General features: G+C 43.8%; 3 protein-coding genes and 1 pseudogene across 3 annotated transcripts; all 4 read left to right on the forward strand.

Moving 5' to 3' along the window:
- The window catches only part of LOC113566857, a 1,874-nt pseudogene extending 1,523 nt beyond the window's left edge, over positions 1–351 (forward strand).
- A 2,805-nt stretch (positions 352–3,156) lies between these two features.
- Positions 3,157–39,905, forward strand: LOC113566856. The gene is made up of 21 exons (XM_026994018.1): positions 3,157–3,183; positions 13,899–14,262; positions 14,297–14,400; positions 14,496–14,658; positions 14,782–14,858; positions 17,335–17,433; positions 28,605–28,953; positions 28,988–29,091; positions 29,187–29,349; positions 29,473–29,549; positions 32,007–32,454; positions 32,489–32,592; positions 32,688–32,850; positions 32,974–33,050; positions 35,512–35,959; positions 35,994–36,097; positions 36,193–36,355; positions 36,479–36,555; positions 39,036–39,483; positions 39,518–39,621; positions 39,717–39,905. The coding sequence occupies exons 1-21, from the start codon at positions 3,157–3,159 to the stop codon at positions 39,903–39,905; spliced, it is 3,852 nt and encodes a 1,283-aa protein (XP_026849819.1).
- A 2,978-nt stretch (positions 39,906–42,883) lies between these two features.
- LOC113566858 lies at positions 42,884–43,429 on the forward strand. Its single transcript, XM_026994020.1, has 2 exons — positions 42,884–43,036; positions 43,106–43,429. The coding sequence occupies exons 1-2, from the start codon at positions 42,884–42,886 to the stop codon at positions 43,427–43,429; spliced, it is 477 nt and encodes a 158-aa protein (XP_026849821.1).
- A 17,917-nt stretch (positions 43,430–61,346) lies between these two features.
- Positions 61,347–68,789, forward strand: LOC113566859 (cysteine and histidine-rich protein 1 homolog). Its single transcript, XM_026994021.1, has 3 exons — positions 61,347–61,455; positions 67,888–68,355; positions 68,466–68,789. Exons 1-3 carry the CDS (start codon positions 61,354–61,356, stop codon positions 68,787–68,789), a joined length of 894 nt encoding a protein of 297 aa, XP_026849822.1. The 5' UTR covers positions 61,347–61,353.
- The last annotated feature ends 2,842 nt before the right edge of the window (positions 68,790–71,631 follow it).

The following is a 71,631-nucleotide window of genomic DNA, read 5'->3' on the forward strand; positions in this document are numbered from 1 at the left end:
CGAAAGAACAACTACAAGGTGGCCATGCAGAAGGTGGAGCAGGAGATCGAGCTGCGCAAGAAGACGGAGGCTCTGCTGGTGGAGACGCAGCGCAATCTGGAGAACGAGCAGAAGGCCAAAGAGGATAACCGCGCGCTGCTGGAGAGGATCAGTGAGCTGGAGAAGAGCCATGCAAGTCTCGACTTTGAGCTGAAGGCGGCCCAGGGTCGCTACCAGCAGGAGGTCAAGGCCCACCAAGAGACTGAAAAGTCGCGACTGGTCTCTCGCGAGGAGGCCAATCTGCAGTGTGTATTGTAGTATGCTGTAATATGTCACTAGTAATTATAACACTGGCACGTCTGTGCCGTTTGACTTCGGTTTTTTGAATATCTTTATTGAATTTATTCTTATAACTCAGACCGCATAGCTGCGCTGCCGGTTACGCCAACAGCGGAGCGGCTTCATACATATTTGTCTTATCAGCATAATCGAGAGGGCAAGAGCCGTATGTACATATGTGTATATATATATATGCTTCAAGTGGTCAGCGTGGGAATGCTGACTTAGCTTAGCGCATAAGCGGCGATCATATTGCACGCTCACTTGAAGTGGTTTTGTTTGTGTACTGCAACAATGTGTTGCTGATACATTTATTGTTAACCATTGGGTACAGTGTACACTCAATATATGCACATACTACAATGCTCATATTAAAGTAAAGTAAAGTATTCATTATTACGAATACCCACTGTACCGACGGTACATAAAGAATACACACTGTAACACTTTGTTTCAGTGTTTACGTAACAATAAAGTCCCAGACATTCTGGGTGATCGTATTACGATTCACTCAAGAATGCCTCGAGCGACCCAAGTGCAGCGTCAGCATGTTCCCATGACTTGACGGCACTAATATACATGCATACACACATATATCTTCCCTCGCGCTCTCGCTGCCAACAGCGCTGAGCATATTCACACATATACATACTAACATATAAGAGATAAGAATACATAGTTCTGCCGCTCCGCTGCCGGCGTCACTGGCAGCGCAGCTCCGCGGCTTTTGGCTTACAAAAGCCCAAAACACAATTGTAAAATTGAGAACATAAACGACAATAAAAGAGATCGGAGGGTTGAGCCCCAACGATCCAGAAAAACGGATTGAACATCGATTTACATGGCGACCGTGACAGGACCATATATGTCCTACGCGATGGATCAATCTAAGGATTGAAAAAAAAAAGGAGAAAAATTTTTTCAAAAAAGTGTCAAAAATAATAAAGACAAAGAATGGCCGGAAAAAAAAAATATAATAATATGTGATTTTGTTTTAAAACAAAACGAGGGGGAACGTTGTGAGTTGCTGCGGACACCGCAACTCTAAGGTTATACCCGATACTAAGTCAGTATGGCTCTCCTCCGGCAGACGCCGCTAATATTTAACGACACGACAAAGAGTGCGTGCGAGAGAGACAGAAAATCAGTCTGAGCGTGACGTCGGGCGCTGCGTAGCCACTGCAAATTGATTTGTTCCTTTTGGCTAAAAAAATGGTCTGATCTGATCCAGATTCAGCAATCTAATAGATATGGTCATTATCTATGATTCTGCGTTTTTAGTTTTCTCAAATCTGCAATATTGTGGATGCAACAGATTTTCGTCCTTTGTGGGGGCGGATGGGGGTGGGGCGAAATTCTGAGATATACGTTTTATAGTGACATCTTAAAGGAGTGTGTGCACCAAATTTGGTTACTCTAGCCTTAATAGTCTCTGAGATTTGTGGTTGCCTCAGATTTTCGTCCTTTGCGGGGGCGGAAGGGGGTGTGGCGAAATTTGGACAGGAAACGGTCAAGGTCCGATATCACAGGAGTGTGGATACCAAATTTGGTTGCTGTGGCTTTTATAGGTTCTGAGATCAGGGCTCAATCGTCTCGGCTATTGATGCTGATCAAGAATATATATACTTTATAGGGTCGGAAACGATTCCTTCTGGACGTTACACACATCCACTTTTACCACAAATCTAATATACCCCAATACTCATTTTGAGTATCGGGTATAAAAATCGGACCAAGTCAAAAGAAAATTGATGAATTGGAAAAACTATTGAAATAGTGTTGTCCCCAGTGCCAGTGCCAAGGAAAAAACCCAGCAGAAAGCCAAACCAGCCGTTTCGCCAGACCCATGCACGACTGCCGACGATATTACGCACAAACCCATGTTGCATTATAATTTATACCCTTAACTTTGGGGACTACAATGCGGCCAGGAATATATAATACCCAAGGAGATTTAACAGCCCGCGCTACAAAGAGCGTACACGCAATATAAAAACCTGTGCGAAGACCAGCACCGGCCCCCACCAGACCCAGCAAGGACCAATAATATAAGTGCGAGTGGCATAGGACCGCCCCTTGCACCGTCGATGGACAGTAACACAAACACTCCAGCAGCAGAAAATGCACCAGACTTCGCCGACGCTGCTCCTACCGAGCAAAGGGACGCACTCAGCCTACAAGAGGCCTTAGAAGTGTATCCAAACGATGGACCACGCCCACTCACAATAGCTGAGTACAGGGCAAGACAAGAAAAACGCCCCAGGAAGAAAACAAAGAGGGGCGGCCGGATCAAACGGCTGCTTCAACAACGACGTCTGGAGCGGGACCTGGAAAAAACATATACAAATGAAGAGGACCGACAGCGCTGCCAAGAGCGCATCAAGGAAATCAATAAACAACTTCGCCAATAAAAGAGCGAAGTAACGCAATTGAGCTGCAGAAATGCCATGCCTCATATTGCCAATAATTATAATTTTCTATCTCGAGTTGAAGCACCCTTAAAGTGCAACTTGAAAATACTAACCTCTGTTAGGCTATTACTAAAACCATGTGATCGATGTTGAATTATATAATGAAAAACCTGTAAATCGATCACATGTCCCTTAACATTTTTTTTTCTTCCTTCATTTTGATCAAATATATATAAAAAAAATAATAATTTATATTGATGAAATTTTAAAGAGTAAAAAAAAAGGAAGGGTATATAGATATGTGTGTCCATGAGAAAAAAAAAGATTTTTTAGTAATTTTTTTTATTATTGAAAAGAACAAATGAATAGCAAATAATTAAAAAAAAAATTTAGATAGAGTTTAAAAACGAACATAGAGGACTTGGCAATGACAAAGGAGGAATATCAGACCAAAGTATATCAATGAAAAAAAAAAAAAAAAAAAAAAGAATACTATAAATCGATGTTCAATCCGTTTTTCTGGATCGTTGGGGCTCAACCCTCCGATCTCTTTTATTGTCGTTTATGTTCTCAATTTTACAAATGTATATGTGTGAATATGCTCAGCGCTGTTGGCAGCGAGAGCGCGAGGGAAGATATATGTGTGTATGCATGTATATTAGTGCCGTCAAGTCATGGGAACATGCTGACGCTGCACTTGGGTCGCTCGAGGCATTCTTGAGTGAATCGTAGTACGATCACCCAGAATGTCTGAGACTTTATTGTTACGTAAACACTGAAACAAAGTGTTACAGTGTGTATTCTTTAAGTACCGTCGGTACAGTGGGTATTCGTAATAATCAATACTTTACTTTACTTTAATATGAGCATACTACATCTCCCTCCTTTTGAAAAATAACGTAATATAATGAAGTTATTTTATTTTTAGCTTTTACTATATATGTATACGAGTTATGTATTCTTAAAAAGACAATTTATATATATATTTTTTTTTCTTTTTAGTCAATTATTAGAATATTGAACTTTAATTAATATTGATAAAATTTAAAAGTTATTTGAATATAAATGCAGAGTAGTATATTTTTATGGTTTATATTTATGTATGGCCATACTAAAAATGATTAATAATTGCAAATCTTTAACCTATCCTTATGTACTTTCTGAGTTTTGTTTTTATTATCGGAGATTATGACGTTATCTCTTTCTCCGATACTTTCTACTCTATATGGTCCTATATATTTAAAATCTAGCTTATGTCCTGTTGCATTTTTCAATAAAACTTTATCTCCTACAGCTAAATTTAAATCTTTTAACTTTAAGTCATATAGCTGTTTATTTTTAATTTTATGCTCCTCGAGCATAATCCTTGCTCGTTTATATGCTATTTCTAATCTATATATACTCTCTTTAGAGTAATCATCTATGTTATATAGAGGTGCTATTCTATCTATAGTATTAAATTGAACTGGTAAGTTTGAAGACTTACCGAAAACTAGCTCATATAGACAATAATCATGTGCCATAGAGGGGGTTGTATTAAAACAATATACGAAGTATTGCAGCCATACATCCCAATCTGATTTGTCAGCTGAGATGTATGAGCGTATGAATTCGTTAAATGTTCTGTGGCTTCGCTCCACGGTTCCTACAGTCTGGTGATGATGTGCAGTAGAAGTTATGTTTTTGATGTTTAGATTTTTACATAAGTCTTCAATTATTGAATTTGTATATTCTGTTCCCATGTCCGTAATGAACGTCTTCATTGGACCGTACTTTAGAATAAAATTTTCAAAAATAGCTTTAGCTACTGTATTTGCACTTTTGTTTCTAATGGGTATGGCGAAAAGGTATTTTGTCAGGTCACATATTAAGGTGACTGCATATTCATTTCCTTGTTCTGATTTAGGAAGTGGACCGATCGTATCCACTATTACCCTATCAAAAGCCATGTATGGTGTTTCTGTAATAGTCAATGGAGTTATTGTGTGCTTGGTTACTTTAGCTTTTTGGCATTTTGGACATTTTCGTATGTAATTGGTTATTTCTTTAGTCATACCTTTCCAAAAATAATGTCTTTTGACCTTGGCCAAGGTTTTTGTTATGCCTGTATGTCCTCCTTGTATGGGATCATCATGTAATGTAGACAGTATTGCTTCTTTTTCTTTTTCATTTTTAATTAGGGTCACCGGGTTGAGTAGCGCTACTCTTATTGTTCGTAATATTTTATTGCCCATATTTTTAAAATTATCTATTGAAATGTATTCAAAGATATTTTCCCACGGTGCCACTTTGAGTTGGCTGATTTTTTGTTTACCGGCTTGCGTTTCAAGCCTTTGGAAAAACTGACCTAAGTCAAGGGTTCCATTAGTATACAAATCGCTAACATCATATCTTGCAGTAATTTTTTTTCCATGTTTGAAAAAACATAAATTATTATTAACATGCAAGGTCACTACTTTACGCACTTCGTCATTTTTGATGACTTCATATACGTTGGGCTTTGAAGCTTTTGTTAGAGATTGCCTAGGCAATTCTATTTGTTCTTTTCCTGCGCAGGATTTCTGTCTACTCTGTTGCCTGGTAGTGACTTTCGGGACTTTATTCGTATTTTGTATGTTTTTTAGGTCTGTGATGGTTATTCTTGATAACGCATCTGCTACATGATTATCTTTACCCTTTAGATACTCGACTGTAAAGTCGTATTCTTCTAATTCGAGCCGCATGCGTGTGAGTTTTGAGCTAGGATTGACCATTGAAAATAGGTATGTTAGTGGTCTGTGATCCGTTTTTACTGTAAAGTGTTTACCATAGATATATGGTCGAAAATGGGTAATTGCCCAATGAATTGCTGCTAATTCCTGTTCTGTAGTACTTTTGTTACTTTCACCTTTTGTGAATGAACGTGATGCATATGCTAATGGGAGTTGGAGTCCGTTATGGTTTTGAGTTAAAACCGCTCCACATGCTTGTTTACTAGCATCGGTGATTATGCAAAATTCTTTCTGAAAATCTGGGTACTGTAACAGAGTGGGTTCCATAAGTTTATCTTTTAAATATTGGAATGCATTTTGACATTCAGTTGACCACTCAAAGGGGACATTCTTTTTACATAATCTAGTTATGTGCCGGGAATAGTCGGCGAAGTTTTTAATAAAACGTCTATAATAATTGCAAAATGCAATAAATCGTCTAGCGCTGTCCGCATCATGTGGGACTGGATAGTTTTTGCTCTTTGCCTTTATAGGGAATTCGTTTGTTTCTCGTTACAATTGTTTTTGGTTTATACTTTTGTTCATTTAGAATTTGCCTTAAACATCTCTATTATTTTTGTGGACGCACCTCATCCATTATGGTCCGGTCCGAGACGGTTTTGCCTATCCTGTCCAGCCAGACTCGGACCGTACCGCAGTGCCACCGCCGGCCGTTCTCAGCGCGCAAGCCCCTTAGGGCGGAGGGCGACGAGGGGGCGCCGCTCACGAGAGCGTGCTGCTTGTGCTTTACCATCTGATAGACTGATGGACCGTATTGTCCATTGGCCATTGGCCGTGTTGGAAGTCGGCCTTGGCCTGACCCGGAGCTGGTGCTACCGATGCCCGTCTACCCACTGATGGCTGGGTCGGGGACGGAGAGGAGGCGGTTCCGTGTGGCACGGGGCTGAGGTGGGGACCTGGCGCGTCGGCGATTACACGAACGGGACACACACACCAATGCATTTTGAAGTTTTTATATTTTTTTTTGTACGATTTTTTTTCAGAGTTTTTGCAGTTGTCCTGATACATTATCTACTAGGTCACATTTAGGTTAGTCTTCCTTTTTTTTTGTTTTAGTGTATTTTTTTTTATGTATTTTTTTTTTTTTGTTTTTTTTTTTCATTGATATACTTTGGTCTGATATTCCTCCTTTGTCATTGCCAAGTCCTCTATGTTCGTTTTTAAACTCTATCTAAATTTTTTTAAATTATTTGCTATTCATTTATTCTTTTCAATAATAAAAAAAATTACTAATGCTTTGGGATCAATATGGTTTCTATATCGGACGTTAATTCTATTTTTCTGACAACTTGTGATCTTGCTGGTAGAAGAATTGTATTGTTACCAGAACTGTATGTTATTGGAACATAAATTTTAATTTTTATATTATTTGGTCCAACCAATCCTCTGCAAGTTTTAAGTCTATTAGGCAGTTTAATTCTTTTATAATATCAATGCCTATTATTCCATCACACGGAATTGCAAAATTTTGATTAACTAAATGGAAATTGTGTGGAATTATGTACTTATCCGTCTGTAGCTCTATTAGGGTAAGGCCTTGGGATGTTATTATACCTTCCCCTATTCCTTGAATATCTATTTTATTTTTTGTTTGAATGTCGTTAAAGACATCTGAATTTTCTTTTAATAATGATATATTGGCACCTGTATCTATAAGGAATGTAAGTTGTTTTCCTGTTTTAGAATTGAGGAATGCCACGAATATATTGAGATTGAGGTTGATTGTGAACCGCTGGATTTTTTAATTTAGTGTATCTAAAGGATCTTGGGAGTTTCCCGAAGCTGTCTGGGTAACACGAACATTGTTCTGTCGTGTGTTTCCATTGCTATTGTATCTTTGGTTGTTATAGGTTCCACCGTTATTACGGTTATTTCCCCTATAGCCAACACGACCTCTATTGTTATTATAACTATTGTTGTTGTAAATATGGTTGTGGTTGTAACCACGACCATTTCCTCCACCACGATAGTTACCTCGAAAGTTACTACCGCGGTAGACTTGTCCTTGTCTGGTGTACAATATTGAACTTGCGCTACCAGTCATCTCTGTACTACACTGTATATATTTTGCTACGGCATCATTCATTGTTGGGAATGTGCCTGCTTCTAGTATTGTTTTGAGTCTGCCGTGCTCGCAATTTTTAACCATTGTACTAATGGCCTCTTTGCAGCTGAACTTATCGGCGTGTTCCGCTGGCAAACCCTCATCAATGTATGATGCTTCTAGAAGTTTTCTCATATCATCAATCTCTGTTGTGAATTGGGCGGCTGTTTTGCCTTTTTGGCATACTTTTGCCATTTTAGCCTTTATAACATCTGATGACTCTCCGACAATAGTGTCTTGCAATTTCTTTATTATTGCGCTAATGGTGGTTTCATCTTGTATTTTATACAATGTAGTTCCTATTACTTTTGATTTAATTACTTCTATAGCTAAATTTTCGTATGGTCCTTTCGTTAGATCGACCAATTTGATTGCCGTAATGAATCTTTGTAAATGGAATTTCTGTCCATTAAATTCCGGAATGGCGTGCGAAATATCTTTGATATATGCCCGTTGGGCAATTGTTTCGTCTGCCATTGTGGTTGGTTCTTGCCCAACCACGCTGTTTGCTGAACTAGTCGACGGTTTGTCGTCGTTCACCGGATGGTTCGATCTATTTGATCGAGAATCGTCTTCCGATATAATGATAATATTTTTTACATTCGGGGGCCTGGGACTTATTGGCCTTGATTCCGATTCTACAGCTGGTATATATGTCGCAGCTGTGTTTAGAAGATTTGGGATGTGTATGTCTAGATTGAATTTTTCTTTAACGAATACTAATCGTTCCCTTAGACGTTTGAAGACGTCTGTAGATTGAAACCAATGTATATCAGTAAGTCTTTGTCTGTTTTCTAGAAAAAGTTCTCTGACCTCATTATATATGTTTACCAAATTAGTTGTATGTTTAATGACCGTACTATTTTGTGTAGGTCTGTTCTGCGTTAAGCATTTGTATGACTTATGTCCATATGTGTTTTTTAATGTTGTCCATTCCGATTGGGAGACAATCTAACATTAGCAATCACAATTCTTCCTAAAATTTCATTTTCTATTATTTGGCTGTTTACGAGGATGCCGGGTATGGCCTTTTGTGTGGCATCACAATGAATTAGTGGTGAAAAAGGTAAATTATATTCGTTCATATATGAGTATTCGAACTCGTATATGCTAATTGGATTGGGGAATGCGGCTAAGATTGCTTTAGCTCTATATTCGAAATTTTCATTCCTATCGTGGGTAGCCCTAATGGCTGCTGCTGTTCTACTAGACATTTTATTTTGTCTTTGTAACAATGTATTAAAGACGGGAATTCTACCTGAAGTGTACCCATGTACATGTATTCGAGCTCTATTATGCTCCTAGGGGTCGTTGAGACCAATTTTTTTTTTTTTTTTTTAACTCTATCTAAATTGTTTGCCCTACTCATATATCTCTTTTTAATTATCTTATTATGTTTTACATACAATGTTAAAAGGAATTGTAAAACAGTGACAATGGTTAAAATCAGAAGTAATAACCAGAGTGCATTGAGATCATCCCTGTGGTCTATTATTTTGACATTATTGACCACATTGGCCGTATTGTCTTTGGTCTGACTATTGTCAGAACCGAACCAACCCATGATGATGATTTTCTCTCAAAAATTGGTTTCTACAATGTTGGAGTTTTTTATTTTTATTTTATTTTTTTTTTAATTATTTGCTATTCATTTATTCTTTTCAATAAAAAAAAATTTTTTTTTTCTCATGGACACACATATCTATATACCCTTCCTTTTTTTTTTTTTTTTTACTCTTTAAAATTTCATCAATATAAATTTTTTTTTTTATATATATTTGATCAAAATGAAGGAAGAAAAAAAATGTTAAGGGACATGTGATCGATTTACAGGTTTTTCATTATATAATTCAACATCGATCACATGGTTTTAGTAATAGCCTAACAGAGGTTAGTATTTTCAAGTTTCACTTTAAGGGTGCTTCAACTCGAGATAGAAAATTATAATTATTGGCAATATGAGGCATGGCATTTCTGCAGCTCAATTGCGTTACTTCGCTCTTTTATTGGCGAAGTTGTTTATTGATTTCCTTGATGCGCTCTTGGCAGCGCTGTCGGTCCTCTTCATTTGTATATGTTTTTTCCAGGTCCCGCTCCAGACGTCGTTGTTGAAGCAGCCGTTTGATCCGGCCGCCCCTCTTTGTTTTCTTCCTGGGGCGTTTTTCTTGTCTTGCCCTGTACTCAGCTATTGTGAGTGGGCGTGGTCCATCGTTTGGATACACTTCTAAGGCCTCTTGTAGGCTGAGTGCGTCCCTTTGCTCGGTAGGAGCAGCGTCGGCGAAGTCTGGTGCATTTTCTGCTGCTGGAGTGTTTGTGTTACTGTCCATCGACGGTGCAAGGGGCGGTCCTATGCCACTCGCACTTATATTATTGGTCCTTGCTGGGTCTGGTGGGGGCCGGTGCTGGTCTTCGCACAGGTTTTTATATTGCGTGTACGCTCTTTGTAGCGCGGGCTGTTAAATCTCCTTGGGTATTATATATTCCTGGCCGCATTGTAGTCCCCAAGGTTAAGGGTATAAATTATAATGCAACATGGGTTTGTGCGTAATATCGTCGGCAGTCGTGCATTGGTCTGGCGAAACGGATGGTTTGGCTTTCTGCTGGGTTTTTTCCTTGGCACTGGCACTGGGGACAACACTATTTCAATACTTTTTCCAATTCATCAATTTTCTTTTGACTTGGTCCGATTTTTTTTTTTTAACAAAATCACATATTATTATATTTTTTTTCGGCCATTCTTTGTCTTTATTATTTTTGACACTTTTTTGAAAAAATTTTTCTCCTTTTTTTTTCAATCCTTAGATTGATCCATCGCGTAGGACATATATGGTCCTGTCACGGTCGCCATGTATGGTGTTTCTGTAATAGTCAATGGAGTTATTGTGTGCTTGGTTACTTTAGCTTTTTGGCATTTTGGACATTTTCGTATGTAATTAGTTATTTCTTTAGTCATACCTTTCCAAAAATAATGTCTTTTGACCTTGGCCAAGGTTTTTGTTATGCCTGTATGTCCTCCTTGTATGGGATCATCATGTAATGTAGACATTATTGCTTCTTTTTCTTTTTCATTTTTAATTAGGGTCACCGGGTTGAGTAGCGCTACTCTTATTGTTCGTAATATTTTATTGCCCATATTTTTAAAATTATCTATTGAAATGTATTCAAAGATATTTTCCCACGGTGCCACTTTGAGTTGGCTGATTTTTTGTTTACCGGCCTGCGTTTCAAGCCTTTGGAAAAACTGACCTAAGTCAAGGGTTCCATTAGTATACAAATCGCTAACATCATATCTTGCAGTAATTTTTTTTTCATGTTTGAAAAAACATAAATTATTATTTACATGCAAGGTCACTACTTTACGTACTTCGTCATTGTTGATGACTTCATATACGTTGGGCTTTGAAGCTTTTGTTAGAGATTGCCTAGGCAATTCTATTTGTTCTTTTCCTGCGCAGGATTTCTGTCTACTCTGTTGCCTGGTAGTGACTTTCAGGACTTTATTCGTATTTTGTATGTTTTTTAGGTCTGTGATGGTTATTCCTGATAACGCATCTGCTACATGATTATCTTTACCCTTTAGATACTCGACTGTAAAGTCGTATTCTTCTAATTCGAGCCGCATGCGTGTGAGTTTTGATCTGGGATTGACCATTGAAAATAGGTATGTTAGTGGTCTGTGATCCGTTTTTACTGTAAAGTGTTTACCATAGATATATGGTCGAAAATGGGTAATTGCCCAATGAATTGCTGCTAATTCCTGTTCTGTAGTACTTTTGTTACTTTCACCTTTTGTGAATGATCGTGATGCATATGCTAATGGGAGTTGGAGTCCGCTATGGTTTTGAGTTAAAACCGCTCCACATGCTTGTTTACTAGCATCGGTGATTATGCAAAATTCTTTCTGAAAATCTGGGTACTGTAACAGAGTGGGTTCCATAAGTTTATCTTTTAAATATTGGAATGCATTTTGACATTCAGTTGACCACTCAAAGGGGACATTCTTTTTACATAATCTAGTTATGTGCCGGGAATAGTCGGCGAAGTTTTTAATAAAACGTCTATAATAATTGCAAAATGCAATAAATCGTCTAGCGCTGTCCGCATCATGTGGGACTGGATAGTTTTTGCTCTTTGCCTTTATAGGGAATTCGTTTGTTTCTCGTTACAATTGTTTTTGGTTTATACTTTTGTTTATTTAGAATTTGCCTTAAACATCTCTATGGTTATTTTTGTGGACGCACCTCATCCATTATGGTCCGGTCCGAGACGGTTGTGCCTATCCTGTCCAGCCAGACTCGGACCGTACCGCAGTGCCACCGCCGGCCGTTCTCAGCGCGCAAGCCCCTTAGGGCGGAGGGCGACGAGGGGGCGCCGCTCACGAGAGCGTGCTGCTTGTGCTTTACCATCTGATGGACTGATGGACCGTATTGTCCATTGGCCATTGGCCGTGTTGGAAGTCGGCCTTGGCCTGACCCGGAGCTGGTGCTACCGATGCCCGTCTACCCACTGATGGCTAGGTCGGGGACGGAGAGGAGGCGGTTCCGTGTGGCACGGGGCTGAGGTGGGGACCTGGCGCGTCGGCGATTACACGAACGGGACACACACACCAATGCATTTTGAAGTTTTTATATTTTTTTTTGTACGATTTTTTTTTCAGAGTTTTTGCAGTTGTCCTGATACATTATCTACTAGGTCACATTTAGGTTAGTCTTCCTCAATCTCAATTTCTGTTTATAAAAATTATTTGTTGTGATTGATTCGGTTTCAAGCCCGAATACGTCACTAAAATTGGTACATAGTTTAGTTAATTGCTTCTTGAATTGTACTGGGAAATGTTTGCTTAATTCAGCTATGACAGTTTTTTCTCGGATTTTTTGAGTTGTTTGAATTACATTGTAATTCGAAAGTGGTTCATATTGTATGTTATTTATATGTACTAATTGGTTGGTACTGGTTGTATTCAGCAATCGGACAAATGTATTATTTTTTGAAGTTATTGTATTTGCTACATAAATACCAGGTTGAATTTCCTGGTTTGGGATCAATATGGTTTCTATATCGGACGTTAATTCTATTTTTCTGACAACTTGTGATCTTGCTGGTAGAAGAATTGTATTGTTACCAGAACTGTATGTTATTGGAACATAAATTTTAATTTTTATATTATTTGGTCGTATTATTAACCAATCGTCTGCAGGTTTTAAGTCTATTAGGCAGTTTAATTCTTTTATGAAATCAATGCCTATCATTCCATCACACGGAATTGCAAAATTTTGATTAACTAAATGGAAATTGTGTGGAATTATGTACTTATCCGTCTGTCGAGCGACATACGACATACGACATTCTTTTTACATAATCTAGTTATGTGCCGGGAATAGTCGGCGAAGTTTTTAATAAAACGTCTATAATAATTGCAAAATGCAATAAATCGTCTAGCGCTGTCCGCATCATGTGGGACTGGATAGTTTTTGATGACGTCATATTTCTTGTCATCTGGCAAGATTCCTTTATCTGTGCATTTATGACCAAGAAAGGTCACTTCATGCATAAAAAATGAACATTTTTGTGGATGTAATTTTAGGTTGTGTTTCGTACATATCTCAAAAATATCTGTTAAGTTTTTAAGCATATGTTTTTCGGAACAACCCATGACTATTAGATCGTCCATATACAGGAAGGCTTGCGAAGCTTCAAGTCCAGAGAAGGCTATAGTCATCATTCTTTGAAATGAATTCGGCGCTATTTTTAAACCAAATGGTAGTCGCGTGAAGCGATATGAGCCATTGCTCGTTGAAAAAGACGTTATATTTCGCGAACTTTCTTCTAGTTCGATTTGATGAAAACCTGACATTAAGTCAAGGCATGAGAAATACTTTGCTCTACCTAGTTGATCCAAAATGTCATCAATTCTAGGTAGTGGTAATTTGTCGGCCAGGAGTTTTTTGTTTATTTGACGATAGTCAACTACTAATCGCCATTTCTTTTGTTCTGAACCCGGAAGGGCTTTCTTTGGGACAAGTAGAAGTGGGCTGTTGTATTCTGATACGGATGGTTCGACAATATTGTCGTTGATTAATTTTCCTACTTGTTTTTTAATTTCCTCAACTTGGCTATGCGGACTTTGATAGTTCTTTATATATATAGGTTCGTCATCCCTCAATCTCAATTTCTGTTTATAAAAATTATTTGTTGTGATTGATTCGGTTTCAAGCCCGAATACGTCACTAAAATTGGTACATAGTTTAGTTAATTGCTTCTTGAATTGTACTGGGAAATGTTTGCTTAATTCAGGAGCAGAATCTAGTGGTGCGCCAGACCCTCTGGGAGCTACCCATCAGCTGCCCCAGCTGCAATGACCAGTTCTCAGATAGGAAAGATCTCTCCAGACACTTGGAGTTCGTTTGTGAGGGGCGTGTGGTTTGCTGCAAGTACCACTGCGTGGGCTGTTCTTGGAAGGGCCCCTACAAGGACAGCGTCTCACATGATTCCGACTGTGGGTTTCCCCAGAAGCAGGGAAAGGAGATCCTAGATATGCTGCATGTCGAGGACAGGGAGCTTGAGGCCCAAAAGCCCGTGTTGCAGCTCCATCGGGTGCTGAGTGCTAGCCGGGTGGAATTTTTCACCTTGAGAATGAAGTGGATACACCGCTCAGAGGGTTTACACCCACGGACCCTCGAGTCTGAGGTAAGGTTTTGGAGAACCAGAACTCGTCTGCAGCATACCTCTGATGATCTCTTATCCCGATCCCCACAGTCGATTCGTGCCTTTGTGGAGGATTGGGTGCTGCGTCTACGTCTGAAAAGAGCTGGGGAAAAAATCACCGTCAGCGGCCAGCTATTGCTTTCGACTACCCCACGAGTGTCCCTCATGGTTGACCATTTGATCCAGATGCCGCAGAGTGTCTGCAGCGCCAAGCAGCTGCACGACATACGCCCGCGTATCTACCGCCATATTTTCGATTCAACCGGCAAGTGCGCAAAGCGCCAGGAGCTTCCCTTGGCGGGACCTCAGGCCCTGTACCGGCTATTTGCCATGACCCGGATCCAGCTCCGTTTGTGGATGTTTTTGCATTATTGAGCTGACGCTAAAAACCTTTAAATTGTGGTTTAAACCTTTATTGGGCACATCTTTTGATTTGATTTTTAAATTCGTTGCTTTAGAGCTGCATTTTTAGGGTTTGGGCGCCTTCTGGATCTGCTCGTTCACAGCAAGACCTTCTTCAGCAGCAGCGTTGGCCTTATCATGGAAGTCGTGCAGAAGCAATCGAGTAAATTAGGCATACGTTTTTGTCTGGTCTGTTAAGGTCGGCTAGTGTCGGCTAGACTTACCTTAACGCTATCCTCGTTGAAAAATTCCTTGACCTTTGCCAGCAGGTCGTTGAGCTGAGCCTCAACTGGCTTGGTGGGCTCCTCACGAGGCACGGGAGCACACATGCACACCTGAAAGCAGAGTTACAGTAAAACCACAATCAGTCAAAGCAATCTTGGCTATTTTTATACCCGATACTCAAAATGAGTATTGGGTTATATTAGATTTGTGGTAAAAGTGGATGTGTGTAACGTCCAGAAGGAATCGTTTCCGATTCCGATAAAGTATATATATTCTTGATCAGCATCAATAGCCGAGTCGATTGAGCCATGTCTGTCTATCCGTCCGTCCGTCTGTCCGTCTGTCCGTCCCCTTCAGCGCCTAATGCTCAAAGACTATAAGAGCTAGAGCAACGATGTTTTGGATCCAGACTTCTGTGATATGTCACTGCTCCAAAAATATTTCAAAACTTTGCCCCGCCCATACACAATTTTAAAGATACGAGAAAATAAAAAACGAAGAATCGTAGAGAATGACCATATCTTTTAGAATGCAGAATCTGAATTGGATCGTATTATTATTATAGCCAGCATCAAGAAAAGAATTTAATTTTTTCTCGCCCTGTCTCTCTCTAACACACACGCATAGGCGGCTTTGCTTAGAGTAAAACAGTAGCGTCTAGATCTCAGAGACTATAAAAGCTAGAGCAAGCAAATTTGGTTTCCACACTCCTAATATATCGGACCGAGACGAGTTTGTTTCAAAATTTCGCCACACCCCCTTCCGCCCCCGCAAAGGACGAAAATCTGAGGCAACCACAAATCTCAGAGACTATTAAGGCTAGAATAACCAAATTTGGTACACACACTCCTTTAAGATGTCACTATAAAACGTATATCTCAGAATTTCGCCCCACCCCCTTCCGCCCACACAAAGGACGAAAATCTGTTGCATCCACAATATTGCAGATTTGAGAAAACTAAAAACGCAGAATCATAGATAACGACCATATCTATCAGATTGCTGAATCTGGATCATATCAGAACATTTTTGTAGCCAAAAGGAACAAATCAATTTGCATTGGCTACGCAGCGCCCGACGTCACGCTCAGACTGATTTTCTGTCTCTCTCGCACGCATTCTTTGTCGTGTCGTTTAATATTAGCGTCTGCCGGAGGAGAGCCATACTGACTTAGTATCGGGTATAACTGTAGAGTTGCGGTGTCCGCAGCAACTCACAACGTTCCCCCTCGTTTTTTTTTGTATTTGATCGCTGCTGAAGCGAATTTTTTTTGAGTAGCAAAACAGGAAGGAAATTAACGAATTAGATGTTATGCTTTTTTTGGGCGACGAAGAGTACAGCTGACCGACTTCCTCGAATAGGAACGACCGAGCACCCCAATCATCCTCTACGTCCGTCAATGGGCAAAGCAGGGGAGACCTTTCGTCTATTTCAAAAACTTTACGTCGATTTTCTAGGTCCGTACCCCCGAAGTCGATCCGGGAATATAGGCATTTTTGTAGTACTCGATCATTTTTCTAAATTTCCTTTCGTAACTCGGTTCATGGAGGAATGTTTAATTGCTGATAGTGTCAGATAACGGCGTTCAATTCAAGTCACACAAGTTCAAGGATCTGTTAGCGAAATACCAAATTCGACATTCGTACACCGCCGCCTACGCTCCCCAAACCAATGCCTCAGAGCGGGTAAATCGCTCGGTACTCGCTGCTATCAAAGCGTACATTAAGCCCGATCAATCCAGTGTGCATGCAGCCATCAAAAGTAGCCCATATCCTGTTGCTTTTGGCCAAAACATGATTACTGGCGGTTCAACTTATCAACTCCTACGAAACCTCAGTATGTTGGAGGACCGAACAGTAGTCTTTGATCGCGACGATTCCTTCGAGCTAATTCGCAAGACCGCTGCAGAAGCAATGAAACAGCAGCATGTTCGCAATGTAAATATCTATAATCTTCGAAGCCGAGAAGTAAACTTTCAAGTGGGTCAAGAAGTGTCTAGACGAAATTTTGACCAGAGTAGTTTTGTGAAAGGCATTAATGCGAAACTGGCACCTACGTTTCGGAAAGCTCGCATTAAGAAAAGATTTCCAGGGTCGCTTTATTGGTAAATATCACGCAAATAATATTAAACAATAAATCGTATCCAGCACTCCAAGTGTGGATCACGCTTTGGTTAGCAAGACCCCAAACTGTGATTTCAGCGGGGGGTGTAATATTCAACGCTTATCGTGTCTTCTTGTATTTTAATTATCCACGGCTAACTCCCAAAATTATAGCCTAAAACTAGGCCGTAAAAAAATTCGAGTTGAAGATCTTGTGAGCTTTGATAAAGCTTATCAACAGCTGTTTTGCGACCAAGCGGCAACGCTTTGATATACAATTTTTCTGCAATTGCCAGACCGCCGTTCTGGCTGTTGCCATCTTCAATAAAACGCGTGCCTGCTGCCCCAGTTGTCGATCGCTCATTAGAAACTACGATCAGGAGCAGAATCTAGTGGTGCGCCAGACCCTCTGGGAGCTACCCATCAGCTGCCCCAGCTGCAATGACCAGTTCTCAGATAGGAAAGATCTCTCCAGACACTTGGAGTTCGTTTGTGAGGGGCGTGTGGTTTGCTGCAAGTACCACTGCGTGGGCTGTTCTTGGAAGGGCCCCTACAAGGACAGCGTCTCACATGATTCCGACTGTGGGTTTCCCCAGAAGCAGGGAAAGGAGATCCTAGATATGCTGCATGTCGAGGACAGGGAGCTTGAGGCCCAAAAGCCCGTGTTGCAGCTCCATCGGGTGCTGAGTGCTAGCCGGGTGGAATTTTTCACCTTGAGAATGAAGTGGATACACCGCTCAGAGGGTTTACACCCACGGACCCTCGAGTCTGAGGTAAGGTTTTGGAGAACCAGAACTCGTCTGCAGCATACCTCTGATGATCTCTTATCCCGATCCCCACAGTCGATTCGTGCCTTTGAGGAGGATTGGGTGCTGCGTCTACGTCTGAAAAGAGCTGGGGAAAAAATCACCGTCAGCGGCCAGCTATTGCTTTCGACTACCCCACGAGTGTCCCTCATGGTTGACCATTTGATCCAGATGCCGCAGAGTGTCTGCAGCGCCAAGCAGCTGCACGACATACGCCCGCGTATCTACCGCCATATTTTCGATTCAACCGGCAAGTGCGCAAAGCGCCAGGAGCTTCCCTTGGCGGGACCTCAGGCCCTGTACCGGCTATTTGCCATGACCCGGATCCAGCTCCGTTTGTGGATGTTTTTGCATTATTGAGCTGACGCTAAAAACCTTTAAATTGTGGTTTAAACCTTTATTGGGCACATCTTTTGATTTGATTTTTAAATTCGTTGCTTTAGAGCTGCATTTTTAGGGTTTGGGCGCCTTCTGGATCTGCTCGTTCACAGCAAGACCTTCTTCAGCAGCAGCGTTGGCCTTATCATGGAAGTCGTGCAGAAGCAATCGAGTAAATTAGGCATACGTTTTTGTCTGGTCTGTTAAGGTCGCCTAGTGTCGGCTAGACTTACCTTAACGCTATCCTCGTTGAAAAATTCCTTGACCTTTGCCAGCAGGTCGTTGAGCTGAGCCTCAACTGGCTTGGTGGGCTCCTCACGAGGCACGGGAGCACACATGCACACCTGAAAGCAGAGTTACAGTAAAACCACAATCAGTCAAAGCAATCTTGGCTATTTTTATACCCGATACTCAAAATGAGTATTGGGGTATATTAGATTTGTGGTAAAAGTGGATGTGTGTAACGTCCAGAAGGAATCGTTTCCGATTCCGATAAAGTATATATATTCTTGATCAGCATCAATAGCCGAGTCGATTGAGCCATGTCTGTCTATCCGTCCGTCCGTCTGTCCGTCTGTCCGTCCCCTTCAGCGCCTAATGCTCAAAGACTATAAGAGCTAGAGCAACGATGTTTTGGATCCAGACTTCTGTGATATGTCACTGCTCCAAAAATATTTCAAAACTTTGCCCCGACCATACACAATTTTAAAGATACGAGAAAACAAAAAACGAAGAATCGTAGAGAATGACCATATCTTTTAGAATGCAGAATCTGAATTGGATCGTATTATTATTATAGCCAGCATCAAGAAAAGAATTTAATTTTTTCTCGCCCTGTCTCTCTCTAACACACACGCATAGGCGGCTTTGCTTAGAGTAAAACAGTAGCGTCTAGATCTCAGAGACTATAAAAGCTAGAGCAAGCAAATTTGGTTTCCACACTCCTAATATATCGGACCGAGACGAGTTTGTTTCAAAATTTCGCCACACCCCCTTCCGCCCCCGCAAAGGACGAAAATCTGAGGCAACCACAAATCTCAGAGACTATTAAGGCTAGAATAACCAAATTTGGTACACACACTCCTTTAAGATGTCACTATAAAACGTATATCTCAGAATTTCGCCCCACCCCCTTCCGCCCACACAAAGGACGAAAATCTGTTGCATCCACAATATTGCAGATTTGAGAAAACTAAAAACGCAGAATCATAGATAACGACCATATCTATCAGATTGCTGAATCTGGATCATATCAGATCATTTTTGTAGCCAAAAGGAACAAATCAATTTGCATTGGCTACGCAGCGCCCGACGTCACGCTCAGACTGATTTTCTGTCTCTCTCGCACGCATTCTTTGTCGTGTCGTTTAATATTAGCGTCTGCCGGAGGAGAGCCATACTGACTTAGTATCGGGTATAACTGTAGAGTTGCGGTGTCCGCAGCAACTCACAACGTTCCCCCTCGTTTTTTTTTTGTATTTGATCGCTGCTGAAGCGAATTTTTTTTGAGTAGCAAAACAGGAAGGAAATTAACGAATTAGATGTTATGCTTTTTTTGGGCGACGAAGAGTACAGCTGACCGACTTCCTCGAATAGGAACGACCGAGCACCCCAATCATCCTCTACGTCCGTCAATGGGCAAAGCAGGGGAGACCTTTCGTCTATTTCAAAAACTTTACGTCGATTTTCTAGGTCCGTACCCCCGAAGTCGATCCGGGAATATAGGCATTTTTGTAGTACTCGATCATTTTTCTAAATTTCCTTTCGTAACTCGGTTCATGGAGGAAGACCTGTTTAATTGCTGATAGTGTCAGATAACGGCGTTCAATTCAAGTCACACAAGTTCAAGGATCTGTTAGCGAAATACCAAATTCGACATTCGTACACCGCCGCCTACGCTCCCCAAACCAATGCCTCAGAGCGGGTAAATCGCTCGGTACTCGCTGCTATCAAAGCGTACATTAAGCCCGATCAATCCAGTGTGCATGCAGCCATCAAAAGTAGCCCATATCCTGTTGCTTTTGGCCAAAACATGATTACTGGCGGTTCAACTTATCAACTCCTACGAAACCTCAGTATGTTGGAGGACCGAACAGTAGTCTTCGATCGCGACGATTCCTTCGAGCTAATTCGCAAGACCGCTGCAGAAGCAATGAAACAGCAGCATGTTCGCAATGAAAATATCTATAATCTTCGAAGCCGAGAAGTAAACTTTCAAGTGGGTCAAGAAGTGTCTAGACGAAATTTTGACCAGAGTAGTTTTGTGAAAGGCATTAATGCGAAACTGGTACCTACGTTTCGGAAAGCTCGCATTAAGAAAAGATTTCCAGGGTCGCTTTATTGGTAAATATCACGCAAATAATATTAAACAATAAATCGTATCCAGCACTCCAAGTGTGGATCACGCTTTGGTTAGCAAGACCCCAAACTGTGATTTCAGCGGGGGGTGTAATATTCGACGCTTATCGTGTCTTCTTGTATTTTAATTATCCACGGCTAACTCCCAAAATTATAGCCTAAAACTAGGCCGTAAAAAAATTCGAGTTGAAGATCTTGTGAGCTTTGATAAAGCTTATCAACAGCTGTTTTGCGACCAAGCGGCAACGCTTTGATATGCAATTTTTCTGCAATTGCCAGACCGCCGTTCTGGCTGTTGCCATCTTCAATAAAACGCGTGCCTGCTGCCCCAGTTGTCGATCGCTCATTAGAAACTACGATTAGGAGCAGAATCTAGTGGTGCGCCAGCCCCTCTGGGAGCTACCCATCAGCTGCCCCAGCTGCAATGACCAGTTCTCAGATAGGAAAGATCTCTCCAGACACTTGGAGTTCGTTTGTGAGGGGCGTGTGGTTTGCTGGAAGTACCACTGCGTGGGCTGTTCTTGGAAGGGCTCCTACAAGGACAGCGTCTCACATGATTCCGACTGTGGGTTTCCCCAGAATCAGGGAAAGGAGATCCTAGATATGCTGCATGTCGAGGACAGGGAGCTTGAGGCCCAAAAGCCCGTGTTGCAGCTCCATCGGGTGCTGAGTGCTAGCCGGGTGGAATTTTTCACCTTGAGAATGAAGTGGATACACCGCTCAGAGGGTTTACACCCACGGACCCTCGAGTCTGAGGTAAGGTTTTGGAAAACCAGAACTCGTCTGCAGCATACCTCTGATGATCTCTTATCCCGATCCCCACAGACGATTCGTGCCTTTGAGGAGGATTGGGTGCTGCGTCTACGTCTGAAAAGAGCTGGGGAAAAAATCACCGTCAGCGGCCAGCTATTGCTTTCGACTACCCCACGAGTGTCCCTCATGGTTGAGGGAAAGTTACTACCGCGGTAGACTTGTCCTTGTCTGGTGTACAATATTGAACTTGCGCTACCAGTCATCTCTGTACTACACTGTATATATTTTGCTACGGCATCATTCATTGTTGGGAATGTGCCTGCTTCTAGTATTGTTTTGAGTCTGCCGTGCTCGCAATTTTTAACCATTGTACTAATGGCCTCTTTGCAGCTGAACTTATCGGCGTGTTCCGCTGGCAAACCCTCATCAATGTATGATGCTTCTAGAAGTTTTCTCATATCATCAATCTCTGTTGTGAATTGGGCGGCTGTTTTGCCTTTTTGGCATACTTTTGCCATTTTAGCCTTTATAACATCTGATGACTCTCCGACAATAGTGTCTTGCAATTTCTTTATTATTGCGCTAATGGTGGTTTCATCTTGTATTTTATACAATGTAGTTCCTATTACTTTTGATTTAATTACTTCTATAGCTAAATTTTCGTATGGTCCTTTCGTTAGATCGACCAATTTGATTGCCGTAATGAATCTTTGTAAATGGAATTTCTGTCCATTAAATTCCGGAATGGCGTGCGAAATATCTTTGATATATGCCCGTTGGGCAATTGTTTCGTCTGCCATTGTGGTTGGTTCTTGCCCAACCACGCTGTTTGCTGAACTAGTCGACGGTTTGTCGTCGTTCACCGGATGGTTCGATCTATTTGATCGAGAATCGTCTTCCGATATAATGATAATATTTTTTACATTCGGGGGCCTGGGACTTATTGGCCTTGATTCCGATTCTACAGCTGGTATATATGTCGCAGCTGTGTTTAGAAGATTTGGGATGTGTATGTCTAGATTGAATTTTTCTTTAACGAATACTAATCGTTCCCTTAGACGTTTGAAGACGTCTGTAGATTGAAACCAATGTATATCAGTAAGTCTTTGTCTGTTTTCTAGAAAAAGTTCTCTGACCTCATTATATATGTTTACCAAATTAGTTGTATGTTTAATGACCGTACTATTTTGTGTAGGTCTGTTCTGCGTTAAGCATTTGTATGACTTATGTCCATATGTGTTTTTTAATGTTGTCCATTCCGATTGGGAGACAATCTAACATTAGCAATCACAATTCTTCCTAAAATTTCATTTTCTATTATTTGGCTGTTTACGAGGATGCCGGGTATGGCCTTTTGTGTGGCATCACAATGAATTAGTGGTGAAAAAGGTAAATTATATTCGTTCATATATGAGTATTCGAACTCGTATATGCTAATTGGATTGGGGAATGCGGCTAAGATTGCTTTAGCTCTATATTCGAAATTTTCATTCCTATCGTGGGTAGCCCTAATGGCTGCTGCTGTTCTACGAGACATTTTATTTTGTCTTTATAACAATGTATTAAAGGCGGGAATTCTACCTGAAGTGTACCCACGTACATGTATTCGAGCTCTATTATGCTCCTAGGGGTCGTTGAGACCAATTTTTTTTTTTTTTTTTTAACTCTATCTAAATTGTTTGCCCTACTCATATATCTCTTTTTAATTATCTTATTATGTTTTACATACAATGTTAAAAGGAATTGTAAAACAGTGACAATGGTTAAAATCAGAAGTAATAACCAGAGTGCATTGAGATCATCCCTGTGGTCTATTATTTTGACATTATTGACCACATTGGCCGTATTGTCTTTGGTCTGACTATTGTCAGAACCGAACCAACCCATGGTGATGATTTTCTCTCAAAAATTGGTTTCTACAATGTTGGAGTTTTTTATTTTTATTTTATTTTTTTTTTTATTATTTGCTATTCATTTATTCTTTTCAATAAAAAAAAATTTTTTTTTTCTCATGGACACACATATCTATATACCCTTCCTTTTTTTTTTTTTTTTTACTCTTTAAAATTTCATCAATATAAATTTTTTTTTTATATATATTTGATCAAAATGAAGGAAGAAAAAAAATGTTAAGGGACATGTGATCGATTTACAGGTTTTTCATTATATAATTCAACATCGATCACATGGTTTTAGTAATAGCCTAACAGAGGTTAGTATTTTCAAGTTTCACTTTAAGGGTGCTTCAACTCGAGATAGAAAATTATAATTATTGGCAATATGAGGCATGGCATTTCTGCAGCTCAATTGCGTTACTTCGCTCTTTTATTGGCGAAGTTGTTTATTGATTTCCTTGATGCGCTCTTGGCAGCGCTGTCGGTCCTCTTCATTTGTATATGTTTTTTCCAGGTCCCGCTCCAGACGTCGTTGTTGAAGCAGCCGTTTGATCCGGCCGCCCCTCTTTGTTTTCTTCCTGGGGCGTTTTTCTTGTCTTGCCCTGTACTCAGCTATTGTGAGTGGGCGTGGTCCATCGTTTGGATACACTTCTAAGGCCTCTTGTAGGCTGAGTGCGTCCCTTTGCTCGGTAGGAGCAGCGTCGGCGAAGTCTGGTGCATTTTCTGCTGCTGGAGTGTTTGTGTTACTGTCCATCGACGGTGCAAGGGGCGGTCCTATGCCACTCGCACTTATATTATTGGTCCTTGCTGGGTCTGGTGGGGGCCGGTGCTGGTCTTCGCACAGGTTTTTATATTGCGTGTACGCTCTTTGTAGCGCGGGCTGTTAAATCTCCTTGGGTATTATATATTCCTGGCCGCATTGTAGTCCCCAAAGTTAAAGGTATAAATTATAATGCAACATGGGTTTGTGCGTAATATCGTCGGCAGTCGTGCATGGGTCTGGCGAAACGGCTGGTTTGGCTTTCTGCTGGGTTTTTTCCTTGGCACTGGCACTGGGGACAACACTATTTCAATACTTTTTCCAATTCATCAATTTTCTTTTGACTTGGTCCGATTTTTTTTTTTTAACAAAATCACATATTATTATATTTTTTTTCGGCCATTCTTTGTCTTTATTATTTTTGACACTTTTTTGAAAAAATTTTTCTCCTTTTTTTTTCAATCCTTAGATTGATCCATCGCGTAGGACATATATGGTCCTGTCACGGTCGCCATGTATGGTGTTTCTGTAATAGTCAATGGAGTTATTGTGTGCTTGGTTACTTTAGCTTTTTGGCATTTTGGACATTTTCGTATGTAATTGGTTATTTCTTTAGTCATACCTTTCCAAAAATAATGTCTTTTGACCTTGGCCAAGGTTTTTGTTATGCCTGTATGTCCTCCTTGTATGGGATCATCATGTAATGTAGACAGTATTGCTTCTTTTTCTTTTTCATTTTTAATTAGGGTCACCGGGTTGAGTAGCGCTACTCTTATTGTTCGTAATATTTTATTGCCCATATTTTTAAAATTATCTATTGAAATGTATTCAAAGATATTTTCCCACGGTGCCACTTTGAGTTGGCTGATTTTTTGTTTACCGGCCTGCGTTTCAAGCCTTTGGAAAAACTGACCTAAGTCAAGGGTTCCATTAGTATACAAATCGCTAACATCATATCTTGCAGTAATTTTTTTTCATGTTTGAAAAAACATAAATTATTATTTACATGCAAGGTCACTACTTTACGTACTTCGTCATTGTTGATGACTTCATATACGTTGGGCTTTGAAGCTTTTGTTAGAGATTGCCTAGGCAATTCTATTTGTTCTTTTCCTGCGCAGGATTTCTGTCTACTCTGTTGCCTGGTAGTGACTTTCAGGACTTTATTCGTATTTTGTATGTTTTTTAGGTCTGTGATGGTTATTCCTGATAACGCATCTGCTACATGATTATCTTTACCCTTTAGATACTCGACTGTAAAGTCGTATTCTTCTAATTCGAGCCGCATGCGTGTGAGTTTTGATCTGGGATTGACCATTGAAAATAGGTATGTTAGTGGTCTGTGATCCGTTTTTACTGTAAAGTGTTTACCATAGATATATGGTCGAAAATGGGTAATTGCCCAATGAATTGCTGCTAATTCCTGTTCTGTAGTACTTTTGTTACTTTCACCTTTTGTGAATGATCGTGATGCATATGCTAATGGGAGTTGGAGTCCGCTATGGTTTTGAGTTAAAACCGCTCCACATGCTTGTTTACTAGCATCGGTGATTATGCAAAATTCTTTCTGAAAATCTGGGTACTGTAACAGAGTGGGTTCCATAAGTTTATCTTTTAAATATTGGAATGCATTTTGACATTCAGTTGACCACTCAAAGGGGACATTCTTTTTACATAATCTAGTTATGTGCCGGGAATAGTCGGCGAAGTTTTTAATAAAACGTCTATAATAATTGCAAAATGCAATAAATCGTCTAGCGCTGTCCGCATCATGTGGGACTGGATAGTTTTTGCTCTTTGCCTTTATAGGGAATTCGTTTGTTTCTCGTTACAATTGTTTTTGGTTTATACTTTTGTTTATTTAGAATTTGCCTTAAACATCTCTATGGTTATTTTTGTGGACGCACCTCATCCATTATGGTCCGGTCCGAGACGGTTGTGCCTATCCTGTCCAGCCAGACTCGGACCGTACCGCAGTGCCACCGCCGGCCGTTCTCAGCGCGCAAGCCCCTTAGGGCGGAGGGCGACGAGGGGGCGCCGCTCACGAGAGCGTGCTGCTTGTGCTTTACCATCTGATGGACTGATGGACCGTATTGTCCATTGGCCATTGGCCGTGTTGGAAGTCGGCCTTGGCCTGACCCGGAGCTGGTGCTACCGATGCCCGTCTACCCACTGATGGCTAGGTCGGGGACGGAGAGGAGGCGGTTCCGTGTGGCACGGGGCTGAGGTGGGGACCTGGCGCGTCGGCGATTACACGAACGGGACACACACACCAATGCATTTTGAAGTTTTTATATTTTTTTTTTGTACGATTTTTTTTCAGAGTTTTTGCAGTTGTCCTGATACATTATCTACTAGGTCACATTTAGGTTAGTCTTCCTCAATCTCAATTTCTGTTTATAACGAGGGGGAACGTTGTGAGTTGCTGCGGACACCGCAACTCTACAGTTATACCCGATACTAAGTCAGTATGGCTCTCCTCCGGCAGCGCCGCTAATATTAAACGACACGACAAAGAGTGCGTGCGAGAGAGACAGAAAATCAGTCTGTGCGTGACGTCGGGCGCTGCGTAGCCAATGCAAATTGATTTGTTCCTTTTGGCTACAAAAATTATCTGATCTGATCCAGATTCAGCAATCTGATAGATATGGTCATTATCTATGATTCTGCGTTTTTAGTTTTCTCGTATCGTCGAAATTGTGGATGCCACAGATTTTCGCCCTTTGTGGGGGCGGAAGTGGGCGGGGCAAAGTTTTGAAATATTTTTGGAGCAGTGACATATCACAGAAGTCTGGATCCAAAACATCGTTGCTCTAGCTCTTATAGTCTTTGAGCATTAGGCGCTGAAGGGGACGGACAGACGGACAGACGGACAGACGGACGGACGGACAGACAGACAGGGCTCAATCGACTCGGCTATTGATGCTGATCAAGAATATATATACTTTATAGGGTCGGAAACGATTCCTTCTGGACGTTACACACATCCACTTTTACCACAAATCTAATATACCCCAATACTCATTTTGAGTATCGGGTATAAAAATTAATTGTTGTGATTGATTCGGTTTCAAGCCCGAATACGTCACTAAAATTGGTACATAGTTTAGTTAATTGCTTCTTGAATTGTACTGGGAAATGTTTGCTTAATTCAGCTATGACAGTTTTTTCTCGGATTTTTTGAGTTGTTTGAATTACATTGTAATTCGAAAGTGGTTCATATTGTATGTTATTTATATGTACTAATTGGTTGGTACTGGTTGTATTCAGCAATCGGACAAATGTATTATTTTTTTGAAGTTATTGTATTTGCTACATAAATACCAGGTTGAATTTCCTGGTTTGGGATCAATATGGTTTCTATATCGGACGTTAATTCTATTTTTCTGACAACTTGTGATCTTGCTGGTAGAAGAATTGTATTGTTACCAGAACTGTATGTTATTGGAACATAAATTTTAATTTTTATATTATTTGGTCGTATTATTAACCAATCCTCTGCAGGTTTTAAGTCTATTAGGCAGTTTAATTCTTTTATGAAATCAATGCCTATCATTCCATCACACGGAATTGCAAAATTTTGATTAACTAAATGGAAATTGTGTGGAATTATGTACTTATCCGTCTGTCGAGCGACATACGACATACGACATTCTTTTTACATAATCTAGTTATGTGCCGGGAATAGTCGGCGAAGTTTTTAATAAAACGTCTATAATAATTGCAAAATGCAATAAATCGTCTAGCGCTGTCCGCATCATGTGGGACTGGATAGTTTTTGATGACGTCATATTTCTTGTCATCTGGCAAGATTCCTTTATCTGTGCATTTATGACCAAGAAAGGTCACTTCATGCATAAAAAATGAACATTTTTGTGGATGTAATTTTAGGTTGTGTTTCCTACATATCTCAAAAATATCTGTTAAGTTTTTAAGCATATGTTTTTCGGAACAACCCATGACTATTAGATCGTCCATATACAGGAAGGCTTGCGAAGCTTCAAGTCCAGAGAAGGCTATAGTCATCATTCTTTGAAATGAATTCGGCGCTATTTTTAAACCAAATGGTAGTCGCGTGAAGCGATATGAGCCATTGCTCGTTGAAAAAGACGTTATATTTCGCGAACTTTCTTCTAGTTCGATTTGATGAAAACCTGACATTAAGTCAAGGCATGAGAAATACTTTGCTCTACCTAGTTGATCCAAAATGTCATCAATTCTAGGTAGTGGTAATTTGTCGGCCAGGAGTTTTTTGTTTATTTGACGATAGTCAACTACTAATCGCCATTTCTTTTGTTCTGAACCCGGAAGGGCTTTCTTTGGGACAAGTAGAAGTGGGCTGTTGTATTCTGATACGGATGGTTCGACAATATTGTCGTTGATTAATTTTCCTACTTGTTTTTTAATTTCCTCAACTTGGCTATGCGGACTTCGATAGTTCTTTATATATATAGGTTCGTCATCCCTCAATCTCAATTTCTGTTTATAAAAATTATTTGTTGTGATTGATTCGGTTTCAAGCCCGAATACGTCACTAAAATTGGTACATAGTTTAGTTAATTGCTTCTTGAATTGTACTGGGAAATGTTTGCTTAATTCAGGAGCAGAATCTAGTGGTGCGCCAGACCCTCTGGGAGCTACCCATCAGCTGCCCCAGCTGCAATGACCAGTTCTCAGATAGGAAAGATCTCTCCAGACACTTGGAGTTCGTTTGTGAGGGGCGTGTGGTTTGCTGCAAGTACCACTGCGTGGGCTGTTCTTGGAAGGGCCCCTACAAGGACAGCGTCTCACATGATTCCGACTGTGGGTTTCCCCAGAAGCAGGGAAAGGAGATCCTAGATATGCTGCATGTCGAGGACAGGGAGCTTGAGGCCCAAAAGCCCGTGTTGCAGCTCCATCGGGTGCTGAGTGCTAGCCGGGTGGAATTTTTCACCTTGAGAATGAAGTGGATACACCGCTCAGAGGGTTTACACCCACGGACCCTCGAGTCTGAGGTAAGGTTTTGGAGAACCAGAACTCGTCTGCAGCATACCTCTGATGATCTCTTATCCCGATCCCCACAGTCGATTCGTGCCTTTGAGGAGGATTGGGTGCTGCGTCTACGTCTGAAAAGAGCTGGGGAAAAAATCACCGTCAGCGGCCAGCTATTGCTTTCGACTACCCCACGAGTGTCCCTCATGGTTGACCATTTGATCCAGATGCCGCAGAGTGTCTGCAGCGCCAAGCAGCTGCACGACATACGCCCGCGTATCTACCGCCATATTTTCGATTCAACCGGCAAGTGCGCAAAGCGCCAGGAGCTTCCCTTGGCGGGACCTCAGGCCCTGTACCGGCTATTTGCCATGACCCGGATCCAGCTCCGTTTGTGGATGTTTTTGCATTATTGAGCTGACGCTAAAAACCTTTAAATTGTGGTTTAAACCTTTATTGGGCACATCTTTTGATTTGATTTTTAAATTCGTTGCTTTAGAGCTGCATTTTTAGGGTTTGGGCGCCTTCTGGATCTGCTCGTTCACAGCAAGACCTTCTTCAGCAGCAGCGTTGGCCTTATCATGGAAGTCGTGCAGAAGCAATCGAGTAAATTAGGCATACGTTTTTGTCTGGTCTGTTAAGGTCGGCTAGTGTCGGCTAGACTTACCTTAACGCTATCCTCGTTGAAAAATTCCTTGACCTTTGCCAGCAGGTCGTTGAGCTAAGCCTCAACTGGCTTGGTGGGCTCCTCACGAGGCACGGGAGCACACATGCACACCTGAAAGCAGAGTTACAGTAAAACCACAATCAGTCAAAGGCCCGATACTCAAAATGAGTATTGGGGTATATTAGATTTGTGGTAAAAGTGGATGTGTGTAACGTCCAGAAGGAATCGTTTCCGATTCCGATAAAGTATATATATTCTTGATCAGCATCAATAGCCGAGTCGATTGAGCCATGTCTGTCTGTCCGTCCGTCCGTCTGTCCGTCTGTCCGTCCCCTTCAGCGCCTAATGCTCAAAGACTATAAGAGCTAGAGCAACGATGTTTTGGATCCAGACTTCTGTGATATGTCACTGCTCCAAAAATATTTCAAAACTTTGCCCCGCCCATACACAATTTTAAAGATACGAGAAAACAAAAAACGAAGAATCGTAGAGAATGACCATATCTTTTAGAATGCAGAATCTGAATTGGATCGTATTATTATTATAGCCAGCATCAAGAAAAGAATTTAATTTTTTCTCGCCCTGTCTCTCTCTAACACACACGCATAGGCGGCTTTGCTTAGAGTAAAACAGTAGCGTCTAGATCTCAGAGACTATAAAAGCTAGAGCAAGCAAATTTGGTTTCCACACTCCTAATATATCGGACCGAGACGAGTTTGTTTCAAAATTTCGCCACACCCCCTTCCGCCCCCGCAAAGGACGAAAATCTGAGGCAACCACAAATCTCAGAGACTATTAAGGCTAGAATAACCAAATTTGGTACACACACTCCTTTAAGATGTCACTATAAAACGTATATCTCAGAATTTCGCCCCACCCCCTTCCGCCCACACAAAGGACGAAAATCTGTTGCATCCACAATATTGCAGATTTGAGAAAACTAAAAACGCAGAATCATAGATAACGACCATATCTATCAGATTGCTGAATCTGGATCATATCAGATCATTTTTGTAGCCAAAAGGAACAAATCAATTTGCATTGGCTACGCAGCGCCCGACGTCACGCTCAGACTGATTTTCTGTCTCTCTCGCACGCATTCTTTGTCGTGTCGTTTAATATTAGCGTCTGCCGGAGGAGAGCCATACTGACTTAGTATCGGGTATAACTGTAGAGTTGCGGTGTCCGCAGCAACTCACAACGTTCCCCCTCGTTTTTTTTTGTATTTGATCGCTGCTGAAGCGAATTTTTTTTGAGTAGCAAAACAGGAAGGAAATTAACGAATTAGATGTTATGCTTTTTTTGGGCGACGAAGAGTACAGCTGACCGACTTCCTCGAATAGGAACGACCGAGCACCCCAATCATCCTCTACGTCCGTCAATGGGCAAAGCAGGGGAGACCTTTCGTCTATTTCAAAAACTTTACGTCGATTTTCTAGGTCCGTACCCCCGAAGTCGATCCGGGAATATAGGCATTTTTGTAGTACTCGATCATTTTTCTAAATTTCCTTTCGTAACTCGGTTCATGGAGGAATGTTTAATTGCTGATAGTGTCAGATAACGGCGTTCAATTCAAGTCACACAAGTTCAAGGATCTGTTAGCGAAATACCAAATTCGACATTCGTACACCGCCGCCTACGCTCCCCAAACCAATGCCTCAGAGCGGGTAAATCGCTTGGTACTCGCTGCTATCAAAGCGTACATTAAGCCCGATCAATCCAGTGTGCATGCAGCCATCAAAAGTAGCCCATATCCTGTTGCTTTTGGCCAAAACATGATTACTGGCGGTTCAACTTATCAACTCCTACGAAACCTCAGTATGTTGGAGGACCGAACAGTAGTCTTTGATCGCGACGATTCCTTCGAGCTAATTCGCAAGACCGCTGCAGAAGCAATGAAACAGCAGCATGTTCGCAATGAAAATATCTATAATCTTCGAAGCCGAGAAGTAAACTTTCAAGTGGGTCAAGAAGTGTCTAGACGAAATTTTGACCAGAGTAGTTTTGTGAAAGGCATTAATGCGAAACTGGCACCTACGTTTCGGAAAGCTCGCATTAAGAAAAGATTTCCAGGGTCGCTTTATTGGTAAATATCACGCAAATAATATTAAACAATAAATCGTATCCAGCACTCCAAGTGTGGATCACGCTTTGGTTAGCAAGACCCCAAACTGTGATTTCAGCGGGGGGTGTAATATTCGACGCTTATCGTGTCTTCTTGTATTTTAATTATCCACGGCTAACTCCCAAAATTATAGCCTAAAACTAGGCCGTAAAAAAATTCGAGTTGAAGATCTTGTGAGCTTTGATAAAGCTTATCAACAGCTGTTTTGCGACCAAGCGGCAACGCTTTGATATACAATTTTTCTGCAATTGCCAGACCGCCGTTCTGGCTGTTGCCATCTTCAATAAAACGCGTGCCTGCTGCCCCAGTTGTCGATCGCTCATTAGAAACTACGATCAGGAGCAGAATCTAGTGGTGCGCCAGACCCTCTGGGAGCTACCCATCAGCTGCCCCAGCTGCAATGACCAGTTCTCAGATAGGAAAGATCTCTCCAGACACTTGGAGTTCGTTTGTGAGGGGCGTGTGGTTTGCTGCAAGTACCACTGCGTGGGCTGTTCTTGGAAGGGCCCCTACAAGGACAGCGTCTCACATGATTCCGACTGTGGGTTTCCCCAGAAGCAGGGAAAGGAGATCCTAGATATGCTGCATGTCGAGGACAGGGAGCTTGAGGCCCAAAAGCCCGTGTTGCAGCTCCATCGGGTGCTGAGTGCTAGCCGGGTGGAATTTTTCACCTTGAGAATGAAGTGGATACACCGCTCAGAGGGTTTACACCCACGGACCCTCGAGTCTGAGGTAAGGTTTTGGAGAACCAGAACTCGTCTGCAGCATACCTCTGATGATCTCTTATCCCGATCCCCACAGTCGATTCGTGCCTTTGAGGAGGATTGGGTGCTGCGTCTACGTCTGAAAAGAGCTGGGGAAAAAATCACCGTCAGCGGCCAGCTATTGCTTTCGACTACCCCACGAGTGTCCCTCATGGTTGACCATTTGATCCAGATGCCGCAGAGTGTCTGCAGCGCCAAGCAGCTGCACGACATACGCCCGCGTATCTACCGCCATATTTTCGATTCAACCGGCAAGTGCGCAAAGCGCCAGGAGCTTCCCTTGGCGGGACCTCAGGCCCTGTACCGGCTATTTGCCATGACCCGGATCCAGCTCCGTTTGTGGATGTTTTTGCATTATTGAGCTGACGCTAAAAACCTTTAAATTGTGGTTTAAACCTTTATTGGGCACATCTTTTGATTTGATTTTTAAATTCGTTGCTTTAGAGCTGCATTTTTAGGGTTTGGGCGCCTTCTGGATCTGCTCGTTCACAGCAAGACCTTCTTCAGCAGCAGCGTTGGCCTTATCATGGAAGTCGTGCAGAAGCAATCGAGTAAATTAGGCATACGTTTTTGTCTGGTCTGTTAAGGTCGGCTAGTGTCGGCTAGACTTACCTTAACGCTATCCTCGTTGAAAAATTCCTTGACCTTTGCCAGCAGGTCGTTGAGCTAAGCCTCAACTGGCTTGGTGGGCTCCTCACGAGGCACGGGAGCACACATGCACACCTGAAAGCAGAGTTACAGTAAAACCACAATCAGTCAAAGGCCCGATACTCAAAATGAGTATTGGGGTATATTAGATTTGTGGTAAAAGTGGATGTGTGTAACGTCCAGAAGGAATCGTTTCCGATTCCGATAAAGTATATATATTCTTGATCAGCATCAATAGCCGAGTCGATTGAGCCATGTCTGTCTGTCCGTCCGTCCGTCTGTCCGTCTGTCCGTCCCCTTCAGCGCCTAATGCTCAAAGACTATAAGAGCTAGAGCAACGATGTTTTGGATCCAGACTTCTGTGATATGTCACTGCTCCAAAAATATTTCAAAACTTTGCCCCGCCCATACACAATTTTAAAGATACGAGAAAACAAAAAACGAAGAATCGTAGAGAATGACCATATCTTTTAGAATGCAGAATCTGAATTGGATCGTATTATTATTATAGCCAGCATCAAGAAAAGAATTTAATTTTTTCTCGCCCTGTCTCTCTCTAACACACACGCATAGGCGGCTTTGCTTAGAGTAAAACAGTAGCGTCTAGATCTCAGAGACTATAAAAGCTAGAGCAAGCAAATTTGGTTTCCACACTCCTAATATATCGGACCGAGACGAGTTTGTTTCAAAATTTCGCCACACCCCCTTCCGCCCCCGCAAAGGACGAAAATCTGAGGCAACCACAAATCTCAGAGACTATTAAGGCTAGAATAACCAAATTTGGTACACACACTCCTTTAAGATGTCACTATAAAACGTATATCTCAGAATTTCGCCCCACCCCCTTCCGCCCACACAAAGGACGAAAATCTGTTGCATCCACAATATTGCAGATTTGAGAAAACTAAAAACGCAGAATCATAGATAACGACCATATCTATCAGATTGCTGAATCTGGATCATATCAGATCATTTTTGTAGCCAAAAGGAACAAATCAATTTGCATTGGCTACGCAGCGCCCGACGTCACGCTCAGACTGATTTTCTGTCTCTCTCGCACGCATTCTTTGTCGTGTCGTTTAATATTAGCGTCTGCCGGAGGAGAGCCATACTGACTTAGTATCGGGTATAACTGTAGAGTTGCGGTGTCCGCAGCAACTCACAACGTTCCCCCTCGTTTTTTTTTGTATTTGATCGCTGCTGAAGCGAATTTTTTTTGAGTAGCAAAACAGGAAGGGAATTAACGAATTAGATGTTATGTTTTTTTTGGGCGACGAAGAGTACAGCTGACCGACTTCCTCGAATAGGAACGACCGAGCACCCCAATCATCCTCTACGTCCGTCAATGGGCAAAGCAGGGGAGACCTTTCGTCTATTTCAAAAACTTTACGTCGATTTTCTAGGTCCGTACCCCCGAAGTCGATCCGGGAATATAGGCATTTTTGTAGTACTCGATCGTTTTTCTAAATTTCCTTTCGTAACTCGGTTCATGGAGGAAGACCTGTTTAATTGCTGATAGTGTCAGATAACGGCGTTCAATTCAAGTCACACAAGTTCAAGGATCTGTTAGCGAAATACCAAATTCGACATTCGTACACCGCCGCCTACGCTCCCCAAACCAATGCCTCAGAGCGGGTAAATCGCTCGGTACTCGCTGCTATCAAAGCGTACATTAAGCCCGATCAATCCAGTGTGCATGCAGCCATCAAAAGTAGCCCATATCCTGTTGCTTTTGGCCAAAACATGATTACTGGCGGTTCAACTTATCAACTCCTACGAAACCTCAGTATGTTGGAGGACCGAACAGTAGTCTTCGATCGCGACGATTCCTTCGAGCTAATTCGCAAGACCGCTGCAGAAGCAATGAAACAGCAGCATGTTCGCAATGAAAATATCTATAATCTTCGAAGCCGAGAAGTAAACTTTCAAGTGGGTCAAGAAGTGTCTAGACGAAATTTTGACCAGAGTAGTTTTGTGAAAGGCATTAATGCGAAACTGGTACCTACGTTTCGGAAAGCTCGCATTAAGAAAAGATTTCCAGGGTCGCTTTATTGGTAAATATCACGCAAATAATATTAAACAATAAATCGTATCCAGCACTCCAAGTGTGGATCACGCTTTGGTTAGCAAGACCCCAAACTGTGATTTCAGCGGGGGGTGTAATATTCGACGCTTATCGTGTCTTCTTGTATTTTAATTATCCACGGCTAACTCCCAAAATTATAGCCTAAAACTAGGCCGTAAAAAAATTCGAGTTGAAGATCTTGTGAGCTTTGATAAAGCTTATCAACAGCTGTTTTGCGACCAAGCGGCAACGCTTTGATATACAATTTTTCTTCAATTGCCAGACCGCCGTTCTGGCTGTTGCCATCTTCAATAAAACGCGTGCCTGCTGCCCCAGTTGTCGATCGCTCATTAGAAACTACGATCAGGAGCAGAATCTAGTGGTGCGCCAGACCCTCTGGGAGCTACCCATCAGCTGCCCCAGCTGCAATGACCAGTTCTCAGATAGGAAAGATCTCTCCAGACACTTGGAGTTCGTTTGTGAGGGGCGTGTGGTTTGCTGCAAGTACCACTGCGTGGGCTGTTCTTGGAAGGGCCCCTACAAGGACAGCGTCTCACATGATTCCGACTGTGGGTTTCCCCAGAAGCAGGGAAAGGAGATCCTAGATATGCTGCATGTCGAGGACAGGGAGCTTGAGGCCCAAAAGCCCGTGTTGCAGCTCCATCGGGTGCTGAGTGCTAGCCGGGTGGAATTTTTCACCTTGAGAATGAAGTGGATACACCGCTCAGAGGGTTTACACCCACGGACCCTCGAGTCTGAGGTAAGGTTTTGGAGAACCAGAACTCGTCTGCAGCATACCTCTGATGATCTCTTATCCCGATCCCCACAGTCGATTCGTGCCTTTGAGGAGGATTGGGTGCTGCGTCTACGTCTGAAAAGAGCTGGGGAAAAAATCACCGTCAGCGGCCAGCTATTGCTTTCGACTACCCCACGAGTGTCCCTCATGGTTGACCATTTGATCCAGATGCCGCAGAGTGTCTGCAGCGCCAAGCAGCTGCACGACATACGCCCGCGTATCTACCGCCATATTTTCGATTCAACCGGCAAGTGCGCAAAGCGCCAGGAGCTTCCCTTGGCGGGACCTCAGGCCCTGTACCGGCTATTTGCCATGACCCGGATCCAGCTCCGTTTGTGGATGTTTTTGCATTATTGAGCTGACGCTAAAAACCTTTAAATTGTGGTTTAAACCTTTATTGGGCACATCTTTTGATTTGATTTTTAAATTCGTTGCTTTAGAGCTGCATTTTTAGGGTTTGGGCGCCTTCTGGATCTGCTCGTTCACAGCAAGACCTTCTTCAGCAGCAGCGTTGGCCTTATCATGGAAGTCGTGCAGAAGCAATCGAGTAAATTAGGCATACGTTTTTGTCTGGTCTGTTAAGGTCGGCTAGTGTCGGCTAGACTTACCTTAACGCTATCCTCGTTGAAAAATTCCTTGACCTTTGCCAGCAGGTCGTTGAGCTGAGCCTCAACTGGCTTGGTGGGCTCCTCACGAGGCACGGGAGCACACATGCACACCTGAAAGCAGAGTTACAGTAAAACCACAATCAGTCAAAGCAATCTTGGCTATTTTTATACCCGATACTCAAAATGAGTATTGGGGTATATTAGATTTGTGGTAAAAGTGGATGTGTGTAACGTCCAGAAGGAATCGTTTCCGATTCCGATAAAGTATATATATTCTTGATCAGCATCAATAGCCGAGTCGATTGAGCCATGTCTGTCTATCCGTCCGTCCGTCTGTCCGTCTGTCCGTCCCCTTCAGCGCCTAATGCTCAAAGACTATAAGAGCTAGAGCAACGATGTTTTGGATCCAGACTTCTGTGATATGTCACTGCTCCAAAAATATTTCAAAACTTTGCCCCGCCCATACACAATTTTAAAGATACGAGAAAACAAAAAACGAAGAATCGTAGAGAATGACCATATCTTTTAGAATGCAGAATCTGAATTGGATCGTATTATTATTATAGCCAGCATCAAGAAAAGAATTTAATTTTTTCTCGCCCTGTCTCTCTCTAACACACACGCATAGGCGGCTTTGCTTAGAGTAAAACAGTAGCGTCTAGATCTCAGAGACTATAAAAGCTAGAGCAAGCAAATTTGGTTTCCACACTCCTAATATATCGGACCGAGACGAGTTTGTTTCAAAATTTCGCCACACCCCCTTCCGCCCCCGCAAAGGACGAAAATCTGAGGCAACCACAAATCTCAGAGACTATTAAGGCTAGAATAACCAAATTTGGTACACACACTCCTTTAAGATGTCACTATAAAACGTATATCTCAGAATTTCGCCCCACCCCCTTCCGCCCACACAAAGAACGAAAATCTGTTGCATCCACAATATTGCAGATTTGAGAAAACTAAAAACGCAGAATCATAGATAACGACCATATCTATCAGATTGCTGAATCTGGATCATATCAGAACATTTTTGTAGCCAAAAGGAACAAATCAATTTGCATTGGCTACGCAGCGCCCGACGTCACGCTCAGACTGATTTTCTGTCTCTCTCGCACGCATTCTTTGTCGTGTCGTTTAATATTAGCGTCTGCCGGAGGAGAGCCATACTGACTTAGTATCGGGTATAACTGTAGAGTTGCGGTGTCCGCAGCAACTCACAACGTTCCCCCTCGTTTTTTTTTGTATTTGATCGCTGCTGAAGCGAATTTTTTTTGAGTAGCAAAACAGGAAGGGAATTAACGAATTAGATGTTATGTTTTTTTTGGGCGACGAAGAGTACAGCTGACCGACTTCCTCGAATAGGAACGACCGAGCACCCCAATCATCCTCTACGTCCGTCAATGGGCAAAGCAGGGGAGACCTTTCGTCTATTTCAAAAACTTTACGTCGATTTTCTAGGTCCGTACCCCCGAAGTCGATCCGGGAATATAGGCATTTTTGTAGTACTCGATCATTTTTCTAAATTTCCTTTCGTAACTCGGTTCATGGAGGAAGACCTGTTTAATTGCTGATAGTGTCAGATAACGGCGTTCAATTCAAGTCACACAAGTTCAAGGATCTGTTAGCGAAATACCAAATTCGACATTCGTACACCGCCGCCTACGCTCCCCAAACCAATGCCTCAGAGCGGGTAAATCGCTCGGTACTCGCTGCTATCAAAGCGTACATTAAGCCCGATCAATCCAGTGTGCATGCAGCCATCAAAAGTAGCCCATATCCTGTTGCTTTTGGCCAAAACATGATTACTGGCGGTTCAACTTATCAACTCCTACGAAACCTCAGTATGTTGGAGGACCGAACAGTAGTCTTCGATCGCGACGATTCCTTCGAGCTAATTCGCAAGACCGCTGCAGAAGCAATGAAACAGCAGCATGTTCGCAATGAAAATATCTATAATCTTCGAAGCCGAGAAGTAAACTTTCAAGTGGGTCAAGAAGTGTCTAGACGAAATTTTGACCAGAGTAGTTTTGTGAAAGGCATTAATGCGAAACTGGTACCTACGTTTCGGAAAGCTCGCATTAAGAAAAGATTTCCAGGGTCGCTTTATTGGTAAATATCACGCAAATAATATTAAACAATAAATCGTATCCAGCACTCCAAGTGTGGATCACGCTTTGGTTAGCAAGACCCCAAACTGTGATTTCAGCGGGGGGTGTAATATTCGACGCTTATCGTGTCTTCTTGTATTTTAATTATCCACGGCTAACTCCCAAAATTATAGCCTAAAACTAGGCCGTAAAAAAATTCGAGTTGAAGATCTTGTGAGCTTTGATAAAGCTTATCAACAGCTGTTTTGCGACCAAGCGGCAACGCTTTGATATACAATTTTTCTTCAATTGCCAGACCGCCGTTCTGGCTGTTGCCATCTTCAATAAAACGCGTGCCTGCTGCCCCAGTTGTCGATCGCTCATTAGAAACTACGATCAGGAGCAGAATCTAGTGGTGCGCCAGACCCTCTGGGAGCTACCCATCAGCTGCCCCAGCTGCAATGACCAGTTCTCAGATAGGAAAGATCTCTCCAGACACTTGGAGTTCGTTTGTGAGGGGCGTGTGGTTTGCTGCAAGTACCACTGCGTGGGCTGTTCTTGGAAGGGCTCCTACAAGGACAGCGTCTCACATGATTCCGACTGTGGGTTTCCCCAGAAGCAGGGAAAGGAGATCCTAGATATGCTGCATGTCGAGGACAGGGAGCTTGAGGCCCAAAAGCCCGTGTTGCAGCTCCATCGGGTGCTGAGTGCTAGCCGGGTGGAATTTTTCACCTTGAGAATGAAGTGGATACACCGCTCAGAGGGTTTACACCCACGGACCCTCGAGTCTGAGGTAAGGTTTTGGAGAACCAGAACTCGTCTGCAGCATACCTCTGATGATCTCTTATCCCGATCCCCACAGTCGATTCGTGCCTTTGAGGAGGATTGGGTGCTGCGTCTACGTCTGAAAAGAGCTGGGGAAAAAATCACCGTCAGCGGCCAGCTATTGCTTTCGACTACCCCACGAGTGTCCCTCATGGTTGACCATTTGATCCAGATGCCGCAGAGTGTCTGCAGCGCCAAGCAGCTGCACGACATACGCCCGCGTATCTACCGCCATATTTTCGATTCAACCGGCAAGTGCGCAAAGCGCCAGGAGCTTCCCTTGGCGGGACCTCAGGCCCTGTACCGGCTATTTGCCATGACCCGGATCCAGCTCCGTTTGTGGATGTTTTTGCATTATTGAGCTGACGCTAAAAACCTTTAAATTGTGGTTTAAACCTTTATTGGGCACATCTTTTGATTTGATTTTTAAATTCGTTGCTTTAGAGCTGCATTTTTAGGGTTTGGGCGCCTTCTGGATCTGCTCGTTCACAGCAAGACCTTCTTCAGCAGCAGCGTTGGCCTTATCATGGAAGTCGTGCAGAAGCAATCGAGTAAATTAGGCATACGTTTTTGTCTGGTCTGTTAAGGTCGGCTAGTGTCGGCTAGACTTACCTTAACGCTATCCTCGTTGAAAAATTCCTTGACCTTTGCCAGCAGGTCGTTGAGCTGAGCCTCAACTGGCTTGGTGGGCTCCTCACGAGGCACGGGAGCACACATGCACACCTGAAAGCAGAGTTACAGTAAAACCACAATCAGTCAAAGCAATCTTGGCTATTTTTATACCCGATACTCAAAATGAGTATTGGGGTATATTAGATTTGTGGTAAAAGTGGATGTGTGTAACGTCCAGAAGGAATCGTTTCCGATTCCGATAAAGTATATATATTCTTGATCAGCATCAATAGCCGAGTCGATTGAGCCATGTCTGTCTATCCGTCCGTCCGTCTGTCCGTCTGTCCGTCCCCTTCAGCGCCTAATGCTCAAAGACTATAAGAGCTAGAGCAACGATGTTTTGGATCCAGACTTCTGTGATATGTCACTGCTCCAAAAATATTTCAAAACTTTGCCCCGCCCATACACAATTTTAAAGATACGAGAAAACAAAAAACGAAGAATCGTAGAGAATGACCATATCTTTTAGAATGCAGAATCTGAATTGGATCGTATTATTATTATAGCCAGCATCAAGAAAAGAATTTAATTTTTTCTCGCCCTGTCTCTCTCTAACACACACGCATAGGCGGCTTTGCTTAGAGTAAAACAGTAGCGTCTAGATCTCAGAGACTATAAAAGCTAGAGCAAGCAAATTTGGTTTCCACACTCCTAATATATCGGACCGAGACGAGTTTGTTTCAAAATTTCGCCACACCCCCTTCCGCCCCCGCAAAGGACGAAAATCTGAGGCAACCACAAATCTCAGAGACTATTAAGGCTAGAATAACCAAATTTGGTACACACACTCCTTTAAGATGTCACTATAAAACGTATATCTCAGAATTTCGCCCCACCCCCTTCCGCCCACACAAAGAACGAAAATCTGTTGCATCCACAATATTGCAGATTTGAGAAAACTAAAAACGCAGAATCATAGATAACGACCATATCTATAAGATTGCTGAATCTGGATCATATCAGAACATTTTTGTAGCCAAAAGGAACAAATCAATTTGCATTGGCTACGCAGCGCCCGACGTCACGCTCAGACTGATTTTCTGTCTCTCTCGCACGCATTCTTTGTCGTGTCGTTTAATATTAGCGTCTGCCGGAGGAGAGCCATACTGACTTAGTATCGGGTATAACTGTAGAGTTGCGGTGTCCGCAGCAACTCACAACGTTCCCCCTCGTTTTTTTTTGTATTTGATCGCTGCTGAAGCGAATTTTTTTTGAGTAGCAAAACAGGAAGGGAATTAACGAATTAGATGTTATGTTTTTTTTGGGCGACGAAGAGTACAGCTGACCGACTTCCTCGAATAGGAACGACCGAGCACCCCAATCATCCTCTACGTCCGTCAATGGGCAAAGCAGGGGAGACCTTTCGTCTATTTCAAAAACTTTACGTCGATTTTCTAGGTCCGTACCCCCGAAGTCGATCCGGGAATATAGGCATTTTTGTAGTACTCGATCATTTTTCTAAATTTCCTTTCGTAACTCGGTTCATGGAGGAAGACCTGTTTAATTGCTGATAGTGTCAGATAACGGCGTTCAATTCAAGTCACACAAGTTCAAGGATCTGTTAGCGAAATACCAAATTCGACATTCGTACACCGCCGCCTACGCTCCCCAAACCAATGCCTCAGAGCGGGTAAATCGCTCGGTACTCGCTGCTATCAAAGCGTACATTAAGCCCGATCAATCCAGTGTGCATGCAGCCATCAAAAGTAGCCCATATCCTGTTGCTTTTGGCCAAAACATGATTACTGGCGGTTCAACTTATCAACTCCTACGAAACCTCAGTATGTTGGAGGACCGAACAGTAGTCTTCGATCGCGACGATTCCTTCGAGCTAATTCGCAAGACCGCTGCAGAAGCAATGAAACAGCAGCATGTTCGCAATGAAAATATCTATAATCTTCGAAGCCGAGAAGTAAACTTTCAAGTGGGTCAAGAAGTGTCTAGACGAAATTTTGACCAGAGTAGTTTTGTGAAAGGCATTAATGCGAAACTGGTACCTACGTTTCGGAAAGCTCGCATTAAGAAAAGATTTCCAGGGTCGCTTTATTGGTAAATATCACGCAAATAATATTAAACAATAAATCGTATCCAGCACTCCAAGTGTGGATCACGCTTTGGTTAGCAAGACCCCAAACTGTGATTTCAGCGGGGGGTGTAATATTCGACGCTTATCGTGTCTTCTTGTATTTTAATTATCCACGGCTAACTCCCAAAATTATAGCCTAAAACTAGGCCGTAAAAAAATTCGAGTTGAAGATCTTGTGAGCTTTGATAAAGCTTATCAACAGCTGTTTTGCGACCAAGCGGCAACGCTTTGATATGCAATTTTTCTGCAATTGCCAGACCGCCGTTCTGGCTGTTGCCATCTTCAATAAAACGCGTGCCTGCTGCCCCAGTTGTCGATCGCTCATTAGAAACTACGATTAGGAGCAGAATCTAGTGGTGCGCCAGACCCTCTGGGAGCTACCCATCAGCTGCCCCAGCTGCAATGACCAGTTCTCAGATAGGAAAGATCTCTCCAGACACTTGGAGTTCGTTTGTGAGGGGCGTGTGGTTTGCTGGAAGTACCACTGCGTGGGCTGTTCTTGGAAGGGCTCCTACAAGGACAGCGTCTCACATGATTCCGACTGTGGGTTTCCCCAGAATCAGGGAAAGGAGATCCTAGATATGCTGCATGTCGAGGACAGGGAGCTTGAGGCCCAAAAGCCCGTGTTGCAGCTCCATCGGGTGCTGAGTGCTAGCCGGGTGGAATTTTTCACCTTGAGAATGAAGTGGATACACCGCTCAGAGGGTTTACACCCACGGACCCTCGAGTCTGAGGTAAGGTTTTGGAAAACCAGAACTCGTCTGCAGCATACCTCTGATGATCTCTTATCCCGATCCCCACAGACGATTCGTGCCTTTGAGGAGGATTGGGTGCTGCGTCTACGTCTGAAAAGAGCTGGGGAAAAAATCACCGTCAGCGGCCAGCTATTGCTTTCGACTACCCCACGAGTGTCCCTCATGGTTGACCATTTGATCCAGATGCCGCAGAGTGTCTGCAGCGCCAAGCAGCTGCACGACATACGCCCGCGTATCTACCGCCATATTTTCGATTCAACCGGCAAGTGCGCAAACCGCCAGGAGCTTCCCTTGGCGGGACCTCAGGCCCTGTACCGGCTATTTGCCATGACCCGGATCCAGCTCCGTTTGTGGATGTTTTTGCATTATTGAGCTGACGCTAAAAACCTTTAAATTGTGGTTTAAACCTTTATTGGGCACATCTTTTGATTTGATTTTTAAATTCGTTGCTTTAGAGCTGCATTTTTAGGGTTTTGGCGCCTTCTGGATCTTCTCGTTCACATCAAGACCTTCTTCAGCAGCAGCGTTGGCCTTATCATGGAAGTCGTGCAGAAGCAATCGAGTAAATTAGGCATACGTTTTTGTCTGGTCTGTTAAGGTCGGCTAATGTCGGCTAGACTTACCTTAACTCTATCCTCGTTGAAAAATTCCTTGACCTTTGCCAGCAGGTCGTTGAGCTGAGCCTCAACTGGCTTGGTGGGCTCCTCACGAGGCACGCGAGCCCACATGCACACCTGAAAGCAGAGTTACAGTAAAACCACAATCAGTCAAAGCAATCTTGGCTATTTTTATACCCGATACTCAAAATGAGTATTGGGGTATATTAGATTTGTGGTAAAAGTGGATGTGTGTAACGTCCAGAAGGAATCGTTTCCGACCCCATAAAGTATATATATTCTTGATCAGCATCAATAGCCGAGTCGATTGAGCCATGTCTGTGTGTCCGTCCGTCCGTCTGTCCGTTTGTCCGTCCCCTTCAGCGCCTAATGCTCAAAGACTATAAGAGCTAGAGCAACGATGTTTTGGATCCAGACTTCTGTAATATGTCACTGCTCCAAAAATATTTCAAAACTTTGCCCCGCCCACTTCCGCCCCCACAAAGGGCGAAAATCTGTGGCATACACAATTTTAAAGATACAAGAAAACAAAAAACGCAGAATCGTAGAGAATGACCATATCTTTTAGAATGCAGAATCTGAATTGAATCGTATTATTATTATAGCCAGCATCAAGAAAACAATTTAATTTTTTCTCGCCCTGTCTCTCTCTAACACACTCGTAGCATAGGCGGCTTTGCTTAGAGTAAAACATTAGCGTCTAGATCTCAGAGACTATAAAAGCTAGAGAAAGCAAATTTGGTATCCACACTCCTAATATATCGGACCGAGACGAGTTTGTTTCAAAATTTCGCCACACCCCCTTCCGCCCCCGCAAAGGATGCAAATCTGGGGATATTCACAAATCTCAGAGACTATTAAAGCTAGAGTAACCAAATTTGGTGCACACACTGCTTTAAGATGTCACTATAAAACGTATATCTCAGAATTTCGCCCCACCCCCTTCCGCCCACACAAAGGACGAAAATCTGTTGCATCCACAATATTGCAGATTTGAGAAAACTAAAAACGCAGAATCATAACGACCATATCTATCAGATTGCTGAATCTGGATCATATCAGATCATTTTTGTAGCCAAAAGGAACAAATCAATTTGCATTGGCTACGCAGCGCCCGACGTCACCCTCAGACTGATTTTCTGTCTCTCTCGCACGCATTGTTTGTCGTGTCGTTTAATATTAGCGGCGTCTGCCGGAGGAGAGCCATACTGACTTAGTATCGGGTATAACTGTAGAGTTGCGGTGTCCGCAGCAACTCACAACGTTCCCCCTCGTTATACCTGATACTCAAAATGAGTATTGGGGTATATTAGATTTGTGGTAAAAGTGGATGTGTGTAACGTCCAGAAGGAATCGTTTCCGACCACATCCGTTCTCTTTCGTAGTGATCAGACGTGTTTTTGTTTTGCGCTCCGCATTTTTTCCTTTTGTTTCAAATAAACAGCCGGAGTTTTCCTAACTAAATTCTAATTATACTCCCTAACCAGACAACAATCTGGAAACCAATTCTTTTACGCGAGTGCATGCCTTTTGATTTGTGTTAAAATATTATTTAACTTTTTATTTTTCGGCGTCGGCTTGTGTTGTGTTGTTGCAGTGAGTGAGTATTGCATTGCAGTCCGCTCTCGTCTGGTAGCTTTTGTTGTCTTATCGCTCTCTCGCTATCACCTCAACCTCAATAACTGTTCTCTCTCTCTCGCTCTTTCAACTTTCTGAGCAATAGCGCTCTCTGTCTAGTAGCTCTCGCTATAACCGCTCTCCACTCTGCTCTCTTTTTTTTTCTTACCAATTCCGCTTTGAGCGTTGTCTGGCACATTGGTCTGATACCAATTTGTTTTGGAAATTTTTAATTATTTTGATTTTAATTTTTCTTTGCAAATTTTCTTAAGAAAATATTTAAATAATAAAAATAATAAAAATAAAAATGGAATTCGCTGTGGTCTGCGCCAAAAAAACCTGCAAGAAGCAGATCACTCAAGATCAGCCGAATGTCCCCTGCTGGCTCTGCGACAGCGTAGTCCACGCAAAATGCGCGGGATTTTCTGGCCTCGTGAGTGATGCTATAGCCAAACGTAATGGCTTGCATTACAGTTGCGAGGCATGCCGTGCGGTGGAGAAAGACATGGTGGCTTTCATGAGGCAGACGCGGAGTGGCTTTAAGGAGCTGACCGTTGGTTTCAAAAACCAATACGATCGGCTCCTAGCCATGGAGGCTCAGTTTAGCGGTTTAAAACTGCTGAATGAGTCTCCGAGGCGCAAAAAGGTCACTCCGCGGGACCTGCAAGTGCCAACCGTCTTTCAGCCGTGCGCCGCCGAAAAACTGACTCCGACCACTCCAAGTGTGCAGCAGTTGATCTCGTTTGCCACTCCAAAGGCAACGAAAGCTGCTGGCGATGCAGATTCGGTAGCCGAATTCATCGCCTCGGAGAATGTGCAGCCAAGTACGTCTGCAGCGTCCACTAAACCACTGGTGGGAGTCCCACCAAAACGACAAGTTTTTGTTTCACGGCTGGCCCCTGACCTCACATCTAATGATGTAACTGCTTTCATTCAAAGCAAAATAAAAGCCGTGGGTTTAAAGGTGGAGAAATTTAACTTCTCTTATGCCAGGGAGATAGCGTCGTTTAAGATAAGCATCTCCCCAACTCAATTTGACACCATTTGCTCCACCAAATTTTGGCCGGAGCATTTGGTGGTGAAGGAGTTTAAGGCTAAGAAGAAGAATAGGCCCCCTATATCGCTTCCAAATCTTTCCAGCGTGCCACCCTCAACCTCAACTTCCTCTTCCTCAACTTCCCGTCTTGCTCCAACCTTTCCAAAAAACTAACTTCTCTTTTAGTAACCTATCAGAATGTAAGAGGCTTGCGTAGTAAGCTCAGCATTCTTTTCCGGGATAGTGTTGCATTTGCTTCCCACGTTATTGTGTTTACTGAAACCTGGTTAAAGCCGGACATTCTTAGTTCCGAGGTTTTGGCAGGTCGGTACACAACTTTTAGAAAGGACCGTTCGTCTCGACGTGCAGGAGGGGTTCTAATTGCAGTGGACTCTTACTTCACGTCAGAACACTTCACAGTCCAAGTTCAACAGGAACTGGAATTCCTGTGTGTAAAACTGATTCTTCCCGCTTTCGCTATATTCATTACTTGCTCGTATATCCCACCTTCTTCGGATATTTCAATTTATGAGCAGCACTTGTCCGCTTTAACCGCTGTTGCTTCCTCGCTATCTGATAAAGATCGTATGATAGTTCTTGGTGACTTCAACTTGCCAGGAACTGTTTGGTCTTCGGTAAACGAGTCTAGTATCCTAGTGCCCATGTCACGACATGACTTTGTTGACGGCTTGCTTGACCTGTCCCTGTCTCAAGTCAATCATGTGAAAAATTCCTTGGGTCGATTGCTTGATCTATGCTTTGTATCGGATCCGACCATAGTGTTGTTAACCCGAGCCCGCTCACTATACCTGAAGACGCCTACCACCCTACTTTCGAGGTGTCGCTAGACATAGGACCAACTGTATTGGATCGGTCGAGTAGACTACCTGAACGTGTCCGCTGCTTTCGTAAAGCCGAGTTTGCGAAGCTTAATAACCTAATTAGGGATTTTGATTGGTCCGCTTTGTACTTGTGCACTGATGTCACAAAAGGCACAAACATTTTTTACAATGCTCTTGGCACATTTTTTGATTGTTGTGTCCCGCTTTCTTGTCCGATTATCCGATTAGATCTGGAAAACCCCCTTGGTTTACCAAAGAGTTATCCAGTCTAAAAAACTTAAAATCAAGACTTTATAAAAAATTTCAAGAAGTGGGTTCTCCTACTTCTCACTCTCGTTATGTAATAGCTCGGTCAAACTTTTCAGTTCTTAATGCTCAATGCTATAAGAACTACCTATCTCGTTGCAGGATACGTTTTTCTCACGACCCTAAACAGTTTTACTGCTTCGTAAACAGTAAGCGTAGAACGTCCGCACACCCATCCTCGCTATCATTTTGTAATACGTCGGCAAATAATGATCAGGCAATTGCCGATCTTTTTGCCCAGTTTTTCCAAACCACCTATTCTGAGGAACGCTACTCTGGTCAACCGTACCCATTCGGATTACCGAGGTCGAACGGCATTTTCAGTCCCTTGTTAAATGAATATTCCCTACTTCAAGATCTTCGACTAGTTAAGCCGGTGTTTTCACCGGGTCCAGACGGGGTTCCAGGTTGTGTACTCAGGTACTGCGCCGAGGCTCTGTGTGGACCATTGCTTAAACTATTCACCCTGTCCATTGATTCCTCTTGCTTCCCCCCAATCTGGAAGGAATCGTTTATAATTCCTCTCCATAAAAAAGGTAGCAAGTCTGAAGCAAAAAATTATAGAGGTATAGCAAAGTTATCCGCTATTCCCAAATTGTTTGAGAAGGTTTTAACTCCGCACTTGCAACATCTCTGCAAGTCACTTATATCTCCAACTCAGCATGGATTTATAAGGCGGCGATCAACCACCACGAACTTGTTAGAGTTTACCTCTTTCATTATTAAAGGCTTTCAAGGTAACTTACAGACGGATGTTATTTACACCGACTTTAGTAAAGCATTCGACTCTGTAAACCATTCCCTTTTAGCACATAAACTTGACCTTTTAGGGTTTCCGCCCAACCTCCTGAGATGGATTTCTAGCTATCTTTGTTCTAGGTCTCAAAGAGTCCTCTTCAAAAACTTCCTCTCTTTACCAGTAAAGGTTTCTTCGGGAGTACCACAGGGCAGCCATCTAGGCCCCTTACTCTTCACTCTCTTTATTAATGACTTGCCTTCAGTATTAACATACTCTCGAGTATGATGTTAAACTCTGTGTCCAGTACAAGGACATTTCATTTCATTCTCGCTTGCAATCCGATCTCAATAGCTTTCAGTCATGGTGTTGTGCAAACTTGTTACACCTTAATGCCTCGAAATGCAAAGTTATGACATTTCATCGTTCTAACCCTTTGTTGGCTCCCTACACCCTATTTGGGGGTTCTCTTGAGAGAATTACCCTGGTGGATGATCTGGGTGTTATGTTAGACCCCAAGTTAAAGTTTTCCGAACACATTTCTACCATGGTAAATAAGGCCATGGGCGTGCTTGGGTTTATAAAGAGGTGGTCAAAGGAATTTGACGACCCCTATATAACAAAGACTCTCTATACCTCGCTTGTTCGTCCGATCTTAGAATACGGCTCCTGTGTATGGTGCCCTCAGTACAAAGTACACCAGGACCGTATAGAATCAGTACAGAAAAACTTTTTACTCTTTGCTCTGCGGGGCCTTAACTGGGATGCGGGTGTAAGACTCCCATCTTACTCTAGTAGACTATTATTAGTAAACCTCCCATCCTTAGTTAACCGTAGAAAAATGCTTGGTGTGATATTTATGCACAACTTGATCAGGGGTGACACAGACAGCCCTGATCTATTGAGCCGCATAAACTTCACGATTCCTATTAGACTGACTAGAAACTTTATACCGTTGTTCCTTCCACTTTGTAGATCGAATTATTCCTTGCATGAACCGTTTAGGGTCTTATGCTCGGATTATAATTCCCTCTACCATATTATATCCTCCACTAATTCTCTTCCTCTTATTAAATTACTAATCCTTACACACCTTTCTAGTAATTAGTAATTGTAGTGGTATTGTATTTTGTATTTTATTGCATGCTTAATTTCTTAATAAGTTCAGTGCTAATTTTCCTTGCATGCTCGCGTTTGGTTCGGCTACGCACCGCGCGTCATGCGGCAGCGCCCCTCGGTCGGTTGGGCGGGAGGAGGGCTGCGTTTTGCCTGGGATCCGCGCGTAACAGCCTTCTGCTGGTGTCACACGGGCCACTTGACGGTGCAGTAATTGCATCGCCTCTTGATAGATGCAGTCTTTGCATGTCAACGTCCATATATTATATATTCTTGATCAGCATCAATAGCCGAGTCGATTGAGCCCTGTCTGTCTGTCCGTCCGTCCGTCTGTCCGTCCCCTTCAGCGCCTAATGCTCAAAGACTATAAGAGCTAGAGCAACGATGTTTTGGATCCAGACTTCTGTGATATGTCACTGCTACAAAAATATTTCAAAACTTTGCCCCGCCCACTTCCGTCCCCACAAAGGACGAAAATCTGTGGCATCCACATTTTTAAAGATACGATAAAACCAAAAACGCAGAATCGTAGAGAATGACCATATCTTTTAGACTGCAGAATCTGAATTGGATCGTATTATTATTATAGCCAGGCGGCTTTTCTTAGAGTAAAACGCCTAGATCTCAGAGACTATAAAAGCTAGAGCAACCAAATTTGGTGTCCACACTCCTAATATATCGGACCGAGACGAGTTTGTTTCAAAATTTCGCCACACCCCCTTCCGCCCCCGCAAAGGATGCAAATCTGGGGATATTCACAAATCTCAGAGACTATTAAAGCTAGAGTAACCAAATTTGGTACACACACTCCTTTAAGATGTCACTATAAAACGTATATCTCAGAATTTCGCCCCACCCCCTTCCGCCCACACAAAGGACGAAAATCTGTGGCATCCACAATTTAAAAGATACGAGAAAACCAAAAACGCAGAATCGTAGAGAATGACCATATCTTTTAGAATGCAGAATCTGAATTGAATCGTATTATTATTATAGCCAGCATCAAGAAAACAATTTCATTTTTTCTCGCCCTGTCTCTCTCTAACACACACGTAGCATAGGCGGCTTTGCTTAGAGTAAAACATTAGCGCCTAGATCTCAGAGACTATAAAAGCTAGAGCAACCAAATTTGGTATCCACACTCCTAATATATCAGACCGAGACGAGTTTGTTTCAAAATTTCGCCACACCCCCTTCCGCCCCCGCAAAGGATGCAAATCTGGGGATATTCACAAATCTCAGAGACTATTATGGCTAGAGTAACCAAATTTAGTATCCGCACTCCTGTTAGATCTCACTATAAAACGTATATCTCAAAATTTCGCCCCACCCCCTTCCGCCCACACAAAGAACGAAAATCTGTTGCATCAACAATATTGCACATTCGAGAAAACTAAAAACGCAGAATCATAAATAATGACCATATCTATCAGGTTGCTGAATCTGGATCAGATCAGATCAGATCATTTTTATAGCCAAAAGGAACAAATCAATTTGCAGTGGCTACGCAGCTCCCGACGTCACGCTCAGACTGATTTTCTGTCTCTCTCGCACGCACTCTTTGTCGTGTCGATTAATATTAGCGGAGTCTGCCGGAGGAGAGCCATACTGACTTAGTATCGGGTATAACTGTAGAGTTGCGGTGTCCGCAGCAACTCACAACGTTCCCCCTTGTTTTGTATTTGATCGCTGCTGAAGCGAATTTTTTTTGAGTAGCAAAACAGGAAGCAAATTAACGAATTAGATGTTATGCTTTTTTTGGGCGACGAAGAGTACAGCTGACCGACTTCCTCGAATAGGAACGACCGAGCACCCCAATCATCCTCTACGTCCGTCAATGGGCAAAGCAGGGGAGACCTTTCGTCTATTTCAAAAACTTTACGTCGATTTTCTAGGTCCGTACCCCCGAAGTCGATCCGGGAATATAGGCATTTTTGTAGTACTCGATCATTTTCTAAATTTCCTTTCGTAACTCGGTTCATGGAGGAAGACCTGTTTAATTGCTTTGGAGTCCTGGAAGTGATAGTGTCAGATAACGGCGTTCAATTCAAGTCACACAAGTTCAAGGATCTGTTAGCGAAATACAAAATTCGACATTCGTACACCGCCGCCTACGCTCCCCAAACCAATGCCTCAGAGCGGGTAAATCGCTCGGTACTCGCTGCTATCAAAGCGTACATTAAGCCCGATCAATCCAGTGTGCATGCAGCCATCAAAAGTAGCCCATATCCTGTTGCTTTTGGCCAAAACATGATTACTGGCGCTTCCACTTATCAACTCCTACGAAACCTCAGTATGTTGGAGGACCGAACAGTAGTCTTCGATCGCGACGATACCTTCGAGCTAATTCGCAAGACCGCTGCAGAAGCAATGAAACAGCAGCATGTTCGCAATGAAAATATCTATAATCTTCGAAGCCGAGAAGTAAACTTTCAAGTGGGTCAAGTGTATAGACGAAATTTTGACCAGAGTAGTTTTGTGAAAGGCATTAATGCGAAACTGGCACCTACGTTTCGGAAAGCCCGCATTAAGAAAAGATTTCCAGGGTCGCTTTATTGGTAAATATCACGCAAATGATATTAAACAATAAATCGTATCCAGCACTCCAAGTGTGGATCACGCTTTGGTTAGCAAGACCCCAAACTGTGATTTCAGCGGGGTTGTAATATTCGACGCTTATCGTGTCTTCTTGTATTTTAATTATCCACGGCTAACTCCCAAAATTATAGCCTAAAACTAGGCCGTAAAAAAATTCGAGTTGAAGATCTTGTGAGCTTTGATAAAGCTTATCAACAGCTGTTTTGCGACCAAGCGGCAACGCTTTGATATCCAATTTTTCTGCCGTGCACTATATTTTATTAAATATTGCTGTGTCTGGATCCTGTATAACAGAAGAAGACCATAGAAAGTGTGGGAAAACGTGGGTTGCTGTTTTTAGTAGTCCCAGCCTCTTTATTTCTCTCCTCGTGACCGTCAGAGTCTTGTAGAGCTGACCCAGTTCTCTAAACCAAGGTCAAGCCAAAGTCAGAGCCTAGTGCAAGTGCCAAGTGCGGCTCAAAGTGATCATTTAATTTGAGTGGACGCGCCAGTTATATATCTGACTGTTAATAGGTGGCCCTGAAGGATCATGGTAGGGTGGGCGTTCTCGCCAATGAGCTATACCGCAGCCGACAAAGATCTGACCGGTGATCTTCTTCGTTTACGTATCCATGCTGATCTGTCCCTTTGACCCCCTGTATCCCGTTTCCTAGTATCCTTTTCCTACTCGTACGCGATTTTTTTTTATATAAATTCTTATCTCGACCATTTGCCAGAGCTCTAAATGGGTAGTAAAATGTCCTCCATGCCCACATAGTATGCTACATAGTCTATAACTCTACTTTTAGCACTCTACTTCACTCCACTCTCTTATCTGAGCGGACCGGGACGTACGCTTCTAAGCACTTGACCTTGATAGTGGCGCCGGTAATAAGCCCGGCTCTCGGTTTCATCTCGGCTGCGACGCAAAACGAGCTGTCGCTATGAGTACTCAAGTCAACGTTCTTCAGTAAAGAGCAGCACCAGTAAAACAAACTAAAAACCAACGAGGGGGAACGTTGTGAGTTGCTGCGGACACCGCAACTCTACAGTTATACCCGATACTAAGTCAGTATGGCTCTCCTCCGGCAGACGCCGCTAATATTAAACGACACGACAAAGAATGCGTGCGAGAGAGACAGAAAATCAGTCTGAGCGTGACGTCGGGCGCTGCGTAGCCACTGCAAATTGATTTGTTCCTTTTGGCTATAAAAATGGTCTGATCTGATCCAGATTCAGCAATCTAATAGATATGGTCATTATCTATGATTCTGCGTTTTTAGTTTTCTCAAATCTGCAATATTGTGGATGCAACAGATTTTCGTCCTTTGTGGGGGCGGATGGGGGTGGGGCGAAATTCTGAGATATACGTTTTATAGTGACATCTTAAAGGAGTGTGTGTACCAAAATTGGTTATTCTAGCCTTAATAGTCTCTGAGATTTGTGGTTGCCTCAGATTTTCGTCCTTTGCGGGGGCGGAAGGGGGTGTGGCGAAATTTTGACACAAAACGGTCAAATTCGATATCACAGGAGTGTGGATACCAAATTTGGTTGCTCTAGCTCTTATGGGTTCTGAGATCCTTGAACTCATATTTTTCAATTGGCAAAACCGACCATGAAACCTGTGTGTTAGAGTGAGACAGAGCGAGAAAGAGTGAAATTGTTTTCGTGATTCTGGCTGTAATAATTATACGATCTGGTTCAGATTTTGCACTCTAGAAGATATAGTCATCTTCTACGATTCTGCGGTTTTTGTTTTCTTGTATCTTTAAAATTGTGGATGCCACAGATTTTCGCCCTTTGTGGGGGCGGAAGTCGGCGGTGCAAAGTTTTGAAATATTTTTGTAGCAGTGACATATCACAGAAGTCTGGATCCAAAACATCGTTGCTCTAGCTCTTATAGTCTTTGAGCATTAGGCGCTGAAGGGGACGGACAAACGGACAGACGGACGGACGGACAGACAGACATGGCTCAATCGACTCGGCTATTGATGCTGATCAAGAATATATATACTTTATGCGGTCGGAAACGATTCCTTCTGGACGTTACACACATACACTTTTACCAGAAATCTAATATACCCCAATACTCATTTTGAGTATCGGGTATAAAAACAGAGGATAAACACAGAGAAAAACGGCATAGTAGGCCCCCATGAATAGTTTAGTTTAATAGAATGCACTTTGATCTACACATAAATGTACTCAAAAATATTTGTAATGCGGCCCAAGGCGTTCAATGGGTCTGGGGGGGGTGGTGTCTCGGTGGACAGGTGTGGTGAAAAGTAACCTCTTTGACCGCCAAAGTTCTCTGCTATCGCAAACAAGATTACGGTGCCTATTAGTCCATGCTTCATGTAGTACATGTCAAATAGATATGTTGCTGATATGTTTTTTATACCCGATACTCAAAATGAGTATTGGGGTATATTAGATTTGTGGTGAAAGTGGATGTGTATAACGTCCAGAAGGAATCGTTTCCGACCCCATAAAGTATATATATTCTTGATCAGCATCAATAGCCGAGTCGATTGAGCCCTGTCTGTCTGTCCGTCTGTCCGTCCGTCCTTCTGTCCGTCCCCTTCAGCGCCTAGTGCTCAAAGACTATTAGAGCTAGAGCAACGATGTTTTGGATACAGACTTCTGTGATATGTCACTGCTACAAAAATATTTCAAAACTTTGCCCCGCCCACTTCCGTCCCCACAAAGGACGAAAATCTGTGGCATCCACATTTTTAAAGATACGATAAAAAACGCAGAATCGTAGAGAATGACCATATCTTTTAGACTGCAGAATCTGAATTGGATCGTATTATTATTATAGCCAGGCGGCTTTTCTTAGAGTAAAACATTAGCGCCTAGATCTCAGAGACTATAAAAGCTAGAGCAACCAAATTTGGTGTCCACACTCCTAATATATCGGACCGAGACGAGTTTGTTTCAAAATTTCGCCACACCCCCTTCCGCCCCCGCAAAGGATGCAAATCTGGGGATATTCACAAATCTCAGAGACTATTAAGGCTAGAGTAGGTTAGGTTAGGTTAGGTAGAGACGGCCGCCAAGCTCGCTCGGAGCCCAGCACACATAGGCCGGTTTCGGCCCGTTGTGATACCGTTTGGGATCATTCCCTCCCTGCAGATGAGACTTCATGTCAACAGTTGTCCCATCCAGATGCCCTTATAAAGTTGACGATCTTTCTGGGACATAGCGTGGACATCTCCGAGATGTCGTTCAGAAAGGCAGAGCCCAAGTGATGCAGCAGCCTCCTTCTGCTGAGAGCTGGACAGGAACAGAACAGGTGTTCCACTGTTTCCTCCTCGTCCTCGTCTCTGCAGCTGCGGCAGAAATCATTGTATGGGGCACCCAGCCTGTTTGCGTGGGTGCCTACTAGCCAGTGTCCTGTGAGGGAACGTATGACTGCGCTGCACCTTTCCCTGCCTAGTTTGCAGAGCTCTGAGGTGCGCTTCTTATCTATGGTCGGCCATGTTTGCCGAGCTGTGCGACAACGTGGCCCTGTTTGCCACTTGTTGTCTATCAGTAGCGTGTACTGCTCTTTTATGATGAGCTTGCAGGTGGCCATAGGCATACAAATATCCTCCTTATCTTGGAGAAGGGGGGTTGTAGTGCCAGATCTGGCCAGCTCGTCCGCTATGCAGTTGCCCTCGATATCCCGGTGACCCGGGACCCATATAAGGCTGATAGCAAATTGCTGAGCCATCTAGTGAAGAGATCTGCGGCACTTCGCCACAGTAGCCGAGTTCGAGGAGATCGCGTTAAGTGATCTGATCGCAGCTTGGCTGTCGCTGTAGATGTTTAGATTGGTTGCCGTGGTGGTAACCGTATGAAGGCAGTACAGAGCCTCCCTGATTGCTGTAACTTCCGCTTGGAAGACGCTACAGTGATCCGGAAGCCTGAAAGATTACCTTATGTTAAGTTGTTCAGAGTAGATTCCTCCTCCAACCCTGCCGTCCAGTTTTGAGCCATCCGTGAAGATGCTTATGGCCCCGTCTGGGCCGGGGGGTCCCTCGAGCCAATCGTCTCTATGAGGGATGATTATGCTGAATGGAGTCTCCGTGTGCTCCATTGGAACTTGATAGTCCGTTCTTGCTGGGACCTTGTTGTTATACCCGATACTCAAAATGAGTATTGGGGTATATTAGATTTGTGGTAAAAGTGGATGTGTGTAACGTCCAGAAGGAATCGTTTCCGACCCCATAAAGTATATATATTCTTGATCAGCATCAATAGCCGAGTCGATTGAGCCATGTCTGTCTGTCCGTCCGTCCGTCTGTCCGTCTGTCCGTCCGTCCGTCTGTCCGTCTGTCCGTCCCCTTCAGCGCCTAATGCTCAAAGACTATAAGAGCCAGAGCAACGATGTTTTGGATCCAGACTTCTGTGATATGTCACTGCTACAAAAATATTTCAAAACTTTGCCCCGCCCACTTCCGCCCCCACAAAGGGCGAAAATCTGTGGCATCCACAATTTTAAAGATAAGATAAAACCAAAAACGCAGAATCGTGGAGAATGACCATATCTTTTAGACTGCGGAATCTGAATTGGATCGTATTATTATTATAGCCAGTATCAAGAAAACAATTTCATTTTTTCTCGCCCTGTCTCTCTCTAACACACACGTAGCATAGGCGGCTTTGCTTAGAGTAAAACATTAGCGCCTAGATCTCAGAGACTATAAAAGCTAGAGCAACCAAATTTAGTATCCGCACTCCTGTTAGATCTCTCCATAAAAAGTTTATCTCAAAATTTCGCCCCACCCCCTTCCGCCCCCACAAAGGACGAAAATCTGTTGCATCCACAATATTGCAGATTCGAGAAAACTAAAAACGCAGAATCATAGATAGCGACCATATCTATCAGATTGCTGAATCTGGATCAGATCAGATCATTTTTATAGCGAAAGGAAACAAATCAATTTGCAGTGGCTACGCAGCGCGTGACGTCACGCTCAGACTGATTTTCTGTCTCTCTCGCACGCACTCTTTGTCGTGTCGTTAAATATTAGCGGCGTCTGCCGGAGGAGAGCCATACTGACTTAGTATCGGGTATAACTGTAGAGTTGCGGTGTCCGCAGCAACTCACAACGTTCCCCCTCGTTTTTGTTTAGTATAGATGAGTGACCTATGTTCTGGGGTACCCATTGGTCAGAGTCCCTAAGACGTATTGCTGCCATTTCTGCCCGCTCCTTTCCTGCAAAGTCAAGGCTCTGAAGGCATAACATGGCGTTTAGCGCATCATTTGGTGTAGTTCGAAGAGCTCCACTGATGCAGAGGGCGGCTGTTCGCTGAACCTTGCCCAGCTGATTGGTTATTGTCCTTTTCGCTAGGGCAGGCCACCAGACAGTAACTCCGTAGAGTATTATAGGTCTGACTATTGCCAGATATATCCATCGGACTATGCTTGGGTTCATGCCCCACTTTAGGCCGATAGCTTTTTTGCAAGTATAGAGTGCTGTCGTTGCCTTCCTCACTCTATCCTTGACATTCAGGTTCCAGCTGAGCTTTTTGTCAATTACCAACCCTAAGTAACTGGCACTGTCGCTGAAGGAGAGCCTGTATCCGTTTAGTGTTGGGGGGTTGAGGGGCGGGACCTTGTATTTTTTTGTGAATAACACGAGTTCCGTTTTCGAGGGATTTAGTCCCAATCCGCGCGATTCTGTCCATTGGGACAACCGAGCAAGCTTTGCAGTCATTAGGTCGCATAGTGTTTGGGGGTATTTCCCCGCAAAGATAATTGCAACGTCATCCGCGTATGCCACTACTTTACAGCCCCCCTCTTCCAGGTCGCAAAGAATCTTATTGACTGCAATGTTCCATAGAAGAGGAGACAGAACTCCCCCTTTCGGGGTTCCTCTGTTGACATACCTTGACTGGGTGGACGATCCCATCGATGATGTCACCGTCCTGCGTATGAGCAATTGATCAATGAGCATCACCAAGTGACGGTCCACCCCCAGGTCAGTCAGGGCTTCTGTAATGGCGCCCGGTGTGACGTTATTGAAGGCTCCCTCGATATCGAGAAAAGCTATTAGTGAGTATTCTTTGAGATGCAGGGATTTTTCTACACTCGAGATCACTTCGTGAAGTGCCGTTTCTGTGGATTTTCCTTTCCGGTAGGCATGCTGCGCACTTGAGTACAGCTGGGGACTTATGGTAGTACGTAATTGTAGCCCGATAAGTCTCTCAAAGGTTTTGAGTAGGAAAGACGATAAACTGATTGGTCTAAAGTCTTTTGGGGTTGAGTGTGAGGCTTTGCCTGCTTTAGGGATGAAAACTATCCTAGCCTTAAGCCACGCTTGCGGTATTGTACATACCGCCAGTATCTTCCTGAAGATACTATGTAGCCAGTTGATGGCCGTCTCACCGGCCCTCTGAAGCTGGGCCGGGATTACCTGGTCCGGGCCTGGCGATTTAAACGGGTTGAAGCTCTTTACTGCCCAACTTATGTTCCGTTTTGTAAGGATATGGTCCATCGATACTACCGATCCCTCTCTTGGGAGGTATGACGGCTCGGTGGATGTGCATCCGGGGAAGTGCGTGTCGAGCAAAATGTGCAGGGACTCCTCACTAGAGTTGGTCCACGTGCCATCATTCTTTTTGAGGTACCCTACCGAGGGGGTGGTTTTTGAGAGAACTTTCCGGAGTCTTGCGGCCTCCGAGGTTTCCTCGATTTCGGAGCAAAATTTTTGCCAGGAGGCTCTTTTAGCCTTCCTCGTTTCCTTTTTGTATAGTGCTAGACTGGTTTTATAGTCTGCCCAGTGAGTATCCTCCTTATTTCTTGTGGCTCTGTTGAATAGAGTCCTGCAAGTTCTACGAAGGGTGTCTAGTTGCTTAGACCACCAGGGGGGTTTCTTTTTTCCCCTTGGTCTGGTAGAAGGACATGCTGCCTTGAAGGCTTTGTTGCACGCATCCGTAAACCTGTACACAAGACGGTTTAGGTTGTCTTCAGTGTTGGGGCAGTTAGGGGCGTTAGGAGGGAGTAGCTCCTCCAGCGTTGTGCTATATTTTTCCCAGTTGGCTTTTCTGGGGTTGATATAGTCGGTTGGTTTGGGAATATCGAAGGATAATATCGTCTCGATATACCTGTGGTCCGAGAAGGAGTGGTCTCCTAGGACTCTCCAGCTCTTGATTGTGTCCAGCTGTTTGCTTGACACTAGCGTGAGGTCAATGACCTCCTGCCGATTTTTAATTATAAATGTGGGGTCATTACCCCGATTGCATATGAATAAATTTGAGTTCAGGATGAAGCTGAACAGTGACTCACCCCTTACATTCGTGTCCGTACTCCCCCATTGGGTGTGGTGGGCGTTGGCATCGCAACCTATAAGTAGGTCTTTGTCCGTCCTTTCGCTGTCGCTGGCTATTTTGCGAACAAGGTCGTTCGGAGGATCATCCTCCTCGTGGGCCATATAGGATGCCACCAGCCTGAGATGATGACCTCTTAGTTCTAGGCTTGCCGCCGTGTTATCTCCATCGCTATAATTGTGGAGCAGAAAGATATTTAGGTGCTTTCTAGCAAGTATGCAGGTACGGATTTTACCTTCATTTTGGGATACAATGATCTTGTATTCCCTCGTCCCCAATCCACAGACCTTGCCTCCTACCACCCAAGGCTCCTGGATCAGGACTACGTCGGCTCCGCTTGCGTCTAGGCGGAGTATGAGAGCAGCCGATGCTGCTTTACAGTGGTGGAGATTTATTTGAAGGATCCTTAGGACCATCTTCAAGATTCTCCACCACCGTGATGTCCGCGTCCGAGTCATCTGAGACTCTCTCTCGGCACATTGACTCGAAGTCGAGCATCAGTTCTGTTTCTGAGGAGAAGCCTTCCTGGTCTGGCTCCAGCTCGTCGTCAGGCGCTTCGATCTCCGCAACGACATCCTGCACGTCTGGGTTGACGACAGGAAGCGCCGCGGCCGCCGCGTCCGATTTGGACACCTTGATGGTGACCGAGCTGAAGCCGAAGTTTAGCTCTCCTTTTGCTGCCTCTATCGGGGCCAGCGACTCTTTATTGAGAACGAGAACTGCCTGGTTAGTCGGCCCTTGTGTCGTCTCAACTTTGGCTACCTTCCAATCGGAGGTTGGTAGTCCTGGGTTGCACCTCTGCAACATCTTGAGGATGCGTTCTGGCTCCTTAAAGGTAGCCGGAACCCAAATTCTGGCCCTCGGTCTGCTGGGCACCTCGCTCCAGTCGACTGCGACGAGTTTCGCCCCAGCATAAACCTCGCCGACCTGCGCTACCGCCGCTTTGTACAGCTTCACAGAGCGCTCGTCTTCGCAGGCAATTATCTTTACATTGCCCTGGAACCACCCCATGTCCTTGCAGACTGGCGGAGGTCCAGGGTCTTTGTCGAGGAGTTCGAAGCAGCGGTCGGCCAATGCCGCTTCCACCCACTTCCACTGACTCCTTGGGATTCTCCCCTCTGCGCTGCCTTTGTCGAGGACACCAATTAGCGTCCTCTCCTTGGCAATCTGCGCAAAGGAGACATTTGGCAGCACTCTGGAGCGCTTTGCTACCGGTCCCGGTGTCTCCTGCGAGCGCTGCCTCTTGGCTTGGGGAGCCACCTTTTTCTGTTCTAAGGTGAACTCCGGAAGTACGGCCGAAGCCCATTCCACCTTCTTCAGCCATTCGGCTGATGGGCTGGCTTCACTGCTGGCGTGTTGCCGACGGAGTATGTGCCCTGCACTCCTCTTTTCGGCATATGAGTATCGTCTGGCTTGGGCACTTGTCGACGGCAAGTCAACCCCCTCCGGTTTACCAGAAGGTCGGGCAGCCGCAATATTGCTTAGCTTCCCTTCCAAGGTGTCAGCTTCCGGATGGGACCCCCTCGGGTTCGCACAGGCACCTTCCACCTTGTAGGTATTCCCCACTATAGAGCCAGTTGGGCCAGGCCTTTGAGCCGCTGCCTTTCCGAGCTTGGGATTGCTCCCAGTTGGCATTTGGGGAGCGCCGCACTCATTTGTTTTTTTGTTGGTTTTTTTGTTTTTATTGTTATACATCTTGTTCCCACGAGATGCAGAGAAAGATCCACGTTGCCCGGGTAAGGCATCATTAGAACAGGGGGCTGCCAAGTCCCTGAGCCCTCCGTTAGAGACTGGGCTATTTTTTATACCGGGCCCCCAGCCAGGCTGACTCTCGGCACGGGTCGAGTAACACACTTAGTCCGGCCCGGTGTGAGGTGGATGTGGGGGTTGGGATGTGGGTAGGTATTGTGTATGGATGGGAGTGTGTGAGCTACTTATTGAGGCGGCACCACAAGCGCATCGTCAGTGTTGCTGCTTCGCGAACAGTATCCGCACTCCTGTTAGATCTCACTATAAAACGTATATCTGAAAATTTCGCCCCACCCCCTTCCGCCCACACACAGGCAATCAGAATTGTTGAATAAAGCACGCACACATACTGTAAAGCCAGGAATGAGATTTCGACTACTATGGACAGCAGTGAGGGTGAGGTCGGCGGGTCCTCGGGTGGTGGCGTCTCCGATCTTCGTGAGCGACTGCATAACATACTGGTGTGCGTTGTGTGCCGCGAGGTTCCACAACCACACGACTTCTATCAGTGCAGCCATGGGCATATCATGTGTGAGGACTGCAAGACCGCCGTTCTGGCTGTTGCCATCTTCAATAAAACGCGTGCCTGCTGCCCAAGTTGTCGATCGCTCATTAGAAACTACGATCAGGAGCAGAATCTAGTGGTGCGCCAGACCCTCTGGGAGCTACCCATCAGCTGCCCCAGCTGCAATGACCAGTTCTCAGATAGGAAAGATCTCTCCAGACACTTGGAGTTCGTTTGTGAGGGGCGTGTGGGTTGCTGGAAGTACCACTGCGTGGGCTGTTCTTGGAAGGGCTCCTACAAGGACAGAAGCAGGGTTTCTGGGTTTCCCCAGAAGCAGGGAAAGGAGATCCTAGATATTCTGCTGCATGTCGAAGACAGGGAGCTTGAGGCCCAAAAGCCCGTGTTGCAGCTCCATCGGGTGCTGAGTGCTAGCCGGGTGGAATTTTTCACCTTGAGAATGAAGTGGATACACCGCTCAGAGGGTTTACACCCACGGACCCTCGAGTCTGAGGTAAGGTTTTGGAGAACCAGAACTCGTCTGCAGCATACCTCTGATGATCTCTTATCCCGATCCCCACAGACGATTCGTGCCTTTGAGGAGGATTGGGTGCTGCGTCTACGTCTGAAAAGAGCTGGGGAAAAAATCACCGTCAGCGGCCAGCTATTGCTTTCGACTACCCCACGAGTGTCCCTCATGGTTGACCATTTGATCCAGATGCCGCAGAGTGTCTGCAGCGCCAAGCAGCTGCACGACATACGTCCGCGTATCTACCGCCATATTTTCGATTCAACCGGCAAGTGCGCAAACCGCCAGGAGCTTCCCTTGGCGGGACCTCAGGCCCTGTACCGGCTATTTGCCATGACCCGGATCCAGCTCCGTTTGTGGATGTTTTTGCATTATTGAGCTGACGCTAAAAACCTTTAAATTGTGGTTTAAACCTTTATTGGGCACATCTTTTGATTTGATTTTTAAATTCGTTGCTTTAGAGCTGAATTTTTAGGGTTTGGGCGCCTTCTGGATCTGCTCGTTCACAGCAAGACCTTCTTCAGCAGCAGCCTTGGCCTTATCATGGAAGTCGTGCAGAAGCAATCGAGTAAATTAGGCATACGTTTTTGTCTGGTCTGTTAAGGTCGGCTAGTGTCGGCTAGACTTACCTTAACGCTATCCTCGATGAAAAATTCCTTGACCTTTGCCAGCAGGCCGTTGAGCTGAGCCTCAACTGGCTTGGTGGGCTCCTCACGAGGCACGCGAGCACACATGCACACCTGAAAGCAGAGTTACAGTAAAACCACAATGAGTCAAAGCAATCTTGGCTATTTTTGGTTTTTAGTTTGTTTCACTGGTCCTGCTCTTTACTGAAGAACGTTGACTTGAGTACTCATAGCGACAGCTCGTTTTGCGTCGCAGCCGAGATGAAACCGAGAGCCGGGCTTATTACCGGCGCCACTATCAAGGTCAAGTGCTTAGAAGCGTACGTCCCGGTCCGCTCAGATAAGAGAGTGGAGTGAAGTAGAGTGCTAAAAGTAGAGTTATAGACTATGTAGCATACTATGTGGGCATGGAGGACATTTTACTACCCATTTAGAGCTCTGGCAAATGGTCGAGATAAGAATTTATATAAAAAAAAATCGCGTACGAGTAGGAAAAGGATACTAGGAAACGGGATACAGGGGGTCAAAGGGACAGATCAGCATGGATACGTAAACGAAGAAGATCACCGGTCAGATCTTTGTCGGCTGCGGTATAGCTCATTGGCGAGAACGCCCACCCTACCATGATCCTTCAGGGCCACCTATTAACAGTCAGGATCCCTTCAAATAAGCCTGCTATTCGATATTGTCTTACATTTATAGGGTATTCCTATACAGCATATACTGGGGAAGGAATATCATAAGGGCGAGGTAGGGTATAATGATCTTAAATCTATAAAACTGATTAGTAGTAGGTATATATAAATGCACGAGCATGTATAAAACCGTGATTATGGTTGAAGACCAACGAATAGTTACCGCACATTCATTCTTTTCAGATGGGGGTTAAATCGGTGGTACTGGCACGTGTCCGGGAATAACCAATCCGTAACTTCTAGACCAGCGTTGTAATACGTAGATACTAGTGGTGCTAATCCTACGCGGAAAAAACAGGAATTTTTCAACGGGTCTCTGTAGCTGGGTGGATAATTACCTCAACAGAATTACACCACTGATCGAAAAATTTTACTGAACTGTGGGCGTTCGTTTTCCAAATGGTCGAACGGCTGCCCCAGTATTGACGATATATAACTGGCGCGTCCACTCAAATTAAATGATCACTTTGAGCCGCACTTGGCACTTGCACTAGGCTTTGACTTTGGCTTGACCTTGGTTTAGAGAACTGGGTCAGCTCTACAAGAATTCTTTTTCCACGGCCGGTCACTCTGACGGTCACGAGGAGAGAAATAAAGAGGCCCAGCCTACTAAAAACAGCAACCCACGTTTTTCCACACTTTCTATGGTCTTCTTCTGTTATACAGGATCCAGACACAGCAATATTTAATAAAATATAGTGCACGGCAGAAAAATTGCATATCAAAGCGTTGCCGCTTGGTCGCAAAACAGCTGTTGATAAGCTTTATCAAAGCTCACAAGATCTTCAACTCGAATTTTTTTACGGCCTAGTTTTAGGCTGTAATTTTGGGAGTTAGCCGTGGATAATTAAAATACAAGAAGACACGATAAGCGTCGAATATTACACCCCCCGCTGAAATCACAGTTTGGGGTCTTGCTAACCAAAGCGTGATCCACACTTGGAGTGCTGGATACGATTTATTGTTTAATATCATTTGCGTGATATTTACCAATAAAGCGACCCTGGAAATCTTTTCTTAATGCGGGCTTTCCGAAACGTAGGTGCCAGTTTCGCATCAATGCCTTTCACAAAACTACTCTGGTCAAAATTTCGTCTATACACTTCTTGACCCACTTGAAAGTTTACTTCTCGGCTTCGAAGATTATAGATATTTTCATTGCGAACATGCTGCTGTTTCATTGCTTCTGCAGCGGTCTTGCGAATTAGCTCGAAGGAATCGTCGCGATCGAAGACTACTGTTCGGTCCTCCAACATACTGAGGTTTCGTAGGAGTTGATAAGTTGAACCGCCAGTAATCATGTTTTGGCCAAAAGCAACAGGATATGGGCTACTTTTGATGGCTGCATGCACACTGGATTGATCGGGCTTAATGTACGCTTTGATAGCAGCGAGTACCGAGCGATTTACCCGCTCTGAGGTATTGGTTTGGGGAGCGTAGGCGGCGGTGTACGAATGTCGAATTTGGTATTTCGCTAACAGATCCTTGAACTTGTGTGACTTGAATTGAACGCCGTTATCTGACACTATCACTTCCGGGACTCCAAAGCACTGAAACAGGTCTTCCTCCATGAACCGAGTTACGGCATCCGCAGTAAATTTCTTTACCACTTTTAGGAAAGGAAATTTAGAAAAATGATCGAGTACTACAAAAATGCCTATATTCCCGGATCGACTTCGGGGGTACGGACCTAGAAAATCGACGTAAAGTTTTTGAAATAGACGAAAGGTCTCCCCTGCTTTGCCCATTGGCGGACGTAGAGGATGATTGGGGTGCTCGGTCGTTCCTATTCGAGGAAGTCGGTCAGCTGTACTCTTCGTCGCCCAAAAAAAGCATAACATCTAATTCGTTAATTTCCTTCCTGTTTTGCTACTCAAAAAAAATTCGCTTCAGCAGCGATCAAATACAAAACGAGGGGGAACGTTGTGAGTTGCTGCGGACACCGCAACTCTAGAGTTATACCCGATACTAAGTCAGTATGGCTCTCCTCCGGCAGACGCCGCTAATATTTAACGACACGACAAAGAGTGCGTGCGAGAGAGACAGAAAATCAGTCTGAGCGTGACGTCGGGCGCTGCGTAGCCACTGCAAATTGATTTGTTCCTTTTGGCTATAAACATGATCTGATCTGATCCAGATTCAGCAATCTAATAGATATGGTCATTATCTATGATTCTGCGTTTTTAGTTTTCTCAAATCTGCAATATTGTGGATGCAACAGATTTTCGTCCTTTGTGGGGGCGGATGGGGGTGGGGCGAAATTCTGAGATATACGTTTTATAGTGAAATCTTAAAGGAGTGTGTGTACCAAATTTGGTTACTCTAGCCTTAATAGTCTCTGAGATTTGTGGTTGCCTCAGATTTTCGTCCTTTGCGGGGGCGGAAGGGGGTGTGGCGAAATTTGGACATGAAACGGTCAAGGTTCGATATCACAGGAGTGTGGATACCAAATTTGGTTGCTCTGGCTTTTATAGGTTCTGAGATCCTTGAACTCATATTTTGCAATTGGCAAAACCGACCATGAAACCTGTGTGTTAGAGTGAGACAGAGCGAGAAAGAGTGAAATTGTTTTCGTGATTCTGGCTGTAATAATTATACGATCTGGTTCAGATTTTGCACTCTAGAAGATATAGTCATCTTCTACGATTCTGCGTTTTTAGTTTTCTCGTATCGTCGAAATTGTGGATGCCACAGATTTTCGCCCTTTGTGGGGGCGGAAGTGGGCGGGGCAAAGTTTTGAAATATTTTTGGAGCAGTGACATATCACAGAAGTCTGGATCCAAAACATAGTTGCTCTAGCTCTTATAGTCTTTGAGCATTAGGCGCTGAAGGGGACGGACAGACGGACAGACGGACGGACGGACAGACAGACAGGGCTCAATCGACTCGGCTATTGATGCTGATCAAGAATATATATACTTTATAGGGTCGGAAACGATTCCTTCTGGACGTTACACACATCCACTTTTACCACAAATCTAATATACCCCAATACTCATTTTGAGTATCGGGTATAACGAGGGGGAACGTTGTGAGTTGCTGCGGACACCGCAACTCTACAGTTATACCCGATACTAAGTCAGTATGGCTTTCCTCCGGCAGACGCCGCTAATATTAAACGACACGACAAAGAGTGCGTGCGAGAGAGACAGAAAATCAGTCTGAGCGTGATGTCACGCGCTGCGTAGCCAGTGCAAATTGATTTGTTTCCTTTGGCTATAAAAATGATCTGATCTGATCTAGATTCAGCAATCTGACAGATATGGTCGTTCTCTATGATTCTGCGTTTTTAGTTTTCTCGAATCTGCAATATTGTGGATGCAACAGATTTTCGTCCTTTGTGGGGGCGGAAGGAGGTGGGGCGAAATTTTGAGATAAACTTTTTATGGAGAGATCTAACAGGAGTGCGGATACTAAATTTGGTTACTCTAGCCTTAATAGTCTCTGAGATTTGTGAATATCCCCAGACTTGCATCCTTTGCGGGGGCGGAAGGGGGTGTGGCGAAATTTTGAAATAAACTCGTCTCGGTCCGATATATTAGGAGTATGGATACCAAATTTGGTTGCTCTAGCTTTTATAGTCTCTGAGATCTAGACGCTAATGTTTTACTCTAAGCAAAGCCGCCTATGCTACGTGTGTGTTAGAGAGAGACAAAACGAGAAAAAATGAAAAAAAGCAGTGACATATCACAGAAGTCTGGATCCAAAACATCGTTGCTCTAGCTCTTATAGTCTTTGAGCATTAGGCGCTGAAGGGGACGGACAGACGGACAGACGGACGGACGGACAGACGGACAGACAGACATGCCTCAATCGACTCGGCTATTGATGCTGATCAAGAATATATATACTTTATGGGGTCGGAAACGATTCCTTCTGGACGTTACACACATCCACTTTTACCACAAATCTAATATACCCCAATACTCATTTTGAGTATCGGGTATAAAAAACATGTCAGCAACATATATATTTGACATGTACTAAATGAAACATGGACTAATAGGCACCGTAATCTTGTTTGCGATAGCAGAGCACTTTGGCGGTCAAAGAGGTTACTTTTCACCACACCAGTCCACCGAGACACCACCCCCCCCCAGACCCATTGAACGCTATGGGCCGCATTACAAATATTTTTGAGTACATTTATGTGTAGATCAAAGTGCATTCTATTAAATTAAACTATTCATGGGTGCCTACTATGCCGTTTTTCTCTGTGTGTATCCTCTGTTTTTAAATTTGTAATTTTCAGGGAACCAGCTTGGCCTTGGAAAACTCGTAACCTTGTGCTCGTACTTTACACCAGAGTATCAGTTCACTCTGCAACAACAGGCAATCAGAATTGTTGAATAAAGCACGCACACAGAATGTCGAATGCCAACCCCAATGACAACAACAACGAGCAGCCCCCAGCCGCCAAGAGGCAGCGATTGTCAGATGTTGCAAGTAAAGATGAAAGTACTTTGAATGAGATTTCGACTACTATGGACAGCAGTGAGGGTGAGGTCGGCGGGTCCTCGGGTGGTGGCGTCTCCGATCTTCGTGAGCTACTGTGCCGCGAGGTTCCACAACCACACGACTTCTATCAGTGCAGCCATGGGCATATCATGTGTGAGGACTGCAAGACCGCCGTTCTGGCTGTTGCCATCTTCAATAAAACGCGTGCCTGCTGCCCAAGTTGTCGATCGCTCATTAGAAACTACGATCAGGAGCAGAATCTAGTGGTGCGCCAGACCCTCTGGGAGCTACCCATCAGCTGCCCCAGCTGCAATGACCAGTTCTCAGATAGGAAAGATCTCTGCAGACACTTGGAGTTCGTTTGTGAGGGGCGTGTGGTTTGCTGGAAGTACCACTGCGTGGGCTGTTCTTGGAAGGGCTCCTACAAGGACAGCGTCTCACATGATTCCGACTGTGGGTTTCCCCAGAAGCAGGGAAAGGAGATCCTAGATATTCTGCTGCATGTCGAGGACAGGGAGCTTGAGGCCCAAAAGCCCGTGTTGCAGCTCCATCGGGTGCTGAGTGCTAGCCGGGTGGAATTTTTCACCTTGAGAATGAAGTGGATACACCGCTCAGAGGGTTTTGGAGAACCAGAACTCGTCTGCAGCATACCTCTGATGATCTCTTATCCCGATCCCCACAGACGATTCGTGCCTTTGAGGAGGATTGGGTGCTGCGTCTACGTCTGAAAAGAGCTGGGGAAAAAATCACCGTCAGCGGCCAGCTATTGCTTTCGACTACCCCACGAGTGTCCCTCATGGTTGACCATTTGATCCAGATGCCGCAGAGTGTCTGCAGCGCCAAGCAGCTGCACGACATACGTCCGCGTATCTACCGCCATATTTTCGATTCAACCGGCAAGTGCGCAAAGCGCCAGGAGCTTCCCTTGGCGGGACCTCAGGCCCTGTACCGGCTATTTGCCATGACCCGGATCCAGCTCCGTTTGTGGATGTTTTTGCATTATTGAGCTGACGCTAAAAACCTTTAAATTGTAGTTTAAACCTTTATTGGGCACATCTTTTGATTTGATTTTTAAATTCGTTGCTTTAGAGCTGCATTTTTAGGGTTTGGGCGCCTTCTGGATCTGCTCGTTCACAGCAAGACCTTCTTCAGCAGCAGCGTTGGCCTTATCATGGAAGTCGTGCAGAAGCAATCGAGTAAATTAGGCATACGTTTTTGTCTGGTCTGTTAAGGTCGGCTAGTGTCGGCTAGACTTACCTTAACGCTATCCTCGTTGAAAAATTCCTTGACCTTTGCCAGCAGGTCGTTGAGCTGAGCCTCAACTGGCTTGGTGGGCTCCTCACGAGGCACGCGAGCACACATGCACACCTGAAGGCAGAGTTACAGTAAAACCACAATGAGTCAAAGCAATCTTGGCTATTTTTGGTTTTTAGTTTGTTTCAATGGTCCTGCTCTTTACTGAAGAACGTTGACTTGAGTACTCATAGCGACAGCTCGTTTTGCGTCGCAGCCGAGATGAAACCGAGAGCCGGGCTTATTACCGGCGCCACTATCAAGGTCAAGTGCTTAGAAGCGTACGTCCCGGTCCGCTCAGATAAGAGAGTGGAGTAAAGTAGAGTGCTCAAAGTAGAGTTATAGACTATGTAGCATACTATGTGGGCATGGAGGACATTTTACTACCCATTTAGAGCTCTGGCAAATGGTCGAGATAAGAATTTATATAAAAACGAGGGGGAACGTTGTGAGTTGCTGCGGACACCGCAACTCTACGGTTATACCCGATACTAAGTCAGTATGTCTCCGGCAGACGCCGCTAATATTTAATGACACGACAAAGAGTGCGTGCGAGAGAGACAGAAAATCAGTCTGAGCGTGACGTCGGGCGCTGCGTAGCCACTGCAAATTGATTTGTTCCTTTTGGCTATAAAAATGATCTGATCTGATCCAGATTCAGCAATCTAATAGATATGGTCATTATCTATGATTCTGCGTTTTTAGTTTTCTCAAATCTGCAATATTGTGGATGCAACAGATTTTCGTCCTTTGTGGGGGCGGATGGGGGTGGGGCGAAATTCTGAGATATACGTTTTATAGTGACATCTTAAAGGAGTGTGTGTACCAAATTTGGTTACTCTAGCCTTAATAGTCTCTGAGATTTGTGGTTGCCTCAGATTTTCGTCCTTTGCGGGGGCGGAAGGGGGTGTGGCGAAATTTGGACATGAAACGGTCAAGGTTCGATATCACAGGAGTGTGGATACCAAATTTGGTTGCTCTGGCTTTTATAGGTTCTGAGATCCTTGAACTCATATTTTGCAATTGGCAAAACCGACCATGAAACCTGTGTGTTAGAGTGAGACAGAGCGAGAAAGAGTGAAATTGTTTTCGTGATTCTGGCTGTTATAATTATACGATCTGGTTCAGATTTTGCACTCTAGAAGATATAGTCATCTCCTACGATTCTGCGTTTTTAGTTTTCTCGTATCGTCGAAATTGTGGATGCCACAGATTTTCGCCCTTTGTGGGGGCGGAAGTGGGCGGGCCAAAGTTTTGAAATATTTTTGAAGCAGTGACATATCACAGAAGTCTGGATCCAAAACATCGTTGCTCTAGCTCTTATAGTCTTTGAGCATTAGGCGCTGAAGGGGACGGACAGACGGACAGACGGACGGACGGACAGACAGACATGGCTCAATCGACTCGGCTATTGATGCTGATCAAGAATATATATACTTTATGGGGTCGGAAACGATTCCTTCTGGACGTTACACACATCCACTTTCACCACAAATCTAATATACCCCAATACTCATTTTGAGTATCGGGTATAAAAATCTCGTACGAGTAGGAAAAGGATACTAGGAAACGGGATACAGAGGGTCAAAGGGACAGTTCAGCATGGATACGTAAACGAAGAAGATCACCGGTCAGATCTTTGTCGGCTGCGGTATCGCTCATTGGCGAGAACGCCCACCCTACCATGATCCTTCAGGGCCACCTATTAACAGTCAGGATCCCTTCAAATAAGCCTGCTATTCAATATTGTCTTACATTTATAGGGTATTCCTATACAGCATATACTGGGGAAGGAATATCATAAGGGCGAGGTAGGGTATAATGATCTTAAATCTATAAAACTGATTAGTAGTAGGTATATATAAATGCACGAGCATGTATAGAACCGTGATTATGGTTGAAGACCAACGAATAGTTACCGCACATTCATTCTTTTCAGATGGGGGTTAAATCGGTGGTACTGGCACGTGTCCGGGAATAACCAATCCGTAACTTCTAGACCAGCGTTGTAATACGTAGATACTAGTGGTGCTAATCCTACGCGGAAAAAACAGGAATTTTTCAACGGGTCTCTGTAGCTGGGTGGATAATTACCTCAACAGAATTACACCACTGATCGAAAAATTTTACTGAACTGTGGGCGTTCGTTTTCCAAATGGTCGAACGGCTGCCCCAGTATTGACGATATATAACTGGCGCGTCCACTCAAATTAAATGATCACTTTGAGCCGCACTTGGCACTTGCACTAGGCTTTGACTTTGGCTTGACCTTGGTTTAGAGAACGGGGTCAGCTCTACAAGAATTCTTTTTCCACGGCCGGTCACTCTGACGGTCACGAGGAGAGAAATAAAGAGGCCCAGCCTACTAAAAACAGCAACCCACGTTTTCCCACACTTTCTATGGTCTTCTTCTGTTATACAGGATCCAGACACAGCAATATTTAATAAAATATAGTGCACGGCAGAAAAATTGCATATCAAAGCGTTGCCGCTTGGTCGCAAAACAGCTGTTGATAAGCTTTATCAAAGCTCACAAGATCTTCAACTCGAATTTT

The sequence above is a fragment of the Drosophila persimilis genome, unplaced genomic scaffold (genome assembly GCF_003286085.1).
Source record: "Drosophila persimilis strain 14011-0111.01,24,50 unplaced genomic scaffold, DperRS2 tig00001116-arrow-arrow-pilon, whole genome shotgun sequence".
Lineage (NCBI taxonomy): Eukaryota > Metazoa > Arthropoda > Insecta > Diptera > Drosophilidae > Drosophila > Drosophila persimilis.

What these genes read in the sequence shown, in the direction of transcription:
- LOC113566856 (XM_026994018.1), top strand. Translation starts at nt 3,157, where the DNA reads ATGACAAAGGAGGAATATCAGACCAAA. An exon ending in TTGGCCTTATCATGGAAGTC is followed by an intron (nt 29,550 to 32,006) that starts GTGCAGAAGCAA and finishes TGCAATTGCCAG; the next exon opens with ACCGCCGTTCTGGCTGTTGC. An exon ending in GGATTGGGTGCTGCGTCTAC is followed by an intron (nt 36,098 to 36,192) that starts GTCTGAAAAGAG and finishes CATTTGATCCAG; the next exon opens with ATGCCGCAGAGTGTCTGCAG.
- LOC113566858 (XM_026994020.1), top strand. Translation starts at nt 42,884, where the DNA reads ATGCTGCATGTCGAGGACAGGGAGCTTGAGGCCCAAAAGCCCGTGTTG. An exon ending in CACGGACCCTCGAGTCTGAG is followed by an intron (nt 43,037 to 43,105) that starts GTAAGGTTTTGG and finishes CGATCCCCACAG; the next exon opens with ACGATTCGTGCCTTTGAGGA.
- LOC113566859 (XM_026994021.1), top strand. Translation starts at nt 61,354, where the DNA reads ATGGACAGCAGTGAGGGTGAGGTCGGCGGGTCCTCGGGTGGTGGCGTC. An exon ending in TGTGCGTTGTGTGCCGCGAG is followed by an intron (nt 61,456 to 67,887) that starts GTTCCACAACCA and finishes CTGTGCCGCGAG; the next exon opens with GTTCCACAACCACACGACTT. An exon ending in GGGTGCTGAGTGCTAGCCGG is followed by an intron (nt 68,356 to 68,465) that starts GTGGAATTTTTC and finishes CGATCCCCACAG; the next exon opens with ACGATTCGTGCCTTTGAGGA.